The sequence below is a fragment of the Porites lutea genome, chromosome 7 (assembly GCF_958299795.1).
Source record: "Porites lutea chromosome 7, jaPorLute2.1, whole genome shotgun sequence".
NCBI classification, from domain to species: Eukaryota; Metazoa; Cnidaria; class Anthozoa; order Scleractinia; family Poritidae; genus Porites; species Porites lutea.
Genome location: NC_133207.1, coordinates 20,267,235 through 20,337,532, shown reverse-complemented (window position 1 = coordinate 20,337,532; position 70,298 = coordinate 20,267,235). Strand labels below are relative to the sequence as shown.

Sequence of the window (70,298 nt, the reverse complement as noted above, 5' to 3'; positions counted from 1 at the left end):
CAATGGGTCCCGGATATACCATGTTACGACCCTGAGTTTTTGCAACGAAAACAACTCAATCTCGTCCCCAGGTCTTCTCGGTTAACGGTGCATTAACCTGTAGAAGGCTCCGTTTTTTAAGTCATTTCCTCGTTAAACACAAAATTCTTCCAAATTTGGTCATCAGTAACTGGTTATGGTGAATTACGCGTGTGCTTTTAGCCAATCAGAATTGGGGAAATATTTTGAATGAATAATAATAATTATTATGATTATTATTGTTCATAATCCATCAATCCGTTAATCATTGGAATGCATCACTTATGGCATTTCGCCCACATCACCTTCTTTTGCTGGTCTTTCTAGTTTAGTGTCACTACTATCAAATTCATTAACATCCACTCTGCCACTATCAGTCGACGTTTCTTCACTGTCAGTCCACCATGTTTCACCTAAGAAAACGGAAATATCAACATCACTATAATCATCACTTTGTGGTTAAATTTCGAGACTAAATTTCTTTTTGGACATTTTCTTGCTTGTTTAGGTGGTGGTGGTGGTGGTTGTGAAGAAGGGGAGGTCATGGTCTTTTCCCACAGTTGTGGGATATGGAACTAGGGGCCGTCGCTGAATAGAAGGACCATCTACCCTAAAACCACCCTCTTAGCAGAGCCTTTCTTTCACTTGCTCGATTTTGACCCACACGTGAGGCTCTCCATGAATCGAGAAAAATCTTTGTTGAGCATGTGCTGCTTGTTACTGGGATACAGTTTTGAACTCAGGCCTAAGAGCCGTGTGCTTGGTACAGCGGGCTCAATTATTAGCGGCTTATCAATAAACGGATGCTCGCACTCCGAAAACCAGTTTGACAGAAAGCCAACACTAGATTGATCAGTCCAGACCAAGACCAGTCCAGTCCAAACCACTTTTAAAATCCGAGAGGTGGAGGAGAGGGGGAAGGGGCATCGACCCAGAACCCCTTTGTTAGTTCAAGGGCTTTCCTGGCCATAAATGAGCAATTTATCCTCCATTGCATGCAATCAGCAAACGTTTTAACTTGTGCTTTCATTTCTTTGTGCTAACTTTGTACTCGACAGATCAAATCAGTAAGTAGCGCTTTTACGACGAAAACCTTTCAACTGCGTTATCTTCTACTTTTTAAACATATAAAAGCTTTTTGCCCTGAAGGAGCATAAATCTTCCTGTTTTTAGAATAACACCAGCTCGGAGTGAACTCCTGTCACTTATTGAAGATAAATCGGAGGATCAGCATTTTTTAATCTTGATTTTTGGTGTATAGATGGTGAATTCAGATGTCACAAAAATATTGACTTGGCAATATTGGTGGATTGCTCAGCGAGTGTCACAGAAGACCAGTTTGCTGCTAACAAGGAATTTGCTGCGGAACTCGTAAAACACTTCGATATTTCAAAGGAAAGGACAAACGTGGCTGCTATCTCATTTAGCCAGTACGTTCACACGAAAAAGGATTTCAAAGATGTTACGTCTCGGGAATCTGTCTTGAAGGCGATAGATGGACTCTTTTATGAAGGATCCTTGACTAGACTGGATTTTGCCCTTGAAACTCTACAGGCACGTACCTTCAACAAAGCTTACGGTGCAAGAGCTCCAAGTAAAGGTACTTAATGCACCCATTCTCAAATGCATTTCCAACTTTTTATGTTGAAATTAAATTTTGCCGGCGACGGCGATTCCTACCCAAAGGAGAGGGTATGCTCATAAACTTCGGTTAAATAAGTGCCACTTAGGGTCCTAAAACTTGACTTAATTAAAGGATGAGGCTAGCCAAACGAAAATTGATGCTGAACCTGAAAAATGACAAAAACACTTGTCAAGGCAAAACCACAGCCGGGACAAACCAGTAAGGGTCAGCTGGATCAGGATCAATAAATTTCAATACCAAATTATGAATTAAAACAGCTTTTTCTTTTTAAGCCATCGCCGAAGGTTTGTGATGCAAACCGAAATATCGGGTAAATATAATTCACCATTATTTTTATTTTTGTTTTCTTTCTTTTTTTTTCCCTTACTCTTCCTCCCGTAAGGATCAGTTTGTTCCCAGATAATTTATAATGAATGGTACTGAAAAAATGACACCGTATTAAGATGATTCATTTATATTTTTTAAGCTTCCCATTAATTCGCAGCCGCTTGCCAAAGTCAATGTGTCAACCTGATAAAATTAAGAACAAAGTTTGTGGCCCGTTAGTTGATGATTCATCATAACTTTTCAGGCCAAGTTGCTGGTTTGGGTCAAGAGTAATCCTTCGATCGAAAATATGTCGAACCAAGAACCATTATCAATGGCTCTTGTCGACCTGAAACATCCCGCCACGTAAGGGAAAAAGCTTCTGGCATTAAGGGTACTTTTAGACTACGAGCAGTCTCTCTTTTTTCTGTAGTCCGTCGAACAGAACGCGAGACACGCAAATGGCCACGCGCGTGACTGGAGGCGCGAGACGGGCCGCCCTCGTTTGGCGCGTCTCACGGCTTCGCCGTTCCCGCGCACGTGCAATGCTCTCACTAAATCTGAACAAAAAGAGAGACTGCTCGCAGTCTAGGGTAGTTTATATGAAGTACAATCCCAGACAGGGCAATTCGCTAATCCCCCGCCCTCTCCTTGCCGGTTCAAGAGGATCTCAATGGGGTTAACCGTCAGCTGTCAAACGGCCTAAAGTTTAACCGTCAGCCGGGGAAAAAAGTTATTTTTTTACCTTCAACCGTCAAAAGTGCAGACTAAAATTAACCGTCAAAAAGTTTCAAGGAATTCAAAATCTCACATTTTAAGCTGATGTTCACGGATCTCTGGATCCTGAACAAACTCTAAAGTCAAAAAAACCTGTTCCCAAGTTCTCAAAAACACTTTTTCGAGGCATTACAGGTCTTGCAAAACCTTACAGTTTGCTTATATCTGAAAACATCTCGAATTTTTTTTCAAGTGAAAGGCCTTGACAGCCTCCAAAACAAAACAGTTAATATCAATTTATGTAGAAGTTAATATTTACTTAAACTCTTGGACTAAATTTCCACTTTAAGTGGACATCTTGACAAAAAAAATATTCATTCAAGGGAAACATTAAAGAAAAAAAATTCATGCTGCTCGAAATCCCCCCCCCCCCCCTTCCCTCATAACTTTTCTAAAGGTCCGTCCCTTTATAAGCATCAACTGTCAGAAGCTCTAAAATTTAACCGTCAACCGTCAAAATCTGAAAAGAAATAATTACTGTCAACGTCAAAGCCACCACCCCATTGAGACCCTCGTTAAATGACAGAATTTATTTACACGTCGTGTTATTCGCTAACCTAGTACCCAGAGAGATCTGGGTACGAGATTAGTAATTCGCCACTTTCAAAACGCGAAGGAAACTGGGACGAGTTAACTTTCGAAATGACCTCTGGGACTGTTATTAGGGACAGGGAACAATTAGCCAATAGCTGACCAGCGCGAACTCAGTAGCGATCCCAAAAACAATTGCGGCACGCATTTCGGCTGCAGTTCCCTTATCGTTTCTTAAGTGGTGACACTCTTCCTCTCGCAGATGTAAAGAGAGCTGTTGTCGCCATAACAGACGGATTCAGCACACGAGGATTTGAGTATACAAAAGAGCTAACAGACCAGCTGAAGCAAAGCAGAGTTCAGTTTTTCTCCGTGGGAACGCCTAAACAAGTGAATAAACCAGAGTTGGACGAAATTTCCAGTCAACCAGTAGACATTCATGAACTTATAGTGGACCTTAAAAATCGATCTTTCACTAAAGCCCAAGTGGAGTGCCTAGCTAAAGATATCTGTAAATGATATTAACTGTATACCGTATTATATTTGGCTTAATCCATTAGTTTGAAAACCTATCGTATAAGTTGTAGATATCAATACAGCGATTATTTCCGTGATCAATAAAAACAGATAAATTTCTGAAATTCATTAATTTATATCGCGCAAATATAAACAGTAAACAGTTTTCAAACGCGTATAAGGCGCGGTTCAGACGCCAAACTTTTCATGAGCCGAACCTAATTCAAATTAAGGCCGACCCAAATTATTTAGACCGGCTGAATTGATTCAGACGCCGATCTTAATACCAGCCGAACTAAATTCAAAAGGAGAAAAATGATCATTTCCGTCAAACTATTTTCAAAATACGTTATATAACAATTATTCACCGAAGTGGAGGTGGCTAGTCCTGGATATTTACCGAACTGCGAAGCAGTGAGGTAAATATCCAGGACTAGCCACCGACACTGAGGTGAATAATTGTTTTAGTATATACTAAAACAGTGAGATAATTGAGCACAAAAATGACGATTTTTAACTCAAATAGTGTTGCTAACGATTACAATTTTGGCGCGTAATGACCGGGCGGCGCGGCCGTCGCTTTTTCTTGCCGACAACTAAAACTTTTGAGGGCATTTGTTTAGCTCTTGTGGGGAAATTTCTTCAAAAAAAGTTGTGAATTCTTTTTGTATTTAAAATCATTCTATAAAAAAAGATTTTTAAATTTAGTTTTAAGCTTATTTATGAATAACTCAACTAAATAAAGTAAGCAAGACTTAAGCTTAATTTGCATTTGTAAACAAAGAACTTTTTCACCGGTTTTATCGATAAATTCGTGTCAAAAAGACAAAGCTTTACCTGTTAAAACTTCCAATCCGAACTTCGTCACCTTCTTCGTGTATTTCGGAAACAGCTTGCTTGATTAGTTGTGAAATTTCTTTGTTTGTTTACGGCAGCAAACCGGGAAGGCATTTTGCTTGCAACTTAAGCGAGTTTGGCGTCGGTCGCTCGGACGAACTGGAGGTGAATCAGTGAATAGTGTAGGATATTCACTGATTGAGTAGCCAATCAGAGCGCGCGAAAAACACTATCCACTGTTTTAGTATATACTAAAATAATTTATGCATTAGAATCGGTACAGGAAAAGTTCGGCGTCTGAATCAAAGCCTTTCCAAATGTCGCTCCGAAGGCGAAATTCCCGGCCGGGATGGCGAAAAGAACGGCTGAGCCGTTCCAAATTGATTCAAACGCCGAACTTTTCATCTACTTAATTCAATGTATTAGGTTCGGCTCATGAAAAGTTCGGCGTCTGAACCGGGCGTAACAACGACTTAAAACACAAAAAGTTGTAAAACTACTAATATCATGGGTGCTAAATTACTCCTTAATTTTGGAGCTAAATTTCAGCGTTAATTTGTAACTGCAATTTGTAACCATGGCGGATGGAATAAGCTAGTGAAAGCAATTAGATGCTAGTATAAGGCAGCCCCAAAACTCGCGCTGCAGTGGCATGGTTAAACTTTATTTGTAGATACAGAACCTGCTGGTGAGCCTCAAAATCCAACATCGGACAACTTACAAGTAAATTTCTTGGCTGTGATGATGAAGAAGATGTGAAAGAGACACTTCAAATACCGCAATAGTTAGTGTCTTCCAAACTCGAAGCTTACGCTACAGAAATGGAAGTAAGAGCCTTTGAAGTCTTTGCCCATACAAGCTGTGGTTATCAAGACCGAGAAATACATGGTTAAGGTATCAGGGGGGCCTTTGAACAAGAAGGTCGAGTTCCTGGCGAGACTTAAAAACTTCGTGAAGAAAACGTTAAAGGAGCAACGCCGTGGAGTCGGCAATCCTTCAAAAAACTCTCAACTTGCCTACACGAAGTTATGAAAGTATCACTACTATAGTGTTAACTATTAGATAGTTTTTTTTTTCAATCTAACTCATATCATTTGTGTTCCTCTTATACTAGCCGGGTGTGTCATTCAACAGACATTCCTTCAGCAGTGAATCATTTCACTGCGAACGTGGTTGCCAAAAATTACTAGCAAACCGTTATAGAAAGAGGTTGTCATTGAAACGTTTATAACAATAGATATATATTTTTACTTAACCTTGAGTTAAGAGAAGTTTATCAAATATTTACACTATACAAGCAAACAAAAGGGGCTGGTTATTAATTTTAAACAAAAACACCGTTTTGAACATCCGTTCAAAGTTCTTGCAGGGGTGATTTATTCCAAGAAACTGGTTTTCTAGCCTGGACTTCAAGTCTGCTCAGCAAGCGATGTTTAAATATATTAAAGGTTGATAAAATTGAAAACAGCTTAGGACACGATTTTTATTGACACGATGTTTTGTGTTAGACACCCTGTCTAGAAGACTACTGGTGTTTTCAATCAAGTGGAAAAATCAGGTGGTATGTTGTCCTAGCAATTAGCATCCTAATGGTTCCATAGCAGCTGTGAGCAGGTCCTAATTTGCCGTTAATTTTTACATTAAGTAACTATTTTTAAGCCTGTGCTTCCGCTCTTTAAGTTGAGTCTGTTGATTTAAATCTCGTTGATTTGAGCTTCGTGGTAAGTAGAGCTAAAATTACCACCCAATCCTGCTTTCCTTGAAAGATTTTCCATGGTGCAAAACTGTAGCATTTTTTCATGATCAAGGTATATTTGCTAGAAAAAAAGTATTATTTATAAGTATTATCTTATTATTATCATTCGGGGACGTTGCTAAAACAATTTTCCAAAAAACATTCATCATGATGTACGGTAATCATTCCTAGATTAACGTCAGACAGGGGGAGAGAAATGAAGGACATTGAACTAACATTCTAGATCTTGAGGAAATGCCATAGCAAACTTGACTGTTTAATTATGTCGCGGGAGATATTGTATAAGTTTTGGACGTTTTGGAATTTTCTATGTTTAGTCGCATTTATTCTCGTTGTAGCTTCTCTGTATCTATTTGTTCGTAAGTTTCACATTATCCTACTTTCCTTTTTGCTTCTAAACGTTATTCCTAGATAATTGTTTTCTGCAAGTTACTCAATGAAGTTGCACCTCCTCACTTCAATAGGCCGCGAATTTTAGTCAAAAGAATATTTAAACAGTATAGTTGAATTTCCAATTCTTTTCATAGACTTATATATAGTCATCATTTATTTTGCCTTAAGTTACTCGCGGAAGAAAGTTTTTCTCTCCTTGTAAATAATAATTTAGTTTCCTTTCAAGAGAAGTCTCTCTAAACTGTCACTCAACTAGTTCTTACAATGTAAAATGCTACTTAAGCAGATTTTGGTGAAACTCAGTACTTTGTTTCTACACGTAGTCGCGTGCCACGCAGAAGTACTTTTAATAGTGTGTAATGTTAATTCTCTATATTTTAAGCAAGTGCCCTCTAAATATTCAAGATTAGTCGGTTATGTTTTAGTCCTCGTGTGAGGAAGAATAAAGGTTCTACGCTGGTTCAAGAAGTTTGGAGTATTTGCTGTTTTTAAGGTGGCTCGATACAGTTTTAAAGGGCCAATACCTCTCAAGTTTGAGCATAAACTACGTCGCCATAAACAAAGTTTTGGAAAAATTGCCACCACAGTTGTATTAGATGAAGATGAAAATTTGTTATGATCAGTGTTGCAACGGCATCAGAGTTGTCATAGCAACGAAATGACGCTATTACCTATTTTACTTGCAGCAGTATATCTCGGCACTGGGAATGTTCTTCGAAAATCATCCACGGGAGCTTTTTCCTCCAATAGCAGCCTCGATGTTCGTGAAGTTTAAGCGAAATCTGTAAGAGCGTTATCGAGATATTTTGGGATAAAGATTTTGTGGTTAGAAATACTATAAAAAATGGACAATCTTGGTGTTCGGCTGTTATCTGTAGAAAACGAAGCGATTTTGACATGCAATTTCACCTCATAGTAGTTTCAATCTTTTTAAAAACGTGTGTGAAAGATCAAGGAGATAGCACCAGCCGTTTGCTAGAAAGAAGGATTTGATTAGTATGTATCGACGCGCTCTTGTTAGCGGTTTTATGAACATTTTGGTCTACTTTAACAAATTAGCAAATAATTTCTAAACCGCTCGATAGATTTTTTAGAAAAATTAAGATTCTTGAGATTAACCTTCCTTTTATGTGACCTTTTAGTTTCAAGATTATTGATATATTGTAAGGTAGTAAAATAAGGGCTACAATTCGCTAATATTTTGGCAGAAATTTTGTGTTTACAAGTGTGAGCCTCTCATTATTCAGGGTATTGCGTCCAAGTTTCATATTTTCGTGCACAACAAAAGCTAGAATTTTTGCATATTTTAAATGCATTGTTAGTCACTGCTGTTCACGTGAAAATGAAACTTGGAGACAATGCCTTGAATAATTAGAGGCTTTCACTTGTAATGACGAAACTTCCGATAAAAAAGTAACGAATTGTAGCCCTTATTTTACTGCCTTACAACAATCGAGCCACCTTAAGTCACAGTTGGTGAGATCCTGTGTACTAGGGCTGTGATGAGCCTTGTTCTCGCTTTTTATCTTTGTCTCAAACTAAGTGACTTTTTACTCTTTATTTCAGCTTATCATGATAATCTTTACAGCGTTCCTTGCTTGGTTTATCGTATTAGCAAGTGAGTGAGAAAAAGCTACGTATGAACGAATTTAGTCCATATCAGAGATAAAGTTTATCATCATCATCATCATCACCACCAGTTTGACTGAAAGAGAACACTAGATAGATTAGTGCAGACGTTCGGCCTTCAGTGATTTCAAAGGCTTGACACATTCACATGAAGACATCCTTCTCTTTTTTTTGACTTTTTCTGCTCGAAGGGCGGCTTAAAACCAATTTGAAAATCAGAGAGGCGGAGGAGAGGGGGCAAGGCATCCACCCACAACCCCCTTATTTATTTAAGGGGGATTCCTGACCATAAATATATTGAGCAATTTATCCCCCATTGTAACCAGCGAAACGTGCTGTATAAAAAATTGCATTTTATTACTGAATTAATTATAAGTTTTAATTTGTGTTTTCATTTAATTGTGCTAACTTTGCCCTCGACAGAAATCATAAAAAAGTTTTTTAACTGCGTTGCACTTTACTTTTATACATATTAAAGCTTTCGTGAGAACCAGCGTTAGTCTTCCTTAAGTTCAGAGTGACCTCTTTCACTTATGGGAGATAATTAAGAGGACCAGCATTTTTTAATCTGTATTTTTGGTATATAGTTGGTGAATTCAGATGTCATGAAAAGATTGACTTAGCAATATTAGTGGACTGCTCAGCGAGTGTCACAGAAGACCAGTTTGCTGCTACCAAGGAATTTGCTGCGGAACTCGTAAAACACTTCGATATTTCAAAGAAAAGGGCAAACGTGGCTGCTATTTCATTTAGCCAGTACGTTCACACGAAAAAGGATTTCAAAGATGATACGTCCTGGGAATCTGTCTTGAAGGCCATAAATGAACTCGACTATGAAGGATCCTTCACGAGACTGGATTTTGCCCTTGAAACTTTACGGGAACGTACCTTCAACAAAGCTTACGGGGCAAGAGCTCCTAGTAAAGGTACTTAATGCACCCATTCTCTAATGCATTTACAACTTTTTATGTTGAAATCAAAACTTGCGCGATAGCCACTATTGCCCGCGGTTAGATGTGTACCGATTAGTGTCCTAGACCCTGACCATATTTAAGGATGAGGCAAAAAATAATTGATACTCAACCTAAAAAATGACACACTGTTTGTATTTTCTAAGCTTCTCTTTCATCCGCTTGTCAATCCGTCAACCTCGTAACCTTAGGAAAAATAGGCTGGTGGACCATTTTATTCCTGCATAGTTCCCGGTTTGGGTAAAGCCTAATCCTTCGGCCGAAGGTGTGTCGACCCGAAACATCCCACCACGCCCGGGAAAAAAAGTGTAGTTTACATGAAGTGCAAGCTCAGACAGGGCAACTTTCTGAATACCCAGCCTCACTCCCCCTCCCCCCTACTTTCACTCGTTAATTTCACTTGCTAATTCACTCGTGTAATTCGCCACTTCAAAAATAAGAGGGAAACTGGGACGAGATAACTTTCGCAAAGAATTCTGGGACTCTTACCAAGGACAGCGAAAATTTAGCCAATAGTTGTCCAGCGTGTCACCAGTAACGATCCCAGAACCAATTGCGGGACGCATTTCGGCTCCAGTTCCCTTCTTCATTCTTAAGCCCCGTGTGCAAATGGCCGCAACATAGCTGGATGCTACATGTTGCGTCCCTTTGCACACCCTGTTGCATGGTCTTGTGTGTTGTTGCGCAAAGTTTGAAACCCCGCGGTCAAACTTTTAGCTACGTGAAAAAGGGCGCCACAACACCCAACATTGTTGGCCCAACAATGTTGGGAGTTGTTGCCTCCGTTTGTACGTAGCTTTATATGGCACTGTACTGTTCTTCTCGCAGATGTAAAAAGAATTGTTGTCGTCATAACAGACGGATTCAGCAGCTTAGGATTTGAGTATACAAAAGAGCTAACAGACCAGCTGAAGCAGAGCAGAATCCAGTTTTTCTCCGTGGGAACGTCTAAACGAGTGAATAAACCAGAGTTAGACGAAATTTCCAGTCAACCAGTAGACATTCATAAACGTATAGTGGACCTTAAAAATCGATCTTTCACTAAAGCTCAAGTGGAGCGGTTAGCTAAAGATATTTGTAAATGATATTGACTGTATACCGTATTATATTTTACTTGATCCATTAGTTTGAAAACCTATCGTAGAAGATGTAGATATCAATGTTGCGATTATTTTCGTGATCAATAAAAATCGATAAATTTCTGGAATTCATTAATTTATACTGCGCAAATACAAACAGTTTTCAAAAGCGCATAACAAGGACTAAAAGCGAAAAAAAAAAATTCTAAAACTACAAATATCATGCTTGACAAATTACTCCTTAATTATTTTGGCGCTAAATTTGAGCGTTGATTAGTAACTCTGATTAGTAACTGCGATTTGCAACCAACCCGGATGGAATCATTATTGAAAGCATTTATAGAAGCTAGTATAAGGCAGTCCCAAAACTCATGCAGGTAGTTAAATATAGGGTAAACAGGTTACAGATACAAAACTTGCTGGTGAGCCTTAAAATCTCATGGGACAACTTATAGTAAATTTCTTGGCTGTGATGCTAAAGGAGATGTAAAGTAAGATGTAAAATACCGCAAGTTAGTGTCTTCCTGAAACTCGAAGCTTCCGCTACAGAAATGGAAGTAGAGCCTTTGAAGACAAGCCTTTGCACATATTTGCTGTGATTAACACCGAAAAATACATGGTTAAGGTATCAGAGGAGGCCTTTGAACAAATAGGATCTGTGATAGATAACCTTTTAGTTCCTGGCGAGACTTAAAGACTTGGTGAAGACAGCGTTAAAGGGGCAACGCCTCGGAGTGGGCAATCTTTAAAAAACTTTTCAACCTTCCTACACGAAGTTATGAACTAAGCTAATGTAGTTATTAACTAACTATAGTTTTAACTATTAGATAGTTTTTATTTGAATCTAACTCATATAATTTGTGTTCCTCTTATACTTGCCAGGTGTGTCATTCAGCAGACATTCCCTTAGCAGTGAATCATTTCACTGCGCTGAACGTGGTTGCCAAAATTTACAAGCAAAGCGTTATAGAAAGAGGTTGTCTTAAAACGTTTATGACAATAGATAAATATTTGTACCAGAAAAATACATAAACTTGCAGGCACTTAACCTTGCGTTAAAATGTGATGTTAAATAGTTACCATATACAAGCAAACAAAAGGGGTTGGTTATTTAAACGAATACACCGTTTTTGAAAATCCGTCCAACGTTCTAGAAACTTAGAAACTTAGCCCCAATGGCGTGCTTTAACACGGTTATCGTTTCAGTTGGTTTAGATTGTTTTCGCTTTCATACTACTCTAGCATGCTGAGACGGATTGTTTTAACTCTAATCAGGGGTAAAGTTTTATGCGCCATTGCAATCTCTTCATGCATAGTGATTTGTTTTTTATAGCGTACTGCAAAGCTCTAAATATTTAAGGCAGCAGTAAATCGCAAGGTTGGAATAGTTCTATTTCTTTAATTTTTGTTAAAGAGGAGAAACTTTGAACTTGCTCATCGAGGGGTTTAACATGTTTTCATGGCATGCCTCAATTCGATAAAGTCAGATCATCTATAATATTCTTTGAGGGCTTGATGCATGGCAAATACATAGCTTTCACGGTTTTGCAAATTACCGCCCTGTTGTGAGGAATGTAAAAGATGTAAAAATGAAATTCTACCACACCTTAAAGCTGTGCACTTAGCTTTACTAAAATTAAAGCGGAATTTTAATTACTTGTTCCTGTTTATAAAAACTTACAGCGTTTGTTCCTCCTTATCAACTGCCAGAGGGAACTGTGAATGTCTCAATGGCAACAAAACTAAAACGCACTTGGCTCGTGTTAATCATGAAAAGACACCCAAAAGAAATTATTCTGAAGACGATATGACTAAGAAAAGTGCTGCTAATGGTATATTGCCAAAAACGCAAACAGCGGTGATGAACATTTTGAACCTGCCTTTCGCATTTTTTTACTGATAAATTTGACGTTTTGGTATTATGCTAGCCAACATACCGTAACACCTCTATTGAGCCCTCAGGGGCTTATTTATTTCAAACACGTTTGAGGGATGGGAGGAAGGGGGGGGGGGGGTCCAAGTAGAGACCGGGGGCTTATTTGAGAGGGAGGACTTATTTAATTTAGCAAGGACGATGGCATCAGTGGTCCCGAGACTAGAATACAAGATGGAAAAGCTCAAGTACAAGAAGCTGAAGGTCATGCAGCCCAGGATCAAAAACAAATGCGAACCAGTTGATGAATAAACCAACCTGGATATGTCAACATGAAGTTTTACAAGTCGTGATTGATTAATACAGTAAAGTGAAGAATGATGAAGGGGAGGGGTGGGGTAATGGCTTAAAAGAGAGGGGTGGGGGAGGGGTAACAAGTTTCTTTCCCTGAAAAGGAGGGTGGGTTTAGAGAGAGGGGTGGCTAATTTGATTGGGGGCGTATAGAGGATTTACGGTACAGTAAGTTTATATAACAAACGTGAAGTTTGATTTATGTTATTAAATGATACAATATGATTGGTATTTGCTAATCCCAGGGCAAAACAATTAAATTGTGTTCATAACTTTTAAAGCTGAATTCTAGTGACGTATATCCTGGTTACAGAATATTGCAATATTCTTTCTTCCCTAGCAACTGATTGAATTGGCTTTGAATGTTTAAGTAAACTCAAAGTAATACATTTAGCTTTTTTCGTCAAGTATAGGTAGGTGAAAGTAATCAGGATAACGAAAACGTATCACTACAAGAAAAACATTGACCTTGATTGTCAAAGGCTTCAAAGGTAGATAGTCATAATGAATTTGCTCTTGCTCAACAGTTCAGTTGCCTGCGGCTCCTAGCGTTATTTTTAGGAGGAATGTTGTTATTGAAAAAATCACTGAATTGATCAGTTAATTGCTCATTAAACAGTTTTAAAATTCTTTCCAATCCAGCACCATGATCTTAGCTTCAGGAAACAATCAATGAGACGTTCCTGGTTACAGAATCCTGCTCTTTCTTCTCTTCGTGCAGCAAAACCTGTCAAAGAAACACCTGTACGGTACTGCCCCTGATGCTCAAGGGTGTTGGAGAAAGCTTGCTCCGAACAAGTATGTTTGCCATTTCAAAACATTTCTACGCATTTAAGTAAAAATAGAATAAAGACACTATAAGTTTACCCATGCACCTAAAAGGTGCCAATCGTCCAAGGGACTGTAAGTCTTGATAGGGACCGTTGGAGATGTCATTGATTGACGTTTTGACAGCCGTATCGCGCGGAAGTCAGCATCATACTCAAGTGACAATAGATGGTATCATTTCTTTGGCCTGTCAAATGATTGTTCAGGATTTTCACAGATTTTGACTTTTAAGGTAATGCCCGCAAAATTTTCATTGACGTCATATCCGATCCATTAACCAACGCGGAATTAGTGAAAGCATTTACGCTCGTATAAAGCAAAGCCCCCAGAACTCTTGCAGCTAGTTAAATACGAGCTTAAATAGGGTGCAGATATAAGACCTGCTGGTAAGCGTCAAAATCCAACATGGGACAAGTTATAAGTGAATTTCTTGGCACAAATCCTCAAGAAGATGTTAAAGAGACCATTGAAATACTGCAAAAGTTAGTGTCTGCCAAACTCCAAGCTTACGCTACAGAAATGGAAGCAAAAGCCTTTGAAGATAAGTCTTTGCCCATAATTGCTGTGGTTGACAAGACCGAGAAGTACATGGTTAAGGTATCAGAGGGAGCCTCCGAAAATGTCGAATCTGTGGTAGATGACCTTTTCAACGGAGAGTTCCTGAACGGACTTAAAGACTTGGTGAAGACAGCGATGAACGAGCTTCTTGGCAATGCCTCAGCGGGAGAGAAAGAAAAGAGGGAGTGCCATGTGGTTTATGCAAATAACAGCATTCTTCGAGTCGACTACCATATGTACAAATATGATTTCAGTACTCAAGGCCTACGAGATAAGGCGGAAAACGCATTCTGCTACGTGGTTCAAGTGTCAGTTCTCGATCTGAAGAAAGTTGATCCGCAAGTCATCCTTTACGAGCTAGACAAGGCCGTGGGGAAAGGCAGCATTGAAGGCATGACCAAAAGACTACTTGCAGAAGCAGGTTTCGTGGAAGATCTCTACAAAGTTCTCAGCCGTCTGCGAAAAGTTTCCTTGGAACCTCCAACTGAAGAGAATCGGGAGCCCTTAACTGAAGACAACCAGTAAACAGAGTGAACAGTGTGAAGATTGTGTGAACTGTGTGTATCTTTTATTTACTACATTGATTGTTATTGATCTGTTGTTCAGTGCAACATGACTTCTTGGAGTCTTCGACTTCACGCAAGCATTGCAAAGTGTGAACAGTTTGTTTTCATCAAGTAAACTCTTCAGTATACTCTGTCGTGCAACTTTTTGTTACTTAGCACTATTTTGATATTGTTCTCATTTTATACTTTTTCGATACTTTTAAGTTAGTGTTTAATGATATTTAGTTTCAATGTACGTGTGAAACAATGCTGTCAAGATACTATATATACACGAGATCTTAGGTCGGAAACTATCTTACTTCAGTCGTAGGAATACCTGACAGAGGCAAACGGCGAAGTCTAGTGATTATGCCACACACGCGAAAAAGAGGAAGTTAAAAACTTTCTCCCATTGTGATTGAAAAAATAAGCCATAAAGTTGTTGCTGATCACCAAACTGTTTAACAAACAACTTCCTGACTTTGCATCATTCATACCTGAACAAAACAGCTCTCCACCGCAGTAAAATCTGCAACTCACGGAGTAATTATAGTCAGTCTGCTTAGTAAAATTTCAGTTTCCCCTTTCTCGTATACAACATATAGTTTCAAGGTTACTTAATCAAAGAACAAGGATAAAAATTTGCTCCGTAACATAGTATGTAAGACCAAACAAACTCGTGTAAAAAATAAAACAAAATAAAATAAAAGTGTGTTCATAGGAAACTGGTGTCGTTATATATTTTATATTAAATGTAAAGCAATCTATTCATGCTTCTCATGGACACCCTTATATGGCCGTGTACACCGTTATTCGTAAATCATAGTTTTTTTTTCTCAGAGATTTTAATTTAGCAGGTCGATCGACTCTATCGGAATTCGACTATTGTAGTCGGAGTGAATAGGATGCATAAAGCTGCCAATTAACTTTTTTTTCCTACAAAATCTGTACAGTGAATCCAAAGATCTGTCTATGTTAGACTTCTTACACTTCACCTAGTGTATTGAAAACGACCTGCTATCAAAATATTGATTTCAGAGAAATCTCAACTTTGCTCAGAAGATTGGAATTCCCAATAGATTTCTCATGTGATTTAAGACTCCTCTACCCAAAAAATATTGAATACGGAGTGTGACTAAGATCAGGTCAGCATACACCTCAAAAGAACCTAGAACTATCTTTATGCAATCGTTGATGCGGGCTCAAAGGCCTAATAATGTTTACACTGGGCAAATTACCTGATAAACTCAAATCGACGATAATTTGGGCGTCTGACCGAGCAATTTTGTTATAATGCATTGCAGAGCGTTTAAAGTCACTGACTAGTTGGCTTGTTGGTTTAAAATTGTAGACATTTCTTGGCTTTTAGTCTGTTTTATTGTCTTTGTTCCTAGCTATAAGTTAAAAAACTCGAAACCTCTCTAGTGTTTGGCCATTCTCTACAATCTGCAATTTAAGGTGGAGCCATTAGTTCAATTAACTGTAACCTTAATTTCCGCAATACTTAAAATTTTCCGCTTCCATTCAGCTCCATCGCAAGATGTAAAACAGATAGAATTTAGGCTATTCATCTCTACTTTTCTTCTTATCCTTAAAAAATCCTAAAGAAAGGCGGACAAAAGTAAACTTAAAAATGGGACAAACAAGTGGCAGTTACTTGACATCGATGAAACAGTCAAAGATTGGTGGCAAAGATGAAACTATTGAACAACTCGGACTCATTCAACAAATGTTGGTCGCTAAGACTGAAACAGTGGCTAAGAAATTGAGAGACGATGCCATTGAAGACAAACGTTTTCCAGTAAAAGCAGTGGTTAAAACAGTAGGAAAGCAGTTGATCGCCACTGGAGACAAGGCGTCTGTTGAAGAAATCCGAATGTACGTACGTGAGGTCTGTCGTTCTGAATTTGTCGATGGTCTGATAAAAATGGCTTGGAGAGATGTAAATGAGCTACTTCAGAACACAACTGGGAATGAAGCAGAGCGAATGGCTTCTCAACTGGTTATATCAAATAGCAGTGTCCTTCGAGTAGACTTCCATGTCTATAAATTCGCCTTTAGCTCTGAAGGTTTGAGGGACAAGTTTGAATGTGCCATTTGTTATGTAGTGCAGCTTGGAATATTGAACCTGGAGAAGGCTAATTTGAAGGAAGTCAAGGAAGAGCTTGAAAAATGTATAACAAACATAGAAGATTCTAAGTTTCTCCGAGAACTAATACTCATGGGTGACTTATTCAGAGAAATCACTCGCCTTCAAATTGATAGAGGTGGTGGCGAAGAGAACAGTACCAACTATGCGTGGGACGACATTGTTCGTTACTTTGCTGATCTGTCAATGTTTAGAAACTTTTCGAAATGGCGTGCTTTCACACGCTTATTGTTTCAGTCGGTTTAGATCACTTTTGCTATCGGACGATTCCAGCAGCTGAGGCAGATTGATACTGGTTTTACGGAACACCGAGACTGAGACTGCAAAGCGAGCAGGAAACCTTGTAGTGCGGTGATTAGTAATCGGCTCCTGATTAATTGCAGTACTGTACTGAACTCTTCATGGAACAGTCATTGTCGCTTCGACAGACTGCTTAGCTAACTGGTTATTTATACTATTGTGCCTGTACAAACTATACAACACCAGTCGAATCAGTCACTAAATGCTCACGCCACATTTCCATTTTGCACTATTTGAAAGTCTGTTGATGCATGAACACTAATTGTATTTCAGAAACTAGCGTAAAAAAGACCGGCCTAAAGTTCATTCATATTTTTTTATATAGTGCCATTGGAAGTATGCTGATTATTTTTTCCATGGCGTTTCATCGAAGCTCCTGATGTTAATGCGGCATTAAAGTAATAAGTTAATAGTCCTCTGTTTTTTTTAAAATGTTTTTTAAACAGGTTTAAGTTATTAACTCGCTGTGACGGTTTGCTTATAAGAGATTTGTTTTTCTTTATCTTTTTAGGGTGCTAGCAAAGGTCCAAATTTTTCAAGGCAACATTAATTATCCATTTCGTTTGAACAGTGAAGGTCTCACTGATGTGATCTATCGCACTGCAAATAAATAATAAGCTAGGGCGAAGTTAAAAGCTGAAATGGTAATTTTTGTTTTAATTCTAATTAGCCAGGGTTATTATTAAGTTTACTGAATTAGCCACAGAAGTCTGCTCATGCATTAGTGATTGGTTTGTACAGGGTAAATTGCAAAATCGATAGTTCTACCTTCTGTGTTTGCTCATGCAGTGGTTTAATTTGTTTTTTTGGTTTTGTTTTTAATAAAATGCCTCAATGCGATGAAGGCAAAAGTACTTTTTTCTTGAGCGCTCGATGCATTGCATATTCAGTCTGTTGTCGTGTGAAGCTAGTCAAATTGTTTTCGATGATTCTGCTAAATATCCCTGTTGTAGAGAATGAAAACAGGTCCAACTCTGAACTGTCAAGAACACCACAGATGTGGTAATTCCTCTCCCCCTTAAATGAATTGCTGAAGATTAGAATTTTACTTTCTGTTATTCAATTTGCGTAATAAAGGAAAGGGAATCAAAAATAAGAGTGAAGAAACAACTTTCTAAATGTTACCAAAAATGATAATTTGCTTATTCCAGCGGAAGACACCTAAATGCAGATAATAGGAATTCATCTTAAAAATTTTACCACACCTTAATGTCGTGTTCTGAGCTTGAAGCGGAATTTTAGTGGTTAGTGTTCCTGGTTACAGACTCTAACAGTGTTTGTTCTTCCTTAACAACTGAGCAGTAGAATTCGCTCTGAATATCTCCATGGAAACAAAGTGATGCATTTCAGTAGTGTTCAGTATTAAAGAAAAAGCAAGTAGAAAAGTAATCATTGAAAAGACGATGTGAATATATTTAAGCATATATAAGGACCTAAAGAGTGATTTTGATAGTACTAATGCATATTGCCAAAGACTTCGAGGAAGAAGGTTAGGGAAAGTTCATTTAATATGACAAGGGGGGGGGGGGGGGGATGAAGATATTGAAACTCGAAGCTTGAGATTTTAACAAACCCCCTCGCTAGCGGTTCAATTTTTTAGGAGCCCCCTCCTTGGTAGTCGAAAAAATTTCAGAGCCCCCCCCCCCCCCTCTTCCTTCAATTCCTTTGCTCCCCTGAAAAAAGATCGCTAGACTGTATTAAATATATTTACCGTTATTGTCTTCAATGGTTTATACTATGACAAACTTGAGATACAGTTGTGATACAATTTCATAAAGCATTTTTAGGATGAACAAGAGTGTAATAATTACTGAGACTACATTTGTTATATCTGTAAACCACGTGATATAGCTGAGTTGCACAGGTCATTAAATTGTTGAGTTGAAAACCATCCGATCTGTATGATGATGTCATGTGTTGGTTTTGAAGTATACAAATTTTCGGAGGCCCCCTTCCTAGCGCAACAATTTTTTCAGAGCCCCCCCTTCGGGTGTCTAAAAATTTTCGGAGCCCCCCCCTCGATATCTTCATTCCCCCCCCCCCCCCTTGTCATATTAAATGAACTTTCCCTTAATATTGTACCTCACCAGCACGCAATACTGATCTTCATGTTTATATCTTTGCAGAGATTCCTGCACTGTGGGTGTATTCTAGCTAATGCAGTAGCGACAATATGGCCGAATAAAAGAAAATCAAAACACCATTAACAAGAGCAGCGAAAAAAATAAAAACACCGGAAGTGACTTCCATAGCTGAGGCACTCACTTCCGGCGTTATTTTCCGCTGCTATTGTTACCTTGATGTTTTGCGAGTACCAAGCTCACTCTCTCTTGCGAGTACAGTCGAACCTCTCTAATACGGACACCGAAGGGACAGAGCAAAGTGTCCGTATTAGAGAGGTGTCCGTTGTATAGAGGTCATGAATATTACGTCACTTTAAAGGCTCCATTGATGGTATTAAGTGTTCTTTAAGTCAAAATTGGCCCAAAAAAGGCTTTGAGGTGCATTTGAATTGTTTAATGGACAGTGCAAATCATTACAATGCAAGCGAAAGAGGGTTTGGGACTTATAAAACATTTTCTTGCAAAGCCAGGGACCAATGGAGTTGTCAACGTATGTGGGAAGGCAGTCAATCGGGGCGGAGGATTAGGCATGGAGATCCCATGTGAATATATTTTCACTGGACCGCACAAACTCATTGAGCGTTTGGAGAAGTGCTTGGATCTTACAGAAAACCCAGCTGTCCGTAAAGATAGTCTTTCAAATGAAAATGTCGAAAAGAAAAGAGGTAGAAAAAGGAAAGCAACAACTGGAGAGTCTTCAAAGAATAAGAAATCTTGATGATAAATGGCAATGACATGTCGATAGTATAATTTTTACCGATTGAAAACATGATACTGTTATCGTATGAACAATGAGACAATTGATTACACTCTGATATGTAACGACAAACAGGAAATCGTGTTGAATAAGAACTGTCATCATTGGAGTGTCCGTAACAAAGAGGTTCAGTTTGTATGAATTTTCTCTCTGGGGCCGAGATTTCGTGTCCGTTGTCCGTATTATAGAGGGTCCGTATTATAGAGGTTATTTTTACAAAGAATGTATGGGCATTTTCCCGGGACCAAGTGAGCTGTCCGTATTAGAGAGGTGTCCGTAAGGAGAGGTTCGACTGTACATGTTTTTCTTTCATTCGGCCATATTGTCGCTCACAATAAAGAAGTGTTAAACTCAACCTCAAGACCGCAGCGTCTTCAATACGATACAGAAGTATTACAGTGGGGACTTTGTTTGCATCTGTTAAATTTTTGGTCTCTTTTAACCCTCGGACGTAGAGGGGGGCGTTATTCTGGGGTTTTCCTGAGTTTTTTCCTAGACGATAAAACATCAACCCCTGACGTTTTCAGTTGCTGTTCGTTTATCCCTCGTGCGCATTTTGAGGCAAGCTTAGTGATGGTCAGTTACTATGGTTATGAAATACGACGTCATAAGTAGCAAGTAGGCAAGCCAGTGTTGAGTGAAAATGAATATTCTTTTCAACTCCTTGTATTGAGAAAAGTAAAGCTTGTGGATAAAATGATGGAAAGTACTTATTTATGTGTTGTCTTACATGTCAAGCTCAAAAAATTACCAATTCTCGCATTTTTTACCTGATTTCTAACTCTTGGTCAAATACTATTTAGCGACCGTTTTTGGTGACGTCACAGGCCTCCAGCAGCGCCACCACCCATAAAATATACCTCATCTTGTTGAGAAGATCAAAGGCTTTCCACTGAAGTTAAAATCGTTTCGAAATACTGCAACATATCAACAACTCGATGGAGGGTTTCCAACGACCCCCCCCCCCCCCCCCCCCTCACCCCATCCTTGTACCACGGCGGGGGTATGAGTTTGCTTGCACGTCCGAGGGTTAAATGAGATAACTGTAAGTACTTTAAAGGAGAGTTTAAGAGAAAGATCTAGAGTCTTTGCTATAACTTTATTTTTCCACCATTTCTATAGCTATCACTTAGTAAGTTCTGCGACATTTCTTACCTTTTCAGTTGGCTTTTGTTTTTTAAAGACCAGTTTAGAAATACGAAACTTCCCAGATTCTTCAGCCTGCTAAGGCAGACATATATCCAGTGGGTTACATTTTCTTGACTTACTTTCTGCAATAGTTATTGCTTCCTTATAATGGGGCACAGTTAAACTACTAAACTCCTACTTTCGAGCGGAATTCAAGGTCACGTGATACTATTCAATGGCTGCATGCTATCCCATCAGACCGACCGGTCATACGGACGAGTAGAATCAACTAATGGCAGAATGGAACGAACATTGGTCGAAAAATTAGATTTACACAAATTTCCTCGGCCAAATATTGTGCAAAAAAGTGCAAACTACGAGGAATCAAGGCCGAGGGCAAAGATAATAAATACCGCATTTGCACCCCATTTTACATGGGGATGTAAATTCGGGGACGAATGCGGAATTTACCATCTTTGCCTTCGGCCTTGATTCCTCGTAGTTTGCACTTTTCCCTGCAGTGAAAGAAACAAGATTTCCAACTTTTCCACCGACGATTGGACACGAGAATGTTTCATGCTGGAACGACAAGTTTCGGTCGGACTAGACCGACCAGTCAAAGAGGACCACCTGGCTCTTGAGGTGGACCACGTTTTTCGGAAAATTTCCGCGAGACCGATGCGAAGCGTTTCTGTTATTTTTCTACTGAATTTTTAGAATATTTTGGCATAGTAGAAATTCAATCTGGCTTGGTTCTCCCCCTTTGAGGAAGTACTTTCAGGTTCTTATTTCCCCGTGTTTTGCGATAGTTAAGAAAATGGAGCATATGGTTGTCTGAAAAGACCGACGTAAAAAGTATTAATTAACTTCGGCTGTCAATAAAATACTAGCCATCCATTTTATTTGTAGTTACGTTTTGCATTTAAATGCTAAAACAAATAAGTGAGAAACAACTGATTGTCTTGTATAAAATAACCTATTGTCTTTTCATACAAATTCTGGGAAATTTACATTGTTTTATCAACCATCATGGTCCTCATACCACGTGGGGCAATTTAGGAAAAAATTGATGGTTCAGAAACAATCCGAAAACAGACAGCAATGTCAATTATTTAGATTTCCTTTATTTCAAAAGCTTAACCATGTTACCTTACAGTCTTTCTACGGGAGAAAAATCAAGATTCGACATTATTAATCCGGCTAGTTGCTCGACAATCAAACAACAGCCACTTTTAAACTGGAACTATTATCGCTTTAATCTGCCAACTTCTCATAATCGTAACATTATCAAGGCGGAATTTTCGGGGCGATAGATAATTTTAGGCTGGGTACAGGCATTTCTTGTTTTGGACGGTTGGAACAGGTTTGTTGTAAAAGTGTTTAAAGCCATTTTCTGCTAGCCAGCTTGTGACTTCCTCGTCGTATTGGCTTTTAAAGTTGTCCACATCTCTCGCCAGCACATACAGACCGATTTTCAAGGGGTCCGTGACGATGGAGTACTGGTACAGACCCTTGTTGCCGAACGAAGGGGGTCCTAGCTTCACAACCCAGTCTGTTGGGAAAATTAATCAAAATCGATTAATTCAGAAAAAAAAATGGAGAAAACTGTTAGTTCGTGTTATCGGATTGGGAAGTTATTTTTTTTAATCATGAAGGGCGATCGACATTTCCAAGAACATAAATGGAACATAAACATAGGTGATTAACTTAGCTCTGTAGTTGTGAATTCCGGAAGATCTCCCGTCACTCCTGAGTGGGTGGTTTTAAGACTCTAGACAAACCTAATTGATTCTTGTTTCACTACAATTGTTACTGAATTTGATCATGAGTCACCTTAAAGTACCTTCCTCAAATTTTTAGTTGGTGTGCCTCTTTTTTCGACTCATTTCTTGGTGTTTCGATACCCGATAAAACACCTTCCCTTGTACGAAATACATAACGTACAAGATGCTTGAAAGTTTTGTAACTTTGCTAAACAACAAAATCAGTTATAATTAAAAGGTGTTCCATCAGTTATGCCGACAAGCAAGGAACCTCAAACGGCGCTTAAATCTTCTGTTCAAGATTGCTCTAACTATAGTTCCACACGTTGTGGATTATAAGAGGCAGCTCTTGCAAAATTGACTGTTTCGGAAACAACAACGACAACAATCTTTGTTTGTACTCATTCTTGCTCAAACATAAATTACGACAATGAAAATATTAAAAGTAAAAATAAGAGTACTGGCTGCCTGGAATAACCATGGGCAAGAGCTTGCCATGGGGCTAGCGGAGCCAGGTAGCAAATTGACATCAGCATTAAAAAGAATTGAATTACGGGTCAGCAAGAAAACTGAAGCACAAATGCACACATAAAAACAAAAAAAGAGAGAAGAGGAAAAACGCTATTTCTACTCTATGAAGGAAGTCTAAAACCGTTAAATTTATGTATAAATACAAAGCATTAATACAAGAAGAGCACACACTAGAATACACTCTTGAAATTTAAAATGTTAAATTCGCTAAAACGTTAAAGAGCTGTTAGATAGAACAAGGCGGCACAACAACTTGGTACAGACCCATCTTGAAGGTGGTTCCAGCTTTTAACAATATGTTACTAGCTAATCACTTACAAGGAGCAGCGAACGGAACTCCACCCTGAAGACGAACTTTCAACTTCCCCGGTTGTTTGGTATCGGGTATGTAGGCATACCCTGTTATGTTCTTTCCGACACCAGTTTCTGTTTTAAGTCTTTGACTGTTCAGCACACCGATCTTGCCGTCTTCTCGTTGGGTGTCTGAAATAAAAAACACACATAATTATAAGTACGCATGCGTGCATTGCAAGTCCAGCTATAGATTATTCAAAATCGACTTGGTCACAAGTTACGTGTAGCTAGGAAGTTTCTGGAAGTTTCACGTTGTATTCCTTCAAAACAACGGCAAAGAAATGTACAAAAAAGTGGGCTGCACGTGCAAAGTTAGGTTTCTTTTGCTAATTAGACCTACTACTTTTTTTGGCCGTTTTCACTGCCGTCGCCGCTTAGTATTACACGATTTTATATTTTGTTTGAGTAAACTATAAATATTAACGAGAGCATCGCTGGCTAAATCTTCTCATTAAGCACTCACAATCAGCTGTTACGCAGACTCCGTCACGTTCAAAGGTGTTCACCACGAAGGGACTGGCGTACATCTGTTTAAATCACAAGTAAGAAAACGAAATAAACAAGTGAGGATCAACATGATCGCTGACAGCAGTAAGTAACGTAACGAACTGCCTATTAGATGGAAAGGGAAGATAAACTTAAGAGCTCAGCTTGAAGAAGAGGACTGATTTTCTTATTGTTTTGCAAATGAGATGTGCATTCAGTCTTTTAGGAATTTCAATGATCCTAAATACAGACAAAAATTTGCACCAAAGGAGCACAAATTTTTACCGTTAGAAAATACAGGGAATAATTGGAACGAAGATGATCGTTCTCAATGAAACTAGACCTTTCAGGGTTCGCAGATTGAATTGTGCCGATTTAAAAAAGAATCAATCAAACAATGAATGTAAAAAGCGGTTTGACCATGTAAAAGTTCTTTTGATTAGAGTTCAGATTTCATTTGAAATAGTTGCATCACAAGATTTCGTTCATACTAGACTCAAAAGTTGCAATTATATTTCACGTATCCAACGGTTAATTGGAAGACGTGGAATATAAATGAAAAATAGCCTAGCGTACTGAACTATTTTTGAAACATACCTGGTACCAACGCCCGAGGTACTTGTCCACACTGAGAGAAGGCACTGTCTTAAACCAGAAGGCATCACCCCAGATAAACAAGGTAAAAAACACCAAAACAGCGAATTTCATTTTGCCAGTCGACTTGTATGCCTTCAGAAACGCTCTACGTACAATAGCCTAACTGAAGCGGCCTGGTTGAGCTTTATACTTGTTTTAATCCATGCGAAGACACGTGAAGCTTACAGAAAAATTACATAATCACACGCCCTGAACACTTTTCCTTTTGTTGTTTTCTATCATGTTGCCTCGGAAAATGTTTCAGTGGCCTGTGTTTACCGTGTTCTATTCTTATATTTATCACTTTAGTTTACATTACAGACAATGCTTTTATTCTTAATGTCTTTTTTGTTTAGTTATGTTTCGTTCATATCACTGAATTCTGTTTTTTCAGTCCTATGTGTGTACCGAAGTCAAAGTGTAAGCCTGGTAAGTATTCAATTAGCAATCACCTAAATAATGTTTAGTTATACCATTAGAAATAAATAACAATCGTTTCATTTACACAGCCTGGCGCTCACCTGTCGTTGACCGGTTGTGTCAAAAAGTTTTCTTCGTAATAGACTCCCTCTGTTCTATTCATTAAGCTGGTATATTGCTCCCCGCAATTTAAGAACCTGATTTTAAGGTGATCACCGGATAAACCTTCAGATCGACAAATTTTTAACTTTTTGGACCAAAAATAACGGTTATGGTGTAACCAACAATGACGTTTTCGTTACTCTTAAAGGCCGGGGCTTACCCGTCAATTGCATGAATTCTGTGGCTAAAGCCTCTGTTTTAACAAATCTTGAGAAACTCGAAATCTTCGCACAGAGGGGACAATTCAACGACAGTTTAGTGCTAAACAAGAGAGAATGACTTCATTCTCTATTGAGTTATCGTGCACAATAGCTATTTGTTCGATCGAGTCACAGTTCGAGGAAGGTTAGGTGAACAAGCAAAGAACAAAACTTGGCTTGACTTGGCGTCACTTTATTATTATTATTCAAAACTTGTTTAGTTGAGTAGCTATTCTGCGAGTTCAGTCCACTTTAATTTATCTTCCTTATTTTCAAAAGGTCAAGATCCAACTGGTTTCTTTTGCCCTTCAAGTCCAAAAAACGGAGACGGAAATCACTTTGCATTATATAAGCTTTCAAAGACCGATTCACTCCCTTGAATGTCGCAAAAAATCGGAAAATTAAATAAATACAAAATGCTATCTTATTGCCTTGTCTTAGGAAAAATCTTTTCAAATCGCTGAACGTGAATGCCCGAATTTCCACCCTCCTTGAAATAAGCGCCCCTCTTCGAATTTAGCTCTCCCCCCATCGACGTTCAAAATATTTTATAAGGGCCCTCTTTATACTGAATGACCGACTCTTAGATCTCCGCCTTTCCCACCTTCAGCAACCACAACTGAATACAGTAAAGAAGTGAAATAGCCAAAACCAAGACATGTAGGAGCTTGAAAAAAACAGTACTTTGAAAGCGACCACACACAGACTTACTTATGTTCTTACGTTCTAGTTTGCTGTCAGTACAGTTTGTGTCGGTTTACTTGACCTAAAGACAATGTTATGTTAAGTCAAAAATTTGGATAATGAAGTACTCGCCCCTTGAAACCCATCTCGACTCAGAAAATTAAGCTTCCCGGGAACTAATTGGAGTATTAAGTTCAGAATTTTTAGATATTTGTAAACAGTCGTATAAACATAACAACTTTCTTTAATTTTCCAGACATGTTTCGACGGTACATCCGTCATCTTCAGTGTTACATATTTTGAAATCGCCGTTGAATTTAAAGCGCGCGCGATCTTACAAAGTTCGTTACATTGCGTTGTCAATATTGCGTACTAAAACAAAGTTAAATGAGTGACGCTTAGTTCTTTACAGGGAGAGAGTCAGGTTAATGTGTTTCACCTGCTGGTTGAGATCGGGCTTCTCCCATTTTATGAACATGGATTCCTTAAGCTTCACTTGGTACTTAGTGGCTGCAGAGTCCAGGATCTCGAAGCAATCCGGTGTGCAGGATGCTCTACAAAACTCTGAACCCTGCAGATGTTTAAAAACGTTCGAAGACCTGTCTGAAAGTAAGTGCTCGCGCACTCGTGTGGAGAAGTGTCTGGCTGATATTTGTAAACGGTTTACGCAGCTTAAGAACATATATTGAAGCAGCAGGCGAAGCCCCGCGTCACATTACTCCCTAAAAATGTGTACCTAAGCTGTAACTAGAATCTTCTGTATTATGTTTGTTTTGACTGCCTTTAGTTTAACAACCAATTAATTCATCATAAAATTGCAAGAGGGCTTTTTTCTGATTTAAATGTGTCTTTTTCAGATGAGCGAAGCCTATATCTTTACTTTGTAAACAGTACGAAGTCTGTTTTCTTTGTGGACAATACGAAGTTTAGTTTAACAATTCCAAGAGTATTATAAGCCACAAATTTTAATTCAAAAATACATATGTAGCTGTTTTATTAGCAGAAAACTCAAGCAGATAGCCAATTACTAGCTAGCTGTTATGATTTTTCACTTGCCGGAAAGAAGTGAGTAAGTGCAGGATGCTGGATGCGAACCTGTTACCTGAGGGTTCGAGGGTTCGGGGTTGTGGTAGTGGTAAAGGTTGTCTTTTCATTCTGGAAACAAGTTTAAAATTTAGATCATATGTACGTAAGGCCCTTATTTGTTCCTTTTCGTCCCGTGTAACATTCAAGTTCTCAATCTGCTCTTCTTAGTTAACCAATATAATGTTCCCTTCGAGAACTCCGAATAACTGACCTGGACTGGAATGTCCATATAAAGATAAAGTGGCGCTCTTACTGACCGGATGAAAATGGTCTTTTTGCTATAAGGAAACGTTTTCAGACCAAACGCCATGAGCTCGTGGATGTAAACTATCTTGAAGTGGTAGGAAAAGCTAGAACTTCAAAAATTACCTTGATTTTTTTTTCAATAATTGGAAATTTTAGACATAGTTTTAAAAAAATTCCCAAACTATGGTGCTCTGTAATGCGTTGGTTTCTGAGAAATGGAACTTCAAATCTCGTCGATAGGGAAGCTATTTTCAGACGCCATATTGGATTCCCACACGCACGCATTGCGCAGAAAAGACAAAAATATGTCGATTTGCGCTACTCCGCGTTACTTCTGCCACACCGGACTAATTCCACGCCAGATAAGTTGAATCCAGCAAGGGAGGATGTCTCACCCCACTAACGGGTGAAAATATGTCTAACGGATTTTTTGAAAACCAACCTAACGAAATTTGCAGTCATTTGAGTGAATAGGGGTCAAAATGCAGGTTTCTTAAGCCCGAGAAGCTCCAAAATCACAGTAACGAAGGAAAAGGAAAGGAAAAAAAAGAAAGTGCGAGGAGAAGGAAGGAAGGAGAGGAGAAAAAAGCAATGGTTGTACTCTTAGTTTTTACAATAGCTTCTTTGGAGATAGTTTTTGCCGAAATAAACTGTTGGAGGCAAAAGGTCCATTTTGAGATAACGTTTTCAAAAATCCGGCTAAAAATACACTGAGGCAAATGCTCAAAAAGACAAGTAAACTCGTCACGTTGTAAACCAGGTACATAAGCGACAATTTTTATTCAACTAGCTTGTTACAAATAATAAAAGTATGATTGCTTTAAGCATTCTCTCCATTTCCTTTGGGAAAAATAATCAAACATTTCAAAATATGCAAATTGCCTGCTTAATCTAGATATCGAGCATTATTATTGTTTCAGTTTATTGGGGGGCGTTCCACGTTTTGGAATTCAAGCGCTACTTCGTATCCACTTGACCTCTCCGTTCAGTGGGAAGCACTGCAATCTACTTCTGTTTCAGGAAGTCTCCGAGTGGCTGATAGAAATACTTTTTGTCTGGGTAGAGACATTTTTCGTTCTGCACTGTTGCAACAGGCTTGTTGTAAAAATGTGTGAAGCCATTTTCCGCCAGCCAGCTTAATACTTCTTTATCATACTGGCTTCTGAAGTTGTTGACATCCCTCGCCAGCACGTACAATCCAATCTGCAAGTTGTCTGTGACAACTGCGTACTGATACAAATTTTTCTCTCCGAACGATGCGGGCCCCAGCTTTACAACCCAGTCTGTTGAGAGAAAAGAGCATCTGATTACACAGGTTCAAGACACGTTAAAGAAGAACTTCAATGCTACACAAGGTGTGACCGCACAGGCAGCCCAGGACGTACTCTATGCAATACTGATAATACATTACAGATCCATAAATGAGGATGGGAGCTGGAGTTGACTTTATTCGTCTTTAGAGAGGTCATCTTTACGCAGCAGATAAGACGTTTTAATTGGCCTGTTCCAGGCGTTCAGATAGTAGAGCGCGGCGGTCAGTGGGGAGCGAGTTACATTGTACACCCTTTCTCCTTCTAGTCTTCCCTCGTTTTTTTTTCTTCGTGAATTTTTCTCCCGCGCTCCACTATCTGAACGCCTGGAACAGGCTACGTTTTAATATAAGGCGTATCTTGATTTCTACTTACAAGGGGCGTCAAAAGGAGTTCCTTCCAAGTGCACTTTCAACTTCCCTGGTTCTTTTGGGTCGGGTATGTAGGCATATCCTGTTATGCTCTTTGCTTCACCAGTTTCTGTTTTGAGCCTTTCACTGTTCAGAACACCGATCTTGCCGTCTTTTCGAAGAGAATCTAAACAAAAGCAACAATATTAGGAGGCCACAAAAGTAAAAAAAATATGTGATCTGAGTGAATCATGTGATAGAAAGTTGAAGTTTTACAATTTCATTTTGCTAATGAAGCTTCTGCTTTAATTGTGAGAGCCACGAATTCAAACAGAATATTTGCTCTGAGTTCAGAAAATTCTAACATAATATTAAGACAAAACAATCTTTAACTATGCTCTACGCCCATGGCGTGTTTTTATTTTAAAGGCAAGAAGATAGGGTATATGTAGACAGAATTTCAACCGACAAAAAAATAAGCAAGTAAACCAGTGCTAAAAGGAGCAAAGGGTATGGTTTTACCGCCGTTTTGGTCTGAAAACGGTTATGGTTTTCAAGGGATCTACGAAAGTGTAAGAACTTATTTATACTTTTAATTCCAAATGAGTAAGAAAGAAAGAGAAACATGCGAATTGGAAATGGATTTTAAGAAATCTTTATTGTTACCTTCTAGTCTAAGTAATGATGACATAATTTCCTCGAGGTCAGGTCTGAAAACGCGTGTGAAAAATGACGTTTTTTGGTCTGAAATAGGGCGGCACACCTCCACCAAGAATTCCCTGAAGCACCCCCCCCCCCCCCCCCCGAGTCATCCTCGTAGCCTTTTGTGTGCGAGAGAGACTAACGAAAAACTTATTACTCACAATCAGCTGTCACGCAAACAGCGTCACGCTCAAAAGTATCCATCACCGCGGCATCAGAGTACATCTGCAAAAAACAAATGCCTTGAAGCAATATTCATTGCCGTTCTCTGAGTCTGTATGAAAATTATAGCCGCGAAAGGCGCTTTTCTAGTGGGTTGTTTCAAGACCCGTGTTGCTCGCCAAGATAAGATACGGGAGGGAACAGGGGGGAGGCCGGGGCACTTGATAAAGTTATATTTTAGTCATGCAAATAAAGCTTATGTTATTTTTGTTGTTGTTGTTAATATTTACGAAGGCTCAATCCCGAGGCCAAACCTCTTATCTTTTTACAAATCATCTTTCAAAGAAAAGATGCCCCTTTAGTATACCACCCCTTAGTCTGAAATGTTTATTGCTATTTAATATACATAAATATATCGCAAACTCTCTGTCTTCCAAATCCAATTAAACTTTTCTGAATGATTCAGTTTTCCCTCGGTTTAGCTACTCCACTAAGGCGGATTAATTCTTTCTAAGTATCAAAACAGATAGGATTTTACGCGTGTTAAAATATTGACATTAATATTCTTATCCTCGCTAAGAATCACTCCATATGAAATCATCCCATATTACCCGACAGAACAGAAACACAATTTCTTAAGTTGAACTATCGATATTTGCTATCTCCAGAATGAGTGTGAGCTCTCACTAGATCCTACGGATCGCGTGGTATCTACTTATTTGCAGTTCGTGACGCGACCCATGTATTACATAAGCGTACGTGCTAGTAGCTCTACTGACTCTACTAGATTTGTCCCCAGCAAAAAACAAAATTTATTGTTGAAAGCAATTTGAATTGAGCATTTTCAAACTCCTCTCAAATACTACAGTACACTGCGTAGCACTCAAATATACCGATACATTGTCTTTCAAGCACACATTTACGTTTCGGTTAAACTACCTGGTACCAGCGGCCAAGATATTGGGTAACATTCAGAGACGACACTGTGTTGATACCAAAGGCATCGCTGCAACTAAATGTCAGAAAAACTGCAAGAACAACAGCAGACTTCATACTGGTCTTTTGGACGGTTCCTCCACGCTGTATTCAGCCCTTCCTAACAAATGCGCAGCTACTGAGTGGCTTTTTAATATAACTGATCGTTATAGGTCATGTGGTGTGTAATTATAGAAGCTTATTATGGCTCATAAATAGAACCTCCGTTCTTGTGTGAAAACGATGACAGCGCAAAACGTGACAGAGGTGTGTTTGCCGGGCGGGACCACAGAGTGTCCCAAAAGTCCGTTCCTCTTCTTTATAAGTCTGTATACGTAATGCAAGCAAAAGTTGTTTCTTTTTAATCTGATTTAGTAATTCATGCTTGTTGTGACATCTTTTGACTCGTATTTATCGATATCTGTACGTTTGCGACAAAGGCGCGTGTGAGTATATTTTTAGCCCGAACTCCTTCCTTTTTTGTGAATATCATGAAAGAAAAACCCTAACTCTAACGCAAAAGCGCTCAGTTACGTGAGAGCATAAATATGTATATTTCCATCCACTGGCTTATCAGTTGAAGAAACTGCTAAAAACACAGGAAAATTCCGAATGTTTTGGTGGTAAAATTCTCATAGAGAAATGACGGTTTTGAAGACAAGAAACGAAGGGAAGGAGCGAAAGTCCCGAATAAAGCAGCGAAGATTAAGGTGGATATAAAGACGGCTAGGTACAAAAAACGAACTCGACGAAGTAGCCCTTAGTGACATGAGTTAGCAAGCTAAGTTTGCCAGAAAAGGTTCACATAAAGCGAATAAGTTAAGGTTGGAGGTCCCTCAGATGGATAAAAAAACCTCTGCTCAGTCCGCCAATCAATGTTCACCTCGTCTCAAATTTGCAAAGAAGATCAAAAGCTTTTAGGCTAAAAAAAAAAAAAGAATACTTTGGGCATTCGTCCAAAGAAAGCTTTAAAACTGTGGAAAAGCTTTTTTGGACGAATGCCCAAACTATTCTTCTTTTTGTTTTCAGTTGCCTGATCTAAAAAATGATATTCTGGGCATCGGCGAAGTGGCTCCTGCATACCAGGTGATAAAAAACCTCAAAATGGATCATCTGGGGCTCTACAGCATGATTGTGATCATAGTGATTTAAAAATAAAAATCACCATAGTGGCTCAACTTCGTTCTCAGGACTTTTGCCTTAGAAAATGAGAGGGGAAGTGCAACCCCTCCCCATTTTCGGACTTTCTGACCATAACATGGGGAATATACAGTATAGTCCGTCACCAGGAGTACTTGCTCTCCCAACCTCTCCCCAGGCTTATTTCAGCTAGGAAACAAGAGAAGAAAAAGCACTAGAAGGTTGCTCCTTCCTCTATCTTTGGATAGACTGCTTGCCGAGAAGCTTCGACATAGAGAATGGCTATCAGAATACTGGAATAACCAAAACCTTGACTGAAAAGTGCAAGGAGGAGAAACATCACGAAAACGCAAGCAGATAGTGAATCATTATAGGTACCTGTTAAGATTTTCATAGTTAAAAACCTTTCGCCCCTAACTAGTGAATATATAAGTTATTTCACGCCCTGAAGAGTTCAGTTAACCTGTTAGATTGCGTACAAGCGGACGCCACAACTCTCAACATTGTTGGCCCAACAATGTTGAGAGTTGTTGCGTCCTTTTGCAAGTGGCTAAAGGTTTGATCGGCTTCAAACTTTGTGCAACAACTCCCAACAAAACGCAACAACTTAAAAAGCAACAACATGCAACAGGGTGTGCAAACGGAGGTACATGTAACATCCAACAATGTTGAGAGTTGTTGGCCAACAATAATCCGTCTGTTTGCACGGGGCTTTACGCTCGCTTACCGATTCAACCGGGATCGTTTCGATGTAAACGGGAGAAGTGAAAACGAGTTATGTAAAACTAAACTTGTCCTTTCATTCTAAAAACAAATTCAAACTGTTTCAGAAGAAAATTCAAGAACTCCATCAGCTTCTTCATCGAATATTTTGTAACCTTCGAGAACACTGTCTCACTGAGCCAGATTTGAATAATTATAGATAACGCTTCTTGCTGATTGCTGAAAACGTGTTCTTGTTCCCTGCTGACAGCCTATAGCCTGAGTTCAGGTTCGGTAGTGGGGAGACCACCCAGTGCGGAGCATGGTCCAAAGCTAACAGACTAAAAACACCCAAATTCTGAGTTCGTGGATGTAAACTAATCACTTGAATCTAATTCCGCTCCATATAAATTGAATCCAGCAAGAGAGTGTTCAGAACGTCTCAATGCACTAACGTTAGAAATATGTACACGTCGAGGCCAATGCCCTGGCTCCTGCCATATATGGGCTTTATTGGTATGTGCCACTGTGAAGGGTATGGTTTTCAAGCAATTTACTCTAGGATAGGGTATATAAATCAGAGAATTTGGGTCTACAAAAGGGTTTTTTTTTTCAGGAAACTGATCAGTTGGTTGAAGGTTTTAGTGATCTCGGTAGTTTCTGGAAAACAGCTACTCTAGGATAGGGTGAATATGGGGAGTTTACTCTAGTGTAGGGTAGCAAAATTCAGCTGAGCTAGTATAAGTTAAGGGTTCCAGGGTACCAGCGGCACATCCCCACCCAAGTATTCCTAAAGTACCCCCCCCCCCCCCCCCCCCCCCACCCGGGCAAATGCTTTCACTAGTCATACCGTAAATAAACCAGGTACATAAAGCGACATCTTTTTTATTTAATTAATTAGCTTGTTACAGATAAGAAAAATACGATTGCTTTAAGTCTCCTCCTTGTTTCCTTAAGCGAGAATCACCTTCATCAAATATTTAAATGTCAAAACTGTCTGCTTGATTTAGACACCTTGTATTTTCGTTTTTTGCGTTCTACGTTTTGGAATTCAAGCGTCACTTGGTATCCGCTAGTCCTCTCCGTTCTGTAGGAACCACTGCGATCTACTTCTGTTCCAGAAATTCTCCGAGCGACTGATAAAGAGACTTTTTGTCTGGGTAGAGACATTTCTCGTTCTGTACAGTTGCTACAGGCTTGTTGTAAATCCTCGTGAAGCCATTTTCTGCCAGCCAGCTTAATACTTCTTTATCATACTGGCTTCTGAAGTCGTTGACATCCCTCGCCAGCACGTACAACTGGATCTGCATGTTGTCTGTGACGACAGCGTACTGATACTCATTTTGCTCGCCGAACGATGCAGGCCCCAACTTAACAATCCAGTCTGTGGAGAGAAAAGAATGTCCGAGACAAATTGTAATACTAACGTGTCTGTACACAGTAGTAGTAGTAGTAGTAGTAGTAGTAGTAGTAGTAGTGGTAGTAGTAGTAGTAGTAGTAGTAGTAGCAGTAGTAGTATTAGTAGCAGTAGCAGTAGCAGTAACAGTCGCAGTAGCAGTAGCAGTAGCAGTAGCAACTGTAGTAGTAGTAGTAGTAGTAGTAGTAGTAGTAGTAGTAGTAGTAGTAGTAGTAGTAGTAGTAGTAGTAGTAGTAGTAGTAGTAGTAGTAGTAGTAGTAGTAGTAGTAGTAGTAGTAGTAGTAGTAGTAGTAGTAGTAGTAGTAGTAGTAGTAGTAGAAGTAATAATACTACTAACATTAACATTTAATATTAATTATGATAATACATTATAAATCGCAAAAGAGAATCGGAGCTGGAGATGACCTTATTCGGCTGAAGAAGATTCAACGAATATGTAACACTCAAATCTGATACAACTTTACCATTATATCATTGTATTTTAATTTTCGCGGTAGATTTTTATGTAGCGTCTACCCAAGTGCGAAACTCGACATAAAATGAGAGGAAAAGCAGGAAAGGCCAGGAAAAGCAAGGAGATATTCAGATATTTTTTAGCGGCACCAAACTGAGAGTCTAATTCGAGGAGAAACAGAGGAAATGTCAGTTGAAACTTAAGCAGGGTAAAGATAAAACCGATAAAAAAAAGATAAAGTGTATTCATTTGAACTGTTACATATTTTTTATTCTTCTTCAGTCTAATATGTACGATTCTAGCTCCGATACTCTTTTTTTCCAGTCTATACTGTATTATTAGTTATTGGTATTGCATACAGTACATGTACGTCTGGGCTTCCTGTACGTACGTCGGGGCAACCTGTACGTACTGATACTGACTGCCATAAGCAGTGCATCGTGGAGGCAAGGGCATTGCTTTGCTTTCTTGCCTTACCAACAGTTTGTGAACCCTGTAAAATTCTAGTCCGTTGCTTTTCCTTGAAAGTCATATAGTTCTAAGTTTTGAGTCCACGAACATAACTACACCTTATACATACATTACGATACCCTTAATTCGAATGTAAATCCCGGTAACAACAAAAGATTCTCCAGAGTGATCTCCCTTCATTTCCTTAAAGAATTAGGTGAGAGAACTTGATAAGGATCAGAGCATTGCCCCTTTAGTGATCATTAAAGACCTTTAGATTCTAAGACGAGTACGAGATTATCTCAGTGCTAAGTAGTGCTCGCGCGTGAACCAACGTCATTTTGGCGGGAAAACTTGGTAGCCGTCGTCACTTTACTACGAGATTTAGCGGATTGTCAAAGTGGGGAAAACAAGTTATCGAATGTTAGAAGTTTCATCATTTTGCGATCAGAAGAGGGTGTAACCTCCTTCACTAAAGGTAACAGAGCTAACTTTTCTGGTGAAAAATGGTAAAATGAAGCTTTCCGGGGAGTCTATAGTTTGAGAACACGCGAAAACACCCGTATGCTCGTTTCCAAGTTAGGCTGTTAATATAAGACGCATATTTATTTCTACTTACAAGGAGCGTCAAAAGGAGTTCCTTCCAAGTGCACTATCAACTTCCCTGGTTCTTTAGGGTCGGGCATGTAGACATATCCTGTTATGTTCTTTCCTTCACCAGTTTCTGTTTTGAGCCTTTCACTGTTCAGGACACCGATCTTGCCGTCTTTTCGAAGAGAATCTAAACAAAAGCAACAATGTTACGATTTGTAACCTCCACATTTAATTCTTTGTTGGAAGGAGACAACCTGAACCGAACAGAGACGGTGTCAAACGACCTACCATTTAATATATATACCAGCGATCTTCGATTACCTACTGCCCATGAGGGATCACGTGATAAATAGTTAAAGTGGAAAGCTATGCGTTTAACAACTTAATTTCGCTGTTGAAGTGTCTGTGATAAAAGCAAGAGCTACGAATTCAAACAGAATATTTGCTGTGAATTCAGAACCTTCTAACATTTTATGCGGACAAAAAAATCTTTATTTATGCTCTTTAAGTCAGTTAAAACCCCCGCCTTACTTTTGGACAGATGAATCTAGAGCTCTCCTCAGTCCACCTCTACTTTTTCCCACTTTCTTAACTTCGCGTCGCACCCAATTATCTGAACGCCTAAAACAGGCCACTAATATATATGAGGTGATTTAAGGGGGGTTTTTGAAAGCCAAGAAGATAGGATTAGTTGTCGACATAATTTAAAGAAACTAAGAAATAAGCAAATAAATCAGTGCTTACGTGGGAAACAAACTCTGTTTGGATAGTCGGTAGAGCAAAGAATGCTTGCTTGACTGGTGTATGTTCCGTTTCATTGGATAGGGCGCACTTATGAAGGATTATACGTTAGCTCGAGTTATGAGCCTTGCGTCTTCAGAGACATTGAAAAGTATTTATATGTTTATAAATGAGAGAAAATTATCCCCAAAGAAAACGCTAGTGTGAAAAGCGTTAATTAGACGTATTCTGTTCACAAGTTAGATTTTCTGTTTGATCGCGGTTACCCGTCGGTGACGCAAGTTCAGATGAAGCTGTTCAAAGGTCAATCATCCGAATGTGGACTTTTGGTAATTATCAGCACACCAAATAAGACCAAGAAAAAGAAAGGAAATGGATGAAATAGAAATAGTAGCGGGATTCGGAAAAGAAAAGGCCATTTATGGCCCCCTTCAGAAAATGTAGTCGTCCCTACTAGCTGCCCCTAATTTATAGTATACCGATGTGTTCAAACAGGAAATACAAATTGTCATCAAGCTATTTCAGCACTAGTGTTCTAATACCATCCCCTCCCCAATCCCAGCCTTTGTGCCTTTTTTAAGGGGAGAGGTAGGCGTACACAGGCCAGTGACAGGCTACCACAAACTCCATTCTCTCACACTTTGGCTACAACAAGCTGGCTACTCACAATCAGCTGTCACGCAAACAGCATCACGTTCAAACGTGCTCATAACTGCGGCATCAGAGTACATCTGCAAAAACAAAACATAGTACAGGTATGCCTTGAAGCAATATTCATTGCTCTTCTCGATTGTAAAGTGGAGCCTCTTTCAAGTTCCTACTTTTAAAAGCCCTTTTCAAAACCCTGAAAAATGATGAACGATATTGCGGGAGCATTACCGGAAGGTGTCTTTCATCTCGAAAATTTGTGTTAAACTGTTAAACGCCCGTTTAAATACCATAATGACAGATTTCCCTGCCCCTTAATTTACCTCAATTAGTAAAATCCTCCGGGTGGTATTTCAGTGAAAGTTGGACGGGGGTTTGCCGTTGACACCATGAACCCCTGCCCTGTTTATGACAAAATCCGAAAAGTTTCGCTACCCTGTTTAGGACAAGAAACATCTTTATAACCATTTAACGCCCATCCCCCCCCCCCCCCTTCCCTTCCCCGCCTAGTCCTATATACCGTAGGAGTGAAAATCTGTAGCCTGTTTAAGATCCAAGAGGTCAAAAACCATACTCTATTTAGGCCAAATAAGGCCTTGTCCCCACCCTTCCCCGGGTGTCGGGCGCCTCTCGGCAGTTCACGTTATTGTAGCGATTCAGTTCCTTCCCCTCTAGGATATGATTCTACACGCTTCTTGACTAAGTGATGCGCCGTATTGAGCTGAAATATTTATTGTTAATTATACATAAATTCATCGCAAACTCTCTGTCCTCAAGATCCAATTGACCCTTTCTGAATGATTTAGTTTCTCCTCGGTTTAGCTTTTCACATTAAGGGGATTAATTCTCTGGAAGTGTCATGAGAGATAGGATTTTACGTGATTATTGACATTCTTATCCTCGCTGAGAATCATTCTGTATGAAATCATCACAAATTAGCGGAGAGACCAGAAACACATTTCTAAAGTTGCACCATCGATATTGATATCTCCAGAATGAATGGCAGCTCTCACTCTATCGCAGGGATTGTGATATCTACTAAATTTGCAGTTCGTGACACTACCCATGTATTACGTAACCGTACGTGCTGCAGTGGTTTGATTTGTGCTCAGAAAAACAGGGAAAAATAAAACATTGATTGCAAGCAGTTTGAATTGAGCATTTTCAAACTCCTCACGTATACTAAAGTACACTGTGTAGCACCTAAATACACAGATACAAAGGTTTTTCAAGCACACATTTACGTTTCGTTAAACTACCTGGTACCAGCGGCCAAGATATTGGGTAACATTCAGAGATGGCACTGTGTTGATACCAAAGGCATCGCAGCAACAAAATATCACAAAAACTGCAAGAACAACAGCAGACTTCATATTGGCCTTTTGGATGGGTTCCTCGACGCTATATTCAGCCCTTCCCTAACAAATGCGCAGCTACTGAGTGGCTTTTCAATATAACTGATCGTTATAGGTCATGTGGTGTCTAATTATAGAAGGTTAGGTATAGCTCATAAATAGGCACCTCCGCCCCTGCGTGAAAACGATGACGGCGCAAAACGTGACAAAAGTGTGTTTGCCCTGTTGGGACTAGTCTGAAAATGACTCTCAGGAAAAAGACGGGGATGCTTGTTTCAAATTTCAAGTTTCAAGTTAATTTAATATACTTATGTAACAACTGTTTACAATCGTTATTCGTCTTCAAGCCCAGTGGTGTGAACTGCAGATTTTGGTTTCACCCGGGGGGGCTACTCAAGAATGTTTTATACGGGGAGGCTCCGCCCCGAGGTCCACCCCCCAAACCCTTCTTAGCGTTTACCACATCAGTGAATAGCAATTTTCACGCGTTTTGATTGGCTCCCATAACTCTCAGTATCCATGGCTATCTGTTTTGCGACCAGAGCCAAGATGGCATCTCGTTTCGAGACATTTTCGAAAGACAAAATTTGAGCCATAAGTCGTACAAACAAATACCAAGAAAGCGACGAACTTTGGCTTTTCGGTGTTTACTAGTAGGTAGAAGGTTATTTTCATGCTGACTTTGTAACAAAATCGTAAAAATGCACTTGACAAAATCCCCGAAATGTTTGTAAATTGAAAATAAAGTCCCTACTAAGTGACGCTTTTAAATTACAAAAAGTTACTTTTTTCATTTTTATCCAACCGATTTGGTAAATACTAAAACAACTATCCCCCTCAGGGTCGGTAAACAGCGCTAGATATATACCTCGATGCTTCGCGTCTCGATATATATTTACACCACTTTCAACTCCTCTTCTGGGAATTGCCATATATTTTACATACCTTTTTTGACAGAAAAGACACCCCTTTATTACCATTACCTTTACCTTTTATTGACAAATGGTACCCCTTTCACATACCTGGTTTAGAACTTTCCATCCCTTATATTTCCTTTAAGTCTTACTTAGGGTGTTCAGTACCGGAAAGCCGAAAGCCAATATTTTTTTTTCCTGCTCAGATACCCCCTACAATTAAGGTCGGTACGCACTAGGCGACAAGTTGAAGTAACATGTCTCGGCGACACGTCGCAGCGACAAATTGCTTCGTGGGTATTGGGGTATTTTTGTCAAAATCTTCGTCTCTGCGAAAGAATTTGGTCGCAACAACATGTCGCAAGAAACCAAATCAGACAAAATTTGTGCGACTTGTTGCGGCGCAAAATTCTGTTGCAATCATAAGAGACTAGATTTTCACAATAATTCTCCAGTACACAATACTGAAGCGATTTGTCGCGCCGCAACGTGTTGCTGCCTGTACATACGGAGTGATTTGTCGCTGCGACCTGTTGCTGCAACTTAGAAGACAGCAATTTAGGTAAATCACAGTATAGTTCTCAACCTCGTTCCCGTACGGCTTTTTCCTTAGAAAGTGTGGGGGGGGGAGTTGTGGAGCTCCCCTCCAGTTTATAAGGACTGAAATCCCTGGGACGAGGGTGATAGTCCATAGAGTCCTAAAGAGTGACGTCATAAGACATTAAATTTGAGAAATTATGGGATTTTTCGAGATATTATGAAGGACAACACCGAACTGAGGCCTACTTGCCGAAAATCAGCATTCCAGGGCAAATTGTCTTTGAGATATTAGCCCAGTAGTACCCTTGTGACTCATACAAATCCTTCTAAATTCGACTCACTCAGCTCCTGACTCACTTCATAACATTAAGAATCGAGTAAAATTTAGAAGGAAGGAGTCATCAGAGCAAAACGGGACTAGTATCTCCGAGACAATGAACAATTGCACGATGACGTCTTTTTGCTACCGGGACCAGAACTCCTTTCCTTTTTTCTTTCATATTTAAATTTGCTAATCCCAGTGAGGTTTAAATAAAAAAAGCCGTAATTTGCATAAGAAAGCAATACCCTGAAGGATTCTGGTAGTAGCAGTAAGATGACATCATCGTGCATATGGCCTATTTGCCCCACAATACTAGTTTGTAGGCCTTTCAGATGTTGTTCTTTCAAAATATTTCAATCAATTCCATAATTTCACCGATTTAATTTTTATGACGTCATCACTTTAAAACTCTATGCACGCTGGTAGTATAGTCTCTTCCTGGGGTCAAGTAATAAAGGCCTAAGCCATGTCCAGATTGGTCTTCTAAGGGTACGTATACTGCTAGGAATCCCTTTCTAGACTGCCAGCAGACTCTTGTAATTAAAGTCGTATTTAAAGAAAAAAGGCTAGCCTGTACCCACAACGTTGTTTATTTTTCTTTTCGTTTCTTCGGAAAACATCGGCGAGGTCTCTAACGGCTCAGCAAGGAAACCCTGCCTTAAATGTTTGTTTACAACTGAACAGGAATAAGTTTATTACTGAGTACAGTTTAAGTCGGCCATGGGTTCAGTCTTTCCAAGAGTTAAAGAATTTCCAAGAAGCGATTGAAATTTTGAGTGATAAGATAAGAGAAAGATGTATATGTAATCCGCGAGATTATTCGAGAAAATATATAGTCCGAGAGGATTTCAAGCAACACTAGTACTCTAGCATGGTGTAGCATAGATGTTTCATAATTAGAGACTCTCTCACGGTCCATAATCCTACTCGGCCCGGCAAATAGTTACAAAGAAGTATTACGGAACACGAATGGACCATTTAGACAGTCATAGGCGTGCACCTTGCACGACCGCAGGGGCCAGCCCAAACAAGCCTGAAAACATCTAAAGCAACCATCAACGCCATTGCCAGGGAGGCTAGCCATTAACCTCCAGAAAACTTATGTTATGTTAGAATTTAAGTAAAAAAGTTAATCCGAGAAATTATTGCGAGCAGGAGATTACGAGGTCATGGGCTCCTGTTCCGAGAGAATGTGACATAGATATCATCTTGTACCCAGATCACATTCTTTTGGCCGTGGGAGATCTGGGTACAAGATTTGCTTTGTGGCACGTGCACACGAGCTCACAGGGACCAGCCTACCGGATCTCGTAGCTTGCCGGTCTCTTCAGGGCTTCTAGCACATGGCGATAACTATCTTGCAACCTCTAGACGAGTGGCTATAAATCCAAGAGTACCGCAGCAAAATGTCCGCCAGCATCTATTACACACTCGGCTGGGTCCAACCTGGGTGAAGTGAAACAAAGTTGAGGAACGTGGACTCTACTGTCAGGCTTGAGCCCGAAACTATAGATCCCAAAGTTCTGGATGTTAACTACTTGGACAGCAAGCTTAGTATAGGATGTTATTTTAATATGTTACAACTTGTTTTCTAATTTCGCGAATATATACCCTTCGTTTACTTTTCCATAACATGGGTAACAAATTACGCACACAATCGTGCGTTACCAAAACAGTTTCATAATTAGTCACCCACGATTTCTCTTTCGTTCAATTCATAATGCTGTATTCTATTCCGAATAGATTTCATACCACACGCTAGCATAGATGTGAATTACAAAAAGCCACTGGAAAGTAGGATTCTTACAAAGGCTCCCCAACGTTTTGCTACCATGAAATTAGCCCCGCTTGGAAAAAAATTGAAACAAAGTCAAATCCGATTGAACTTTCTCGCATTTGTTAACAATGATGTTTCTCAAGTAATTTTTTTGTCTATCTGTGATCGAAAATTCTAACACTTGAAACCAGAGAAAAATTCTCGGACAATATGTAAAAATTTCGTCTGCTGCCTGCCTGCAGAAAAATATTTTTTTGTTGTTCGTGCCTTTGTTTGTTTTTTTGTTTGAAAACAGAAGGTTTTCTTTCTGAGATAAATTACTTGCAGCATATCGCATCCAGATGTACAAAGCTGCTTAAAATCTCACAAGTTATTTAGCACCATGAATTATTGATGACTTAAGGACACAGCAACAAAATATAAAGGAAACGTAAAAGAAAGCATACAAGAAACGCGAAAAACATAAAAGAAAAGCGAAGGCTTATCTGCAATAATGGCAGTACATTTCAACATTTCCTTTTTCATAACAATTATTTTCGTTTGTTCAACGAGTTTTTTTACTAATGCTCAAAATTTCAAACGTAAAAATCAGGGAGTAAGTTTTGCAATTTTTGTAAAAGCTTTGTCGGTCAAGCTGAACGCCGTGAAGCTCGCCAGTCTAGAGATTCCCAAGCTTGAATGTACCTTCCAATGCGTGCGCAACCACGAGTGCTTTTCGGTAAATGTTGCTGCTTCTACTGCTAAGAAACAGGTCTGTGAGTTGCTGGGAACAGATAAGTTTACACATTCCAACAGCCTTATCCATGACCCTGAATTTGAGCATTACTACATCAAGGTGAGAAAATCTTAACATCCTTTTTTTGTGAGTTAAGTTTGTTCACGATGAGTTAAATCCTTGCGCAACTTACAAACGCACTAAAAAAATGTTTAATTTATCCTTTTTAAAAAATTTTATTCCTGGAGGGCTCATTATTTCTGAGCAAAAAAAAAACAGAATTAATTATGCTTTGTGATTTCTTCTTTAGACTCCGTGCATGGGAAATCCATGCAAAAACGGGGGCTCTTGCCTCCCGATCTACGATCGTGATGAATACGAGTGTGTTTGTCTTCAAGAATATACTGGACAGCACTGCGATGGTAAGCCTCAGTTGCCGTATGTCTCAAATCCTTTCAAACCAATCCCGCCTCAATTATGTCAACTTGTGTCACGTTTGGAAGTTTGTTAAAAATCTGACCCAAAAATGACAAACCAGACCAAGGCTCTGAAACAATTCTAACATGAACCATGAACTCACTCTTTTGCTGGTAGAAGTATTTTATGATGACGAAAGTGCAAAGGAATCAGTTTTCGTCGTTAATAAGCCCGTTATCCATTTTTTTCTGCCGTTGTGATACGGCTCCTTTAAATTTACTAGGTGACCTCTTAAAGCGTCGATGCTTTCTTTTTTGTTTGGTTTGTTTTGTTTTTTTCAATAAGCTTAATATTTATCTCATCTCTAAATTCTAGCGCTTTAAAAGTTCTGTTCTAGTCTTGGGCCATTTTACATACTCCTTAACACAGCTAAGTTTAACTACCTAACCTAAATTACCTAAATTACCGTTTAGTTTAGTTCAAAAGGTGACAAGTACGTATTTCAACTGCTTTAATTTACTCATTCACTGTGTCATTTTTTTTAGATAATTTTATTCATTTTCTTTGAGATGGACACATGATGCATGACTATCCTCCGCAGAGGCTCTTACTGGGAAAGAATGAATGACGTATAAAGCGCGCGGTGGGCAATGGGAAGAGGGAAAAGGCTCTATCCCCTTCCCATCGTCCTCCGCGCGCTTTCTTCTCCCCGGCTCCTCAGCCTCCCTACGACGCAAAGAGGCCTCCGAATAAAATAAAAAGCCACGAGAAAAGAGGTTATCCTTTTATTTTTTCATTTTTTTTTCAGTCCACTGGAAGAAGATGACAACTTCTCCAGTTTGTTTCGGAGCATCAGCCGACTCTTTTGGACGCTTTGTAACTCCAATCGCAGGTGATTTGCTAACATTCAAGCTTATACATCAAAGTGGATCTGTAGAGTGCGCAGCAGGTTGGTCATCACGCTGGGGTTGCACTCATCCGAATGTACCTCCAGATCGCCGACTTGGAACTGTCATAACCAATTCCCAGGGTGTACGACTTCTTCCAAAAGACGACTATTTTCTGGAAGGATCACCTGACTGTAACAAACTCCATTACAGCCTTCCAGGTCAAACCGCTGACTCACTAGAGCTGCTGTTTGATAATTTTTCCACTCCTTTGCATGTATCAGTAGGGGACGAATTCCAGATATGGTTCACAGAAGATTTATATAAATGTGGACACTTGGATAATGGGTCGGGAAAGACTTGTGTTTTAATATTTGGATTATTTGTTTAATTCAGGAAACCCTCTTTAAATACAGTAGATCCCTTCAGACGGTGAGGTACCAAGATTTGAACAAGCCCTCTTTATGCATTTAAGTCTTTCTTTCATTTTTATTTTACCTCATATCTGTACAACTTAATTCGCACATTCAGAGATTACCATGTCTAACTACAAGAACAAAAAGTTTGAATTTATGCGAGGTTAAGTTTCCTTCGGTAAAAAGCTGCACTGTACGTGCATAAAATAAGTCAACTTCTGTCACCTGAACAAAGAATATACTTTTATTTTCTTAATTCAGATGCAACATATGATTAAGTTGGGTGATTGGTAGTTCACACATTGTCTACCTTGAAAATTTTCTGGATATAGTCTCTAGACGGTACTTTAACTGAAATAATTCATGAACGAAAATAATACCTACTAAAATTTGCTTCCTGATTCTCGGCTTAAATAATATTTAAATTATTCAAGGAAGACCAGTCCAACATTTCTTAATTTATCAGGCCTATAACTGACCACTCGTTTGCACTTATTTTGTCGTGGTTTTAAACTTGTGAAATACTCCAACTCGTTTTAAATACAACCCTTTTTTTTTTTCTTTATGAAGCTCTTTTCCTAAAAACGTTCACGTTACTAAGAATGAGGGGTAATCTCTGCTAGTGCTTTAGTTCATAAAATGATACGTCCTTCAGAAATCAAGCTTGTCTGCAAGGTAAATAGATGTAAATGACAATTTTAAAGCCACGGTACAATTCAGAACGTCCATATTGATAAAGCACTGTCACTTCCAGAGTCAATCTATGTAAACAAGTCAGTATTAGGTATGGTTTACCTTTTAAGATCTCAGTTTTACGCCCGAAGACCAAATCCTAACCATTCCAATGAAACCAATGAAAGAAAGCGTTCATGATGCGGTGGCTTAATAATTAGTAATTCTTTTCATGAATGTAGTGTTATTTTGGCCTTTGAAGAGTGCAGAGTTAAACGTTTTGGGATGAGGACATTCCGTCTACTTGTAAAGTAATCAGTGTATTCAAATAACGTCTGCAGTCCTAAATGTAACTTCATTCAAACCCTTGTCATTCAATCACTGATAAATAAACAGAAGAATACACAGTTAACAACAATATTTTAGTTGCTAAATTTTCGGTATATGCCTGCCATTTTGTTGCACGCGCACGATCATGGGGTTAAAAGCCTCAAAAACACTTGCCTTATTTGTTGTAATAAGCATCTTGTTGCTGATTGTACACCAGAAAGTTAACCATTTCAGTGCTGTTGCTGTATATTATTCTCTTTAAGGTGGTTATAGATGTAAAGTCGTGGATGAAATCCTGTAATTTTGAGAACTATTGAGAAGTATCTTCCTGTCGTACAGTTAATAGTCTTGTACACTTTAGATTGCAGGCGGCCGCCATTACATATTTAGCAGCAGGGCGGATAAAGGTAGGGCGGTGAAACGAGCGCGTCCGAGCAAAAAGGTGTGATGCAGTGGACTGGGACTCTGCTTAGAAATGTCGCTTGTTTTCGACTTCGGTCAGGGCTTGCGATGTGGTTTGTACATGAAACACTGTCGCTGAATTATGGCAACTTGATTTGTTTTCTTGCACTTCTTCCTCGTTACTTTTGTGCTGGTACGCTGTCTCCGAGAGGCAAATGTTGCTATTTTTTGCGGGAGGTTTAGTTGAACTGGAGTAGACAAACATCTCTTTCAAAGGGTTTCTTTTGTTACTTCCATGACTCTACCACTGAATTATATTTTCGTTCTGCTACTCGCCAATGTCGATGTTATTCCAAAACAAAAACAGCTAAGTACTGTCTAAAACACGAAGGAAAATGTCATCCATGTCATCCATGGCAAAACTAAAAGACAGCAGATCGTGTTTCATAACTAGATGACGTGTATTTTGCTGAATGCGTGCAGCTCGTGCAAGGTGAAATTATGCTAATTTCAATCACCATCATCCTTCTTTTTAATTTTGAAAAAAACATCTCATACGTCTTTCTTTTTCTTCGAAACTTCAAAATTAGTTTCCCCTCAGTTTTCACTGTTTACCTTGTTTTGTTTTAGAGAGAAAAACGGAGGAAAAACCTTACAACTAACCTCAATAAATTTTGTTTACATGCGGTTGCCGGATTTGCAACGCATTGCGCGAATCGCCATGGCGCGTTGCACCCGAGAAGCAAAGTTTGAAGAAGTACAACGCCACTATATCAATATATATCAATCTAATTTTTTGTTATGTTATACAAAATTTATCCCTCTTTAACATATGTAAAAATTGAGGTTAAGAAGTGTTAAGCTTTTGCAAACGAAACGGCCAAAGACGATTAGGTGATATTTAGTGGAAGGAGGAGGTATTCAACACTTTCGAATTAAACTCAAATTTTGGCATTATACGACCAACAAGTTTAACTTATAGACGTACAGACACAAACATATGAAACTGTTTATTGATAATATTATGAAACGAATTTATCTTTTTAACATTGTACCCTGAAATTACAGAAAGAAAATAGGATTTCCGGTTCGCAAAAAGAAAAATTTCGCCGGCCTTCAAGCGCACCGGAAGCGCGGAAAGAGCGCTCGTGCCAGTCCTACTCCGCATCACACATTAAATGAAGAGCGGAGCGCTCGTTTCACCGCCCAACCTTTATCCGCCCTGTTTAGCAGTTATTGGACCAGTCTGAGTATGATTCAAAGAAACATGTTGCAAATATGGTCGACGCTAGCTGGTTAGTTCAGAAAAGGAAAAATGTTATGAACGAATAGAGAAGTGATTATGTCACAAAAAGTAAATTTGTGAAATTATTGGATTGGTTACTATTTCTAGAAAGAACAAGATGAAAAACGTTCACTTGCCAAAAATCAGCCCGTTGGTTCAAATGGGCGAGGAGATATAAGCATTGTTATGCCCCGAGGACGCCATATGAATCCTTCTGAAATAGGCCTGGATCGTTAACGGCACGATCCAAGCTAATTTTAGAAGGATTTGTATGGAGTCATCAGAGAAAATCGGTGCTTAGATATACCCACCAATTTGCACTAAAAGGCTAATTTTTGGCAAGGTTGCTTTTTTCATCTTGTTCTTTCTGAATATACCCCAACCAACTCCTAATTTCATAAATTTTAATTTTTGTGACGTCACGTTTCCCTTCTCTATGGAGCCTCCTAAGGGCCATGCAAGTTGTCGACTTGTCCACTTTTCAAGTCAAGAGTTTCAAGTTATCGAGATTTCAAGATGTCGAGTTGTCGAGAAGTAAAGTTCAAGATGTCGACATTGTTGAGTTGTCGATATGTCGAGTTGTCGAAAATGAGGATTTTTCTTCATCACACTTTCGAATCTGAAAATGTTAGGTTTCCTTTTTTGTAAGAAAATAGCCTAATCTGGGCAGTGAAATGTGAAAAATTAAACTTCAGAAAATCGTAGAGAATTTATTACATTTGCGTCAAAATTTGCACATGAATGGAACGATCATTTAGAAATTTTTAGCCATCCTCAAGTTATAGAAAATTCTGGTCATATTTGCTTCTCCGAACGGATATTTTGCAGAAAACCGTCGTGGGGTGCCCCTGATATTTGTATAGCGGCGGCTGGTATGTCCCACCCACTATATTGAAAACTGGATGTGTATTGTTGTGGTGTTTGTAGGTTATTTTTAATTTATTTCATGTTTGCGCTTGACGTTCACTCCTGCCTAGAGTTTGTTATGATCAGTTGGTGGATCAACAAGTTTTCAAATTCTATTACCTTTTAAAGTAGTTTTTCTACGTGAATGTCATTTATTAAATTTGAGTGTCAGTCCTTGAAGTGAGCACGTTTTGGGACTATCGCTGACCTTGATTGTTACCTACATCAGAGTTCCTGTTTTGGTTTAAAGTAGAGCCTCGTGGGTTAAGCTCACACTAGGTTTGTTTATTTCACTGTGGTTGTCAACAGGAAATTCGAAAAGTCATTCGGAAAAGCGTTTGTCATTCCCATGGTCAGCAAGCCCGAACGTACCTACATTTAAGTTATTGTTGCCAACATTTGGCGCAGCTCGGAGGTGGTCGATAGGTGGTTTCCTGGTATGCAGTTAGTAGTTGAGCTGTAGTATTCGATTCGTTAAGTGATGCTGTAGACAAGACATATGAGCTACTGTGAAGAATAAAGAATACCAAGATTTAAACTTAGATACCTGCCCGGGGGGGGGGGTACTCCCATAAATTACCTATACGGGTATGTGCCTCCCAACGGGGTCGTGATTTTGAAGCTCCTGGTTTAGAACGGGGTATCCATTTCAGAGGTGTTTTCTAGAACGGGGTATAATATTTCGAACGCACGAAAGCTCCAGTTTTGTAAGCAGCCATTTGAAATTATTCAAGGACAGATTGCTTTTAAAAATACGGTTCAATGCGTTAACAAGCAAAATGTTGTACTCTTTGCACCTTAGGACGGAGTATAAAAAATTGGCCCATTTCTATAACGGGGTATCAGTTTTAGGGCGAATTCTAGAACGGGGTATCAATTTTAGGGGAAATTTTTTTTAGAACGGGGTGCCAATTTGGAGTCCCGGGCGGCACATACCCACCCAAAAAATACCCAAGTGCCCCCCCCCCCCGGGGATACCTGGTACCCTCTATGCTAAGCGAGCGAGTTGCTCTGCCGTAAACCCTTTACGCTTTATCGCTTTAAAGACGCTTTATATCTTCCCTCTTTTCTGACATACCACCCTCGATATTGGCAAGTTTGCTTATTTTTGAGGGGCTATTTCCAGCAGCGTCGGGCATTATTGATTATATATGCAAAGATAAAATAACCGTCACAAGGGCCTATTTACCTCAAACATAACATCAACAAAAGTGAATGATACATACATTATTTATCTCTTAATTTGCAAATAAAAACAAAAGAAAGCAGAATTTCAAGGCAGAAGATAAAGTTGAAGTATAAATTAAACTCACTGAGACGGAATAGTCTATGAAGAAACAATGCAGCGGAGGATAGTGGCCGTTTGTATCGCTTTCGCCTTTGCTGCGGTAGTTACATTGACCAAGTCTACAAACGTCAGTGTTATACAACAGTCATTTTCAGTCACCATTTCAGACTTGAATCTTCTTTGTATTGCTTTAATTTAAGATTGTAAATTTTTCGTTGATTTGTTCTCAAAAAGGTTTTGAAAAGAGACAACCATGAACACGCTCACTATGGAAACTTCAAGGGGTTCTTCAACTACGCACTGAATATTTCCAACAGGCTGGCCTCACTTAACGTTAAGAATTTTGCAGAGTGTTCCCTTGAGTGCATCATCAATGCAGCGTGCTATTCATTTAATATAGCCATTTGGTCTTTGAGGAACTCGAACAGTTTTGCATGCCATCTGCTGCCCTCAGACAAATATAACCATTCCAGTAAATTTGTGCCAAGTCAGGAATTTCATCACTACGCCTTTGTAGTAAGTTTCAATTCACAGTGCCTTGCCATGCTTTTCGAGTTATTCGTAGATCACCGACACGTCACTAGAGGGTAGATCCAGGGAGAAGGTAATCGGTTAGCTTAAAAGTACTGTTATAAAGGCTCTTGTAAAACCTTTTCTTTCGGCGGATTTCAAAAACACCAAGTCAGTCACTTTTTCAATTTACAATAAGCGACAGTTGAAGTGCGTTTCGTCCCTTTCATCAAAAGCTTGGAGCTGATGTAGTGCTTGACTCGAATCGAACTAAAGCTTATTTTAACTGTCATCAGAAGAGACGTTTGCGTGGCAAAGAGTTTTGTGTTATGTTTTGCCGCTGAGAGAGTCGGATTCTTTCTTATTACTCAGTTTGGGATGTGCTGCTGATACTTTTTTGCGATCATTTTGATCGGCGGAAATCCTTCTTTACCAGGATCTTATGCTTAAACTTACAGCGTCGTTCTCAATTCTTCATAGTTCTTGTTCTCAGTGCTAGACTACGAGTACAGTCTGCGAGTAGTCCCCCATTTTTCCTCAGGGATAGTAGAGCGAGAGAAACGCGAGCGCGCGTGAAAATCACCCACGCGAGAAAAGGCGACTTCTCGCGTGGGGTGATTTTCACGCGCGCTCGCATTTCGCTCGCTCTCCTATCCCTGAGGAAAAATGGAGGACTACTCATAGTCTATCTCAGTGCCTACAGAAAAACATCTGTGGACGTTTATTCTTAAATCATTTATAGTTTCAACGCAACGTCGGATTTGTTGAAAATCTATGAATAAAGTCAGTGAAGGTCAAAGTAACTGGAAGGCAAAATTCAAAAGTGCAAACATCCAGTTGTACATCAATTTTTGAGGTGTTTGCATTCTTAATTTTGGAATTCGGTAGTGGTAGAACCATGCAGTGTACTATTAAAGGTTGCATTTTTCGCAGAGGACTAAATAAAATGAAATCCTCTGTCCAGAAAATAATTTGCTGCAAGTTTGGGCGTTAGAAAATGTACTTCTAACAAGGAAAATTTTTGCAAAGATCCCGTTTGGTTTTATCGCATTTGAAACAATCCGCAGGTGCTGGTGCATCAGTGGCTATTGGAGAATCCTTCCTGCCCTTAGAAGTTGCTAGGATTTTTTCAAGAATTTTCGTTCTTCGATAAGTAGAAATAATAGAAATGATGACATTTGGTAGGAAAGGCTCTTTTAGTTTGGAGGGCGGCTTCAAAACGTATATTAACCCCTTTAGCTGAGGGTAAATTAGAATTAGGGTTATTTATATATTTGTATATTAGCAGATATAGGGTATAAAGTGCGTTGATATCTTCCAAGAATTTTTAATATCCCAATCACTTTTCCACAGAGTCCTTGTGAAAGCTCTCCATGCAAAAGTAATGGAAGATGTGTGTCTCTGTACAAGGAAAACAGTTATGTGTGCCTCTGTAGCGATGGGTTCTTTGGAACTTACTGTGAGAAAGATAAGATATGACAAAACACATCCTTTAAGCTTACTTAGCAACTTAATTGTTATAGTCAAATACAAAGCGGCTCAGATGAGTTTTCTTAGTCAGTATTCAGTCATCACCTGTTTACAGGCGAACTTATTACATAATTAATTTCAACCTCATACGGAACGCTCGCATGGTAGGTTGGCACAACACGTCTTAATATTCAATATTAGGGAGCTAAGGAACGACGACGAAAACGACGGCAACAAGAACGGCAAAAAACAATAGGTTTAGATTTGCAAAACAACACTGCATCACGCTTTTTTGTACCTTTCTTTGCCGTCATTGCACGACTACGACGTGAAACTGCCTAATTTCACATTTTGTAGAGGACGTGAACACAAGACAACGACTTTCTTTTTTCTTTTCCTGAACTTCGATACAGTCTTTTAGAATTCAACTCCAGAAAAATTCGCCAACAATTGACGAATTAATTGATAATAACAAGCTAGAGAGCCGATTTAAATGCGAAAGCGCCGTTGAACGGCTCATTCATGGAATATTTGTGGTGATTATAATTAAGTAACTTGTCACATCCTATTGTTTTGGACCAAGGCTCAAGTTTACAGAGATAGCTAGAAACATGTTCATCGGCCGTCAAAACTAGAAATTTTAATTTTTTGTTTTTGTTTCATGTGCTTAACAAAGTGAGAATATGAAAATTTTCTTGGTCGATTCATGTCCCGTTGCGAAACAATATTTTCACTTGGTTTATTTAACTGCTAAAACTTCTTTCTAGGTGCTTGTTTTTTAAATACAGTCCAATAATTAACAATTAATGAATGAGGTTGAGTATCTTATGAAGAATTATGGAGATCGAGTAGGGTGGATAACACCCTCCGAGATAATTGTTTTATTATTCATCAAAATGATTCCTAGTTTCAAACATGGCTAAAACATGCTTACCTCCATCGATCCATCGATGTTAAGTTCATCTTCGATAGTGCACGTTTAGGTTTGTCCAGCTCCGCAAATATTCTCCAAATAGCATATGTCGCCCTTCAAGTTGTCTTCTTGCTGTTCTTGCCTTGTTTTTAGCTATTGTTTCGCTTAGTTCTTACTCTTGAAACGAGTGAAATGTCCGCCATTTTTCAAGTTCACAACCAAAACAACTCAACCTCGTCCCCAGGTCTTCTCGGTTAACGGTGCCTTAACATACGAAAACGCTGCATTTTTGACGTCATTTCCTCGTTAAACACAAAATTTTTCCAAATTTGGTCATCAGTAACTACTGGTTATGGTGAATTAAACGTGTGCTTTTAGCCAATCAGAATCGGGAAAATATTTTGAATGAATAATAATTCTGACAATTTAATCGAGGATTTGTGTTTACAAAGCGCTCTTCGTTCAAAAATGGTGGGAGACCAGCGAAGACGAAGAGCTTTGAGTATTTTTTCTTTTAATGATTCCAACCGAGAAAGGAGAAGCGGGTAATGTATGCAAAGATGATGAAAATGGGAAGAAACGTTATAATCGTATCAATCGATCTAACAGTAAGATAGCTTACTCGTAGGCAATCAAAGTAAAACCGATCCGCCATGTTGTTCCAGGACGGAGTCGCATTTCGTATTCTCCCCGCGAATTGAAGGCAATTAGAACTTCTATGCCTCGGACGCGACTCCCTACTGAGGTATGGGAGTGTATAATCTCTCTGGGAATACGAAAACCGAACAGGTCGAAGCGTGCTCGCCACAGGAGGAAATGTGGAAATCGATCTGCGGCGGATTCAATCAACCGTGGTCCTTGGAATGTTAAGAATTCCAACCAGAGCAAAGAGGCACAACAAGGACAGCAATATGTAAGATCACCTGCGTCTATCCCTTCCGTCTTTTACGCGAACATTCGCTCAGTCACTAGTAAGATCGACGAGCTGCAGGCAGTTGTTTCTATCAATAATCCATATGTCGTCTGCCTAACTGAAACCTGGCTGAATTCTAACATACCGAACTCTGCCTGCGATCTTACTGATTTCATTTGTTATCGGAATGATCGACAGTTTGCTATGGGCGGTGGGGTCTGCGTGTACGTCAGGGCTATGCATCCTTGTCACAGGCTACAAGATTTTGAATCAATTTGGCTCAAGATTCGGCCGCATCGTCTTCCGAGAGGCACTTCATCGTTATGGGTTGCTGCTGTATACCATCCTCCAAGCAGTGTTGCTGAGCAGAATTGTATGCTGATAGCTCATCTACAGAAGAACATTGAGAACTACCTAGTTGGGGAAAACAAATATTCCTGACCAAATCAATATTTATGATTCGTCTTGAACAGTCTTCAAGTTTTGAAGTAATCGAGAATCTCTTGCACAGCCCGGGTATTCTCATTTTCTCAGTTTTCGATAGGGAAACGATTCATTGCTTTTTACATTTTACGATTATTGAGCCTATAAATAACTTGTTTATTGAAAACACCATTATGAACGCCAGTAGGAAAGATTTCTTTGATTTGGTTAAGTCAAGAACCTGGAAATTTTTTATGACCTTGTTGCTTGTTTTTTTTTTTTCTTTTTCGTGCAAATTGTAAACAGTCAAAGTTGTTCAGTGTAACGCTAATCTGTTAAAATCCTCTAGTGTGTTATTAGTTTAGATCGTTGTCTTTACCTTGGCAAGATTCGAAAAGATCTATCTATTAAGGCATTTTTGAAATATAATAAGGTAAAATTGTTGCATACCTAAAAATGAGAAGCGTGTGAAAGAAGCTGCAGTGAGCCGTGGTCCTAGCCTGAATTTCAGACGATTACTTCGAGTCGTTTTTACTCCCTCAGTAAAGTCTGAATAAACAGCCGTTAAGGGAGTTTATGCATCGATGACGGCAACGACAACGGCAAAAAAGTAATAGGTTTAGATAAGCAAAACAATGTTCAACATTGCACGTGCATCACGCTCTTTTGTACATTTCTCTGTCGTCGTTGCACGACCTCGATCACCTCAACGTGAAACTGCCTTATTTCACGCTTTGTCGAGGACGGGAACAAAAGACAGCAACTTTCTTCTTCTTTTCCTGAACTTTGATGCACTCTCTTAGAATTCAACTCCAGAAAAATTTGCTAACATTTGACGAATTAAACTAGACGGAATAAGCGCGATAAAGTTTGAGGCAGCGCAAATTTACATTTTAAGTGACGTTTTCGTAGCCGTCGCCGTCGCCGTCGTCGTTGCTTAAACTCCCTACTACCGTCCAGTGACGTCACTGACTCCTTTGCTTTAATTCATGCAAAAAAGTCAAACACTATTTTCAAATGGTAAACAAAGAAATATCGTCTGGAAATGTCTACATGCTACAGAATTGCTTTACTCTTTTCTATTGTAATTCATTTTTAACGTTTAAACTGTCAACTGCTTCCGGGCCGTGAACGAATCTGTCGTAATTCAAAAATCGAACTCGATCGCAATAATCAGGCAATGAAATAAGCTGAAATCAAGACACGGAACGCTTCAGAAACACAACTGAATCAGTTTGTTTTAATTGAAAAGAAGCTGTTTGGTGCTTAACGAAGAAGAAAGAAAACAAGAAAGAAAAGCTAACACAATCATTACACTTGACGGTGGAAATGACAAGAAGGTCGAATTATACCATAATCCCAGAAACTTCGCACAAACAAAGTCACTGCCGAAACCACAGAGCGGCTCTAAATGAAAAATCTACCAACTCTCCGCAAAGACTCTTCATTCGCAGTTCAATTTAAGGTGACTCGACCCAGTTTTTTTGGGGGGGTACCATCCTACTTTGAAGCTCTCTGGTATCCCCACCTTTACTTTTATCGTAAGTCTAACACATAGAATGGATAACATATAGATCAATCTACAATATAACATAAAATTTTTGGCGATCGGAGTAAATGTCACGTGGTTATAATGCCACGCCCCTTTGAGGTCTGAGTCGAAAATCTGCTGTTGCCGCCATTTTTTCGTGAAAATCTCTCGGCTACACATAGTGCGCATTAGTGCCTTGCGCTGAACAGAGTTTCACCAAAATCGCAAAGACCCAATTCGAGAAATTCAGCGGTTTCCAAATTTAGGTCATAACTTATGCGAAAATGATAAGCAAACTTTACACGGATTATATCTAATAAACTATGAGATTCATCTCTTTATTTTGGGCATCGTTATAACAGATGGGTCCTTGCAAGTCAGCAAAACAATTTAGGGCCTTGTAAATGAGCGCGATTTCGAGCAAAGCAAACATATAGAAATTATAGTTTTCGCTATTTGTTGACGTTTGTCAGCGTTTAAGAGTCAATCTCACGAAAAAAGCATTTTCTTAAAAATTCGTAGTTTTTTTTCCTTCAAATTTTTTCAGTGCCACAATTGATTAACTAACTACCCGGACTCTGAATTTCATGGTCATTGAAAAACTGTGACATTATCTTCTATAAGCCCAAACTTGAGTAAACATTGAAGATTTTTAGCGTTTTGGCTGAGTTTGTGCTTTGGGAGTTGTCTATTGTTTCTAGTCTGTCATGATACAACATTCTTGTTCAGCACGCGTGCAATGACCGCGCTTGGCTGACTTCCGAATATGATAATTTTGGTACAGTGAGACAGGCCATCGCGTGATACATAGAGGTTTAACTCACAATTTTTAATCAATTCTCGTGCTTCTTGTGCCTTTGCAAAAAAAATCAAGAAGTGCTACACACTAAATCTACTTACTGTTAAAAAATATCATTTTTTAATAGGTTTAATGGAAGCCAATAATTAAACCAACTGGTGACGGGAATCCCTTCTATTTTCTTATGCTAAATTATCATATCTCGGTGAGCATTCGGAAGTTAGCCAAGCGTGGTCATTGCACGCATGCTGAACAAGAATGCTGTATAATGACAGACTAGGAACAATAGACAACTCCCAAAGCACAAACTCAGCCAAAACGCTAAAAATCTTCAATGTTTACTCAAGTTTGGGCTTATAGAAGGTAATGTCACAGTTTTTCAATGACCATGAAATTCAGAGTCCGGGTAGTTAGTTAGTCAATTGTGGCACTGAAAAAATTTGAAGGAAAAAAAACTACGAATTTTTAAGAAAATGCTTTTTTCGTGAGATTGACTCTTAAACGCTGACAAACGTCAACAAATAGCGAAAACTATAATTTCTATATGTTTGCTTTGCTCGAAATCGCGCATTTACAAGGCCCTAAAGCGTTTTGCTGACTTGCAAGGACCCATCTGTTATAAGGATGCCCAAAATACAGAGATGAATCTCATAGTTTATTAGATATAATCCGTGTAAAGTTTGCTTATCATTTTCGCATAAATTATGACCTAAATTTGGAAACCGCTGAATTTCTCGAATTGGGTCTTTGTGATTTTGGTGAAACTCTGTTCAGCGCAAGGCACTAATGCGCACTATGTGTAGCCGAGAGATTTTCACGAAAAAATGGCGGCAACAGCAGATTTTCGACTCAGACCTCAAAGGGGCGTGGCATTATAACCACGTGACATTTACTCCGATCGCCAAAAATTTTATGTTGTATTGTAGATTGATCTATATGTTATCCATTCTATGTGTTAGACTTACGATAAAAGTAAAGGTGGGGATACCAGAGAGCTTCAAAGTAGGATGGTACCCCCCTCAAAAAACTGGGTCGAGTCACCTTAACAACTCATAGTTTCGAAGACAACAGCAATTTTACTGGTTACGGGATAAAGATTGTCTGCATTTTTTATTTCCACGCAAGCATGCCAAGCAGGTGATCCGCTGAATATCAAACGAAAATCCCGCTTAAATTTCTCATAATTATACATGATTATGCGAATGTTTGGGCAATCAACCAATCAAAATCACTACCCGGTTTTCGGGTAGTGACGTCACTGGACGGCATCAACGGCTGGTCGATTCAGACGTTGCTGAGAGGAGAAAACGGCCCGAAGTAATCGTCTGAAATTCAGGCTACCGTGGTCCGGCATGCGAAAACAAACAAGCGAGAGACGTTACCTTAAACGAGTAATTAAAACAAGTAAATAATGGCCTTTAGGAAGCCAGACGCAAAGATTCACCATGAATTCGATATCATTTCAGTAACTCAGAAATTTTCAATGCAGTTTGAAATTCGGCCATTTTTTCCGGTAATAAATAGAATTTTTACCTGTCAGTTGTCTGTGCGCCTACTTAGTCTACTTATTTTACAGGATCAACGGGTTTGATACCGTAGCTTCTAGTTCCTCCTGAAAGTTCTTTTCGAGTCTTGGGCCGCTGATATTCCTTAGCACAGCTAAGTTTAACTTAAATTACGTAACTTAAAGAAAATTAATTATTTAGTTTAGTCCAAGTACGTATTTCAACTGCTTTACTCTTTTACTCTCTCATATATTTTACATGTACAACCTTTGCCATGGACACATATGATGCATGATCCTACTGGACAGAGGCTCCCACTGGGAAAGAATGAATGAAGTATTAAGCGCAGTGTACGTGGACGATGGGAAGATGCAAAAAAACCTCTTTCCCCTCTAACAATTCTCCCTACGACGCGAAGAGGCCTCCGAATAAAATAAATAGCCACGAGAAAAGAATTATCTTATTATTTTTTCCGCCATTTTTTTTTCAGTCCACTGGATGCAGATGACAACTTCTCCAGTTTGTTTCGGAGCATCAGCCGACTCTTTTGGACGCTTTGTAACTCCAATCGCAGGTGATTTGCTAACATTCAAGCTTATACATCAAAGTGGATCTGTAGAGTGCGCAGCAGGTTGGTCATCACGCTGGGGTTGCACTCTTCCTAGTGTTTCCAAAGATCACCGACTTGGAACCATCATAACTAATTCCCAGAGTGTACGACTTCTTCCAAAAGATGACTATTTTTTTTTGGAAGGATCACCTTGCAAAAATCACTATTATGGCCTTCCAGATCAAACTGTTGACTCACCAGAGCTGCTGTTTGATAATTTTTCCACTCCTTTGCATGTATCGGTAGCACAAGAATTCCAGATATGGTTCACAGAAGATTTATACAAATGCGGGCATGCAGATAATGGGCTGGGAAAGACGTGTGTTTTAGTACTTGGGCTCTTTGTTTAATTCAGGTTAAAAAAAAACCCTCTTCGACCAAGAGGCGCCAAGGCAAATAAGCGCTTCGTGCGCTTCAAACCTTTCTACAGTCGCTTTATTGAAGGCAAAACTAATTGAGAAAACTAAAACTGTCTTGTTATCAATACGTGCAATTATATAAATCACTAACTTTAGAATACATTCCAAACTTGATCAAACTGAGTGTAATGGTAGAGGGTTGTAGACAAAATAGTTCAGTTTTAAGTGATTTTTTTCCCAATGATCTTTCGCTACTAATATTGAACTGAGCTGGATGCATGGTATAATTGTAGAACTTAGTTCGCGTATTCACAAAAGACTCGGTTTGGCTAGAAGAAGAACAATTGCAACTATAAGTTTGCATTTACAATGTGATTTTAAGTTTCAATCAGGAAAAAGCTACTTTGTGTATAAAAAATAAGACCATAAAGTCACTTGAGCAAAGAACAGATCTTCTTGCCTTTTCACGGACTAATACAGTTGATTCACACATAGTATTTAAAAAAAAAAAAAGACATATGAGGGGTGCTCTATTGAACAAAGACTGGACAGCCTCTTTTAAACAGGCAACTGAAAAAAATTCTGAATATAATTTTACTTTCATTCTGAGGTGAAATGATTTAATTTATTCAGCCGTGGGTTCTGAAGAAAGAGAGGATCAAGTTAGGTTTTTGGGAAACTGCCCTCCTAAGAGCTACAGTACCAGTTCAAGTTTTAGGCTATTCATGAACTTTTTCGCCATAAATATATATAATTATCAATCGGTTTTAATTCGTCGGTTTAAACTTGAACGTGCTCCGTTTGCAAGGCAAATGGATGTAACTGACAATTAAAAGCAGTACCCCCACGAGACCCCGGTTTCAAAACCGTATAACACCATTATCTACCGTAAGCTCTATCCTATGGATGAGCCTCTAAAATAAATTGGATTTGTCCTACTTATCCGGTGGATAGCGCTATCTATCTTTTGAACAATATTAGGACCAGAATGTCCATAATGATTTCCCCTTAAACCCCCAGAGTCAAGCTATGTAAATAAGCAGACATATGTTTTTACCTTTTAAGAAAGTGGACAAAATCTTATGTTGTTTTGTAATCTTGGAACTGCATGGAAGGGCTGAAGGTTTTTTGATGCAGAAAAGGCAGTTGTAAAGTAATTATTTAAATAAAGTCTGTACACAGTGATCGCCATCTATAATGACTGATAAGCAAACAAAAGAACACACGATTTAAATGATCTCGTAAATTTTAGTTGCGCGCACGCTTGCCTAAGATTCATTGCACGCGCGCGAAGATGAGGTTAAAAACCTAAAAAACACTTGCCTTATGTGTTTTAATAAGTATCTTGTTGTTGATTGTAAACCAGAAGGTTAACCAACTTAAAAGACAATTTCCTCGTGTTGAGGGTTTGAACGAAAACCTCAGTACTGCATTTAATACTAACAACAAACCGCTGAGGGAAAAGAAGACCTTAGACGGCAGAAAAATGGCTTTCTTTAGAAGTCTTCAGTTCCCACGAACGGGCGTCATAACGACTAAACCCCGCAGTGATTCATTTACACCTTCGTCAATATTAGAATTTTCCACCAGCAAAAGAGTCAATGTTATAATTGTTTTAGAGCCTCGATCTGGTTCGTCATTTTTGGGTCAGATTTTTAATCAACATCCAAACGTTTTCTATCTATTTGAACCTCTGCGTGCTGTTACCGTGGTAACAAATGAAGATCTCTACTTGAACCTTCCATCGGAAAATTACCATCGACTGGCACTGAAATTACTGTTTGAAATTTTAAATTGCAGGTTCCGCTCTTCAGTTTATCTTGATCATTTCAACTCTTTTCTTCGTTCTTCTAGCAAGGCGCTTTCTTCCTTTCCTTTATGTCACCAGGGAGAAGCAACTCATGCCCTTACTGCAAGAAAGAACTGCGCGCCGTTTATTGGAACTACGATGGAGGAAGTTTGTAAATTTCAGTACTCCTTCAGCGTTGTCAAGATCTTGTTGCACAGGGTTCCCAACCAAAGCATCGCATCGTTGCTATCAATGTGCGCTAATACGAAGCCAGAGCCGTGCAAAGTTATTCACCTAGTGAGAGACCCACGGGCCTTGATATTATTCCAGATGAAGTTAAATTTCATGCGGAGAAGCACGCTCAAAAATGGAAAGCTTCAAACACAGGACATTCTAAAGCATACTCAAAGAATATGTAACCGTATTCACCATAATCTTCTTGAAATCAAAAACCTTTCAGCTGACTTACGTCACCTTTACAAGGTACTTAGATACGAAGATCTGGTTTTAGATTTAGAAAACACAACAAGCAATCTATTCAAGTTTGCGAAAATTCCAGTGAAGATGGAAATCTCAGACTTGATCAAGATAAACACAAAAGCTAGCAGTGTTCCATACCCAAGAAAACCTTTTTCCCCGTATTCCACGCACAGAAATGCTTCCACTCTTGTTGATAACTGGAAGCGGGAACTTAGTGGCAACGATAAACATTTCATTGAGCGGTATTGTATGTCTGTAATGAAAATCTTAGGGTATTTGCCAAGCAAAGAAATCCCATGAATTAAAATTCGAAAGATACTTCACCTCTTGATTTTGTCTACACTATAATCAGCCTGTAAAACACCCCTACCGTAAAGCGGTGGTGGGGCGGAGAGGACGATGAGATTTAAATAATTTTATAAGGCCGAGTGGCGACAGTAATACAAGTATAATGGGATATGGCGTTTCTAGCGACCTGTAGCGTCATTCAAATGGCCACCACCTCGAATTTTATTGATAATTCAGATAAATTTTACAGATTATACAAATAGCTTGGTGACTTAGCGTTTTTCAAGCTATTGGTCTGAAACATGTTTTTAACCTTTTTGCTCTTTTTTCCCCGAGGGATATATTTATGGGATCGTTCTCTACAGTCGACTCCCGATAACTCGAACCCTCGCTAACTCGAACCTCGCGCTAACTCGAACCAAAATAGATTTCCCATAGATTTCCTTCATACATGTACTGTAATTTTACCCTCGGTAACTCGAACCCTGGATAACTCCAACTCCCGCTAACTCGAACCAATTTTCGTTTCCCCTCAAGTCATTTTCTATATAATTTTACCCGCTCGATAACTCGAACTATGTTTTGAGCCCTTAAAAAGTCGGGAAAAATTAAAAGCCGTCTACTGGCGTCCGAAACATTGAATTTTGGATTTCCTATTAACGTGTTGTAGGAGTATAGTTTACTAATTGAGGCTGATGTTGATTGTCACAGGCTAACGTGAAGCAGCTTTACTTCTCAAAACAGTAAAACGCATGCTCTATTTAGGCTATGTCTTGTTACGTTACGTTCTGATTTATAATCTAGAAGTATCTTTTAATTTTTACTTGGCATTTCTACAATTAAATGTGATTAAAATGTTCACTGAGCAGTAAAAACTGTTTTTTACCTTACTCTCGGCTATTTTCTTCGAGCCCGATAACTCGAACTCCCGATAACTCAAACTTTTTTCGATTTCCCTTGAAGGTTCGAGTTATAGGGAGTCGACTGTATTTTGTTGTTGTTGTCAGTTGTTGTACAAGTTGTGGTTGTTGTTGTTTTCTTGTCGAGCCTTATTCCCCCTCCCTCCTCTTACCTTCCTTTGCGATGCTTTGCTGGCGTGGAGACAAATGGCTGGTGGCGTTGGAAATCCTGTTACCAAATATTATAAACTGCAGTACGGTTAAACTCTGACTTGATGACTTTTAATTGTAGCATTTTGATTTATTTTTATTTGCCTTACAACAGAAATTAAAGGACTGAAATGGCATTTTAATTACCTCTAGGGAGAATCAAATGCCTCACTCTTTATCCATTGGACTTGTCTCTGCAACATATTCATCAGCCCATGGCATCTACAGAGAGAATGAGCCCACGAACGTCTCGTATTTTTGCTAGAGGAGGAAACCTTTCGGGCTAAGAAACACACAAATAAAAAACTGTTGAAAAGTGCAATTCGACTCCATTCCCACCCTATATTAATTCGATCCTTTAGTGTTCAAAGTCACTGAAACCAGTTTTTATAAAAAAGGTCCTTATATCTATGATTCAACGTATTCGGGGGTAAAAAAAGCAAGGTTTTTATCAAATGGATCTGAAACCCGAGGACTCTTCCTTTCTTTAACCCGGGGGGTTCTCCTAGGAATTCTTGGTGGGGGGTGTACCGCCCGATTCTCCAAATCCTGACTCTATTTTACACCAAAAAATGTCATTTTCCACACCCGTTTTCAGACCTGGCCTCTAAAATCCATACCCACTTTCAGACCTGGCCTCTAAGAAATTATGTCATCATTACTTAGATTGGAAAGCCAACAGAAAAGGTTTCTTAAAATTTATTTGGAATTCGCAAATTTCTCTTTCTCCTCATTTGGAACTGAAAGATAAATACGTTCATACACTCCCACCAGTAGTTCCATACCCTTTTCCATATCAAAATGGTCAAAGTCTATACCCGTTTTCAGACCAAAACGGCACAAAAACCCTACCCTTTGGGCATGGGGCGGCACATACCCTATATGGCTTATATAAGGGAGTACTCCCCGGACTTTAAGCCTACAAAGCTAAAGAATCATAACCTCACTCTGGATAACTGCAGACGTCGTTTTCGTGGCGCGTTTTCCACCAAATCGTCGGTTTTTCAACGAAATCGTCGAATATCAAGGATAATTTCGCGGGATAATAACCAGGACGTTGACGACGGAAAAGAGAAAATAAAAAAGCAATAGCTTTACTGATAAGCACAGATCACTTTTCCTTCGCCGCACGACTTACAGTGTTAATATCGTCGTTTCATCACATTATGTGGGCCGAGGGAGGGTCTCGCCGCCCTCGTTACTTTTAGGCAGCGGTCAAAAAATTCCCAAAACGCATGCTCAGTACACATATGCTCCAAAATTGTGAGAGCCACGTGAAGATGGCGGATGCCGCCAGGGTGAGACGACCTTTTCTCGTACTTGTGTGATTAGTTTCAAGAGAAAAAATCAGAGAAGAAACAGGAAATGTAAATATTCCTATATTGCAGGCAGCCAAGCTAAAGGACCAGGGAAATACTCATCTCCAAGCAGGTGATTTGGCGAAAGCTGTGGAGTGTTACACAGAGGCGATCTCTCTCGACCCCTCAAATCATGTATTCTACAGCAACCGATCTGCAGCCTATGCTAAGGACAAGAAATATGAGCAAGCATTAGCTGACGCCAAGAAATGTGTTGAGCTAAAACCAGATTGGGGCAAGGTGAGAGAATTGTTCAGTTTTCATGGCGATCAAGAGTCCATGTCAAATTGATTTATCAGCATTGCATTAAGAAGGGTATTTAAAATCAACCATGACTTTTTGCGAAAAGAAGCGAAGGTGTGTGACTTCATTTGCTTTTCGAATACTGCTTGTGGATGAATGTTATCATAGCTTATTGCATTGTAAATAACTCGTGGGTACATACATGTACAGTGTTTGTACTGCACATGTACATGAATTTGCAAGTTCTAGAAAATAAATGTTATAAAATAAGTATACTTTAAACACAGCATCAGAGAACAATTAAGGGGATTTTCTATTTACTTATTGAAGTTATTACTATTATAATTTTATTATTCTGAGTGAAGCAAGGGGCCTCCTTCCTCGCCTTGCGAGGTTTATAATCTTGTTGCGTGTGAAGCGCATGTACCACGCGTGGTGTTAGCAACCTGCAAAGTCAGCTGGCCCACCTATATTTCTATGTATATATCGCGATGGTGTCTGCCCTGACGTCATCTAGGGTGTGACGTCACGGAGCATTTTGTGTTTCCAGGGAACACCGAAGAGTGTCTTGCTTTGGTCAAATTTTTACCGGTTTGGTTTTTTTAGTGCTGTTTTAGGAGTTGGTAAGTGCTTTTTGCAATGAATTTCAAATGTTAAAGTACTTTTAAGAGCAAAGGGAAGTGATTTTGGATAATTAGTCTTAACATATGAGTGAAAATTGAGGTCACAAAACACGTTTTGCTCGCAGACGAGGTTATACCATATTGGCTTAGTTGGGCATCTGTTATTTAAATGCCTTGAAATGTGTTTTCGAGTTCAATAGGGCTCGATCAACTTTATACAGGGTGTGCTGGCGGAAGTTCTAGGGGAAGGGCTTTTAATAAAATATTATCGATTCCTTCCCAGTGTGTTCCACATGGTGTAGTGGTAATGAAATAGCCTGGCGCATAGGAGGTCCAGAGTTTGATTCCGGGCAGAACCTGGTTTTTTTTTCTTTTCTTTTTTTTGGTTTCCTTTTGGTTTAGTTTTTTTTTTAGTTATTTGTAGTTTTGTTTCGTTTCTTTACAGCTGCATATAGCTTAAGTTTTTTTAAAACTTATAAATTTTCTTCCCTATTGCCTTATTTCCCTTTCAACTTCTTGCCGTACCCCCAAAGTCCTTCACTAGGTCATGCGATTCACATATTTCTAGTTTAAAAGTAGTAAGAAAACTTAAAACCATTACTAAGCTAGCACCTTGCAAGTGATTTATCCCTTAAAAGTCTATACAATTCCTTTAATTTAGTATGGCCACTGAATCGGTGAAAGGGTTTATTAACTCTGCTACAGTCTCACTTGTAACCAAAATGACTTGTTTATGGAACTATAAGATCTGATAATTTTCTTCTTCTCTTTTGCCATATATTGACATAACATTTCCTTAAACTGATTTTTCTTGTTTCAACATTTTTGGGTGATCTTCCTTCCTAATACCTGTTATGCACTGCAGTACTTTTTTTTGCCCTCAAGAGAAAAGAATATGGATCCAACAGTACCATACTTACTCATGCCCTTCCATACTTTTCTTTAATTTTTTTACTAAAAGGGTTATTCAAGGCTGGGTGCTGCATTGTCATTCCTTGGGCGCCATGATGAAGCAGAAAAAGCTTACACTAAAGGTCTTCAGTTGGATCCAAATAATGCCCAGTTAAAAAGTGGCTTAGAAGACGCAAAAGCACAAGCTGCACGTAAGTAGTTTTGAGTCTCGCAAAGCTCTCAGAACAAGTTGTTTAAAACCCTTTAATATCCCCCAATATCCACCTATAAATTTTTCCGTACATTTCGTCAAAGAATTAGTTTGAATAGTTTGATAAAAGATCAAAGCATTTTCACCAAGGTTATTAGGCTGCGAAAACGGTTGTTTTTCCTCGCTCTTTGCTGCTGAGGACCTTTTGCAAGTAGGATCGTCTGCAACTCAGTGGCAGAAATTACATACAGATGACGTAAGTCAATGTTTACATAATAAATCCAGTAGTCATGGGTTTCTAAATGCAAATTTATTCAATGTTAGGTTTCTCCTGGTTGATTTTGGTAAAGTGTAGTGTTCATCTGTGAACGAGCTCCAGCAAAACTCAAATACTCCTGCTAGAGAAGATTTTTCCCATAAATATTGACTGTTTTGTTATAGATTCATCACATTTACATTTGACCTTTGTGGCCTTTTGTGTTTTGTCTGTGTGATTCATAAACAATAGCTAAAAGCAATGTAACTACTCCATAATCCAATCAGCGCTTAAGACCAGATTCTGGATGGATTTTACATCATCAGTATGGAATTTCTGTCACTGAGTTGCAGACATTCCTCCAAGCGAAACATCCCCAGCAGCAATGAGCGAGGAGAAACAGCTGTTTTTGCAGCCTACAAGGTTATCCTTTTATTTATTATTCTCCTAACCTTTTCTTTTGATTACGTATTGATATGCTGAGGAGAAAATTGATATAAATCAGCCAATGAAATAGTAGATGACTGTCCCAAACAATGTTCCTTCCCTAGCGTTAAAGTCAATAGCCTGTGAATGCAGCGGCAGCACTAAAACACGGAATCCGGAAACGGAAACGGAATCGCGGAAACGGAATACGGAATTTGTGAAAGAAGGTTCCAAGCGATCGATTTGAAAAAAAGAATATTAGCAATGACAATGAAATAAATAAACAGATAAAAAAAGACACAAATGAATAAATTAGCTGAGTAGAGGAGAGGAGACCTGCTATATCACTAGAGGAGTCGATTCCGGTGAAAAGACGCTTGATACCGCTTTCGGCAATGAATGCAAATTCTCACTGGACAGCAAAGCGAGGAGAAAAACGTTACTGACAAAAACTAGTGCCTTAAGAAAAAGGTAAGTTATATGGAGACAGACTTCGTTTGAATCGTCAGAGGCGTCGTTTACATAACTGAAAGGCGTCGCCGTCAAGTTTTTCTCAGTGTCTTTTCTGGGTTGTCTTCAACAGTGTTCAGTTTTATTTATCAAGACAACTTACTCAAGAGAACCATGGCATTGTGGAGTCCAAAGAGAAGAGAGAATTGTGCATGCATTTGCTTCATTCCGCAACCGATTAAAACAAAATAATGCGCCATGTTTAATAAGCCTCTTCAACAAAAATACGGACGTCCACGTAAACTCAATTACCGGTACACCAGTATTCCGTCAGCATTCAGCTTGGCGAAAAAGTTGAACTTATTACTAAAACACCGGAACTGTGGTCACGTCACCGGTCGGTCATGTGTGGAGTATTCAGTTTGGGGACAATCACGTGGTGTAGTCTGAGGCTAACTACTACTATTCTTGACAATTAGCTACAAAAGTCATATTTAACTGTATTATTCAACCCATGAACTCGTGAATAAAAATTACTCGTAAAATTACTTTCATCGGCCTTGCAGTGCAGTAACCCACACTACGGCAAACCTTATCAAGACACAACAAGAATATATTTAAGGAAACTGCCAAGAAAACAAATTCTCTCTGGATTGTACTAAATTGTGTGATGTGAAATTCTTTAATTTTCTATCATTGATATTTGATTCCGTATTCCGTTTCTGTTTCCGTTTCCGTTTCCGTGATTCCGTTTCCGGATTCCGGATTCCGGATTCTGTGTTTTAGTGCTGCCCTGAATGCAGCAGTTTCCTCTCTCTCCTCACCACAAAGGACTTTTCGTAGGAGAGACGTCTGTGATTTGGCCAGGCAAATTCCATACTGGTGACGGAATCTGCTCAACAAGCACTGATTGGTCATTGTAGAAATTTTGTTCTTTTAGCTATTGTTTGCAACTGAAAAATAAAAGACAAAAGATCACAAAGATCAAATGTGAATGCAACTGAATTCATGGAATGTATTCTTCTTTACAAGAAGCATTTGAATTTCGCTGCTGCTCATTTGCAGAAAAACTCAAAACTTTAAAACAATATGTGACCTTCTCCAGGAAAAAGATACACTAACACTTATTTAGTCTCAGGTTTACCAGCAACATATATTTTGAAATAGGAAACAATCCAATGATGAATCCATTTGCAATGCCCGATTTGTATGTTCGTCTTGCGACAAACCCAAAGACCAAAGCATTTTTGGAACAAGAGGACTATCGTAAGACAGTTGAAACTCTACGGCAGAACCCACAGCTGCTTGGAACGTAAGTTGGACTTTGTGAACGTTATGTAACCATCAAAGTGATAAGTCAAAGCAGGCTTTCTAGCCTGAGAAAACAGCCAATATTTTGAAACGCCACCACTGGTTTCCCTGCAAAATGACGTCTGAAGAACCTGGGGAGATATTCCATGCTGATGGCTACCTAGATCTTGGTAGTGCTTTTGATTGGTTGAAGCACATTATCCTCACAGGATGACCACATCTGGGTGGTGACACGTCATCATTATGGAAATTCTGCAGTCATTTCTCAGACTCATTTTGCAGGGGAACCGATTGTTGCATAACAAAATGTCAGCTGTTTTCACAGGCTACAGGCTTTCTGGCATGGTGGTGAAAATGCTATGAAATTATCCGGTGTTTCTAGTAGGTCACATTATGTATAAAAATTTCTTTGAGGCAAATTATGCAATTTCTCTGGATTACGTGTACATTTGGCATCATTGGAACACTTGCTGTACTGTCATTTGATTTACATCAACCGGAGAAAGTTTATAATGTTCTTCATGATGTTTGTGAAAGTAAATAACCTAAAATTTTCATTTTTGATTTAATTCTATTGACTTGTCCATCATTAAAATAATAAAATAAGTGGAATTTATGACCAGATGTAATTTGATGTTAATGATTTATGTCAAATCGCATCGGCCCGTACGAAACGAGCAGCACTGCTGCAGCGCTGCAGAATGGCTTCAAGAAGCGCTGCAAAAGAGCTGTAAAAGCGCTGGGCTGCAGCCGCCGCAAATTTTGGCTGCAGTGGAAAGCCCTTTGACAGCGAAAAACAGCGCTTTTGCAGCGGTGCAGAAAATTCCCGAATCACGATCTGCGCTGCAAAGTGGCTGCAAAGTGGCTTCGAAAAGACAAAGAATGTTTTTTTTTTCTTTTTTTTAAGACAAAGAATGTTGTTACCGGTAATGCCCTACCACTCGTTAGTACAAAATAAAGAAATGCAGGCTCCAATAATACAATAATCATGATACATGGTAGAGGAGTTGACAAGGCCTTAGTAGCAGAGTAAAAACCACTAGAAAGTCAAAATGCAACTTTTTCTTTATTAGTATCCACGCGTACACATTACAAAAGCACGTGACATAGAACAAATCTGCAGCAGTCTCGCTCTGTAAATATTTAGCAATCACGGTCACTCATCTGAATGTAAGAACATCCATTAACATGCAGACATTGAAAATTATCTTTTTTAAAAATAAAGAGAATAACAGCGATTGTTCTACATAAAGTTTATACGGACAGCAGCCAAATGATATTTTGATTCGTTGCAACGGGCTAAGCTGGATTTTGCTCACCTTGACGTTTTGTCCATGATCCACGATCTTCTACACTTTTTTCATGAATGAAATCAACCCAATTATACTTTGGTCGTCGTTAAATTTTACAATGGACTAAGGAACGAACATACAAATCTTGTAAGTGCGAAACCCATCTGAGATTCTTGTATCTGTGTTGCTTGCTCTGGTTTGATTCGTCGATACTTAGCTTAGAAGTGCACTGTTCAGTGCGTTGTTTGCAAATACGTTTGAGCTGTTCCATCCAAAAACATCAACAGAACTTCCATCTCGAAACAGAACTAGATGCAAAAAAACTTAGAAGTTTGCGCCTTTCATTCAACAGTCGCAAATGTTTGGGCGATCCGGTGTTTGTCTAGAGATGTAATGGGATCTCTTGCGAATGGACCGACCAATTAGATTATGGCCTAGAATGTCTCTAGGGAATTAGCGATAACATTCCCACACTCGCCGGTCACGGAATGAAATTTATTGAACTCTTTATGCCGAAAGCATAGAATTTGGAGGTTTATTCAATAAGTGATCTTCCCTGCGCACAAGCTTACTCACATTTATTAGAGGTACAGTCAAAGTTTTTCGCGTTATAAAAGCCGTAATCTGTGCCAAGGCTTTATCTGGCGATTCATGTTATTGGCGCTCAAGAAAGTCAGATCGACTGCAGCTGAATTGTAGCGTTGTTGCAGCTACTTCGCAGCGTTTGAAAGTCGGCAACTGCGCTGCAAAACAGCTGCCGAGAGCTTCAAAGAGCCTTCAAAGGCTGCACAGCGCTTTTGCATCCCGCTGCAACTTGAATGAAGCTGCTGTTTGGCTTCTAAAAGGCTGCTGAACAGCTGTAATTTAGCTGTACAGCTATTTTGAAGCGATTTTGTGGCGCTGGAGAGCGCTGCAAGTTTCGTACGGGTGACCATACAGTGTGGGAAATTGCATCATCCGTAATATTAAGTTATAGAGTTATGTCATAAGGGTAGGGGAAGGAGTATGGAAAACCTCTCAGCACAGATG

The 70,298-nt window shown here is 39.2% G+C and overlaps 8 protein-coding genes across 8 annotated transcripts in view; 5 read left to right on the top strand and 3 right to left on the bottom strand.

Annotated features, from left to right (window-relative positions):
• The window catches only part of LOC140944982 (matrilin-2-like), a 12,273-nt gene extending 8,391 nt beyond the window's left edge, over positions 1 to 3,882 (top strand). The window contains exons 3-4 of the mRNA XM_073394095.1: positions 1,280 to 1,618; positions 3,540 to 3,882. Of these exons, the coding sequence (XP_073250196.1) occupies positions 1,280 to 1,618; positions 3,540 to 3,796 (596 nt within the window). The 3' untranslated portion in view covers positions 3,797 to 3,882. The remainder of the gene's footprint in view (positions 1 to 1,279; positions 1,619 to 3,539) is intronic.
• A 1,569-nt stretch (positions 3,883 to 5,451) lies between these two features.
• Positions 5,452 to 10,464, top strand: LOC140944568 (matrilin-2-like). The gene is made up of 4 exons (XM_073393692.1): positions 5,452 to 5,457; positions 8,346 to 8,397; positions 8,996 to 9,334; positions 10,208 to 10,464. The coding sequence occupies exons 1-4, from the start codon at positions 5,452 to 5,454 to the stop codon at positions 10,462 to 10,464; spliced, it is 654 nt and encodes a 217-aa protein (XP_073249793.1).
• A 5,706-nt stretch (positions 10,465 to 16,170) lies between these two features.
• LOC140942611 (uncharacterized) lies at positions 16,171 to 17,057 on the top strand. The gene has a single exon (XM_073391535.1). The coding sequence runs from the start codon at positions 16,247 to 16,249 to the stop codon at positions 17,006 to 17,008; it is 762 nt and encodes a 253-aa protein (XP_073247636.1). The 5' UTR covers positions 16,171 to 16,246; the 3' UTR covers positions 17,009 to 17,057.
• Positions 17,058 to 22,209: 5,152 nt separating this feature from the next.
• On the bottom strand, positions 22,210 to 25,010 carry LOC140944230 (uncharacterized). Its single transcript, XM_073393361.1, has 4 exons — positions 24,802 to 25,010; positions 24,182 to 24,245; positions 23,683 to 23,847; positions 22,210 to 22,622 (listed from the first exon to the last, which is right to left on the bottom strand). Exons 1-4 carry the CDS (start codon positions 24,910 to 24,912, stop codon positions 22,390 to 22,392), a joined length of 573 nt encoding a protein of 190 aa, XP_073249462.1. The 5' UTR covers positions 24,913 to 25,010; the 3' UTR covers positions 22,210 to 22,389.
• A 3,386-nt stretch (positions 25,011 to 28,396) lies between these two features.
• On the bottom strand, positions 28,397 to 31,254 carry LOC140942735 (outer membrane lipoprotein Blc-like). The gene is made up of 4 exons (XM_073391714.1): positions 31,102 to 31,254; positions 30,162 to 30,225; positions 29,324 to 29,485; positions 28,397 to 28,921 (listed from the first exon to the last, which is right to left on the bottom strand). Exons 1-4 carry the CDS (start codon positions 31,213 to 31,215, stop codon positions 28,644 to 28,646), a joined length of 618 nt encoding a protein of 205 aa, XP_073247815.1. The 5' UTR covers positions 31,216 to 31,254; the 3' UTR covers positions 28,397 to 28,643.
• A 2,594-nt stretch (positions 31,255 to 33,848) lies between these two features.
• LOC140942736 (outer membrane lipoprotein Blc-like) lies at positions 33,849 to 38,729 on the bottom strand. The gene is made up of 4 exons (XM_073391715.1): positions 38,543 to 38,729; positions 37,303 to 37,366; positions 35,920 to 36,081; positions 33,849 to 34,363 (listed from the first exon to the last, which is right to left on the bottom strand). The coding sequence occupies exons 1-4, from the start codon at positions 38,654 to 38,656 to the stop codon at positions 34,086 to 34,088; spliced, it is 618 nt and encodes a 205-aa protein (XP_073247816.1). The 5' UTR covers positions 38,657 to 38,729; the 3' UTR covers positions 33,849 to 34,085.
• A 21,299-nt stretch (positions 38,730 to 60,028) lies between these two features.
• LOC140944567 (carbohydrate sulfotransferase 1-like) lies at positions 60,029 to 61,111 on the top strand. Its single transcript, XM_073393691.1, has one exon. It carries the CDS (start codon positions 60,029 to 60,031, stop codon positions 61,109 to 61,111), a length of 1,083 nt encoding a protein of 360 aa, XP_073249792.1.
• A 2,345-nt stretch (positions 61,112 to 63,456) lies between these two features.
• The window catches only part of LOC140942923 (stress-induced-phosphoprotein 1-like), a 21,124-nt gene continuing 14,282 nt past the window's right edge, over positions 63,457 to 70,298 (top strand). Inside the window, exons 1-4 of the mRNA XM_073391943.1 lie at positions 63,457 to 63,506; positions 63,597 to 63,806; positions 65,394 to 65,535; positions 67,834 to 67,978. Of these exons, the coding sequence (XP_073248044.1) occupies positions 63,459 to 63,506; positions 63,597 to 63,806; positions 65,394 to 65,535; positions 67,834 to 67,978 (545 nt within the window). The 5' untranslated portion in view covers positions 63,457 to 63,458. The remainder of the gene's footprint in view (positions 63,507 to 63,596; positions 63,807 to 65,393; positions 65,536 to 67,833; positions 67,979 to 70,298) is intronic.

Coding starts and splice junctions, on each gene's coding strand:
- LOC140944568 (XM_073393692.1), top strand. Junction 8,398..8,995: donor TTGGTTTATCGTATTAGCAA/GTGAGTGAGAAA, acceptor TTTGGTATATAG/TTGGTGAATTCAGATGTCAT. Junction 9,335..10,207: donor GGCAAGAGCTCCTAGTAAAG/GTACTTAATGCA, acceptor TTCTTCTCGCAG/ATGTAAAAAGAATTGTTGTC.
- LOC140942611 (XM_073391535.1), top strand. CDS start 16,247: ATGGGACAAACAAGTGGCAGTTACTTGACATCGATGAAACAGTCAAAG.
- LOC140944230 (XM_073393361.1), bottom strand. CDS start 24,912: ATGAAATTCGCTGTTTTGGTGTTTTTTACCTTGTTTATCTGGGGTGAT. Junction 23,848..24,181: donor AGTCTGCGTAACAGCTGATT/GTGAGTGCTTAA, acceptor TTTTTATTTCAG/ACACCCAACGAGAAGACGGC. Junction 22,623..23,682: donor AGTTCCGTTCGCTGCTCCTT/GTAAGTGATTAG, acceptor TTTTCCCAACAG/ACTGGGTTGTGAAGCTAGGA.
- LOC140942735 (XM_073391714.1), bottom strand. CDS start 31,215: ATGAAGTCTGCTGTTGTTCTTGCAGTTTTTCTGACATTTAGTTGCAGC. Junction 30,226..31,101: donor ATCTTGGCCGCTGGTACCAG/GTAGTTTAACCG, acceptor TGTTTTTTGCAG/ATGTACTCTGATGCCGCGGT. Junction 28,922..29,323: donor AACTCCTTTTGACGCCCCTT/GTAAGTAGAAAT, acceptor TTCTCTCAACAG/ACTGGGTTGTAAAGCTGGGG.
- LOC140942736 (XM_073391715.1), bottom strand. CDS start 38,656: ATGAAGTCTGCTGTTGTTCTTGCAGTTTTTGTGATATTTTGTTGCTGC. Junction 37,367..38,542: donor ATCTTGGCCGCTGGTACCAG/GTAGTTTAACGA, acceptor TTGTTTTTGCAG/ATGTACTCTGATGCCGCAGT. Junction 34,364..35,919: donor AACTCCTTTTGACGCTCCTT/GTAAGTAGAAAT, acceptor TTCTCTCCACAG/ACTGGATTGTTAAGTTGGGG.
- LOC140944567 (XM_073393691.1), top strand. CDS start 60,029: ATGGCTTTCTTTAGAAGTCTTCAGTTCCCACGAACGGGCGTCATAACG.